At 39.1% G+C, this 72,089-nt stretch overlaps 1 long non-coding RNA gene across 1 annotated transcript; it reads left to right on the top strand.

The window, feature by feature from the left end:
* Nucleotides 1–30,416: 30,416 nt before the first annotated feature.
* LOC124157058 lies at nt 30,417–34,076 on the top strand. The gene is made up of 3 exons (XR_006864526.1): nt 30,417–30,608; nt 30,694–30,875; nt 32,483–34,076. It is a non-coding gene; the product is annotated as an uncharacterized LOC124157058 (long non-coding RNA).
* The last annotated feature ends 38,013 nt before the right edge of the window (nt 34,077–72,089 follow it).

Genomic DNA, 72,089 nt, shown 5'->3' with positions numbered 1-72,089 from the left:
TAACACGGAGAAAATACCAAGGGAACCCACCACATTTCTGGTGGTCAGCAAAACGTTGTTTTGCTTCGCGGTTTCCCGAAACATTAGCGAAACTACATGCATATCCTTTAATGCATCAATCGTGTAAATCCGCAGAAACTCTAGAGTGAATATTCCCATATTCGGCGTCATCAATTATTCATGGACCGCCGGCGAGTGCAACAGACACAGGTCCCTGGAGGGGTTGGCTGGCAGGCTTAATGCCATTGCCCACGGGCTAAACCCCTTTCCCGATTTCCCTCCAATGAAAGCTTCCCCGCTTAATTGAATGAGATCGCAGGACGAGCGCCGTATGCGTTGTTTTCGACATTTGGGGCAAACTTGCAGCTGAAGCAATCATTCCGCGTCCATTTGACAAGCGATGGCCTTCCGTTACAATATGAGGGGTTTCCTGTCGTATGCTTCTAGTGCTCCTTCTGCGCTTGGAGTCCGTGTGAAGTCGAAGGAAAGAATAGTGACCAAAGGCGGTTTCACACTGTCGAATTCCGTTCAAGACTCGTAGAATAAGCTTTCTCGAATGAATATGACGTCATGTCATTCATCATGACTGCGGAAATCTTGTCTTTAATGCTCTCGAATCCATTCGTTTCCATCAAATTCGCCTTGTCTAGAACAATTCTAATTTCTTTTGTAATCTTGAATGGTTTTTGGAAGCATTTTAAACAATCAGTGAAGAATTTATCCCTTCCCAGTGCTACCTTGGGGATGGGATGAGTATAAAAATCTTTTATATATGGTCGTTTGGGAGAAACGTCGTTGAAGTCTTCATTAAATTTTACGATGGACAAGGTGTTCACATGAAGTGAGTTTCCTAGACTACCACATGAAGCAGAAGAGTAGGTAGTTCGGAAGAGCAAAAAAATGATACCATTTTGTTGGCTGCAAGTGAAATTGTGATTGTGACTGTCTTGTTCACGCTTTAATTTATTTCTTTGTCGATCATGTTGACTATCTTTATTCAAATTGAAATCTTCTCGGGTTTAGAGAGGGTGAGTTGCTTGTAGGCCGACGTTTCGATGCCTGCTCACAAGCAACTCAACCGGTGCGAAACCAGAGATTTTACCAGTATCATTCGCCTGGAAAGAAAAAAACCATGCCTCGTTATTCAAGTCAATTCGAGCTTTCTACTTCAATGTGAAAGGCCGTTCAGCTCAACTCAAAATGTTGAACAATCTTTCTTGAAAGACCATCTTGAATGGTCTTAATTATCGTTTTAGCGTTCAAGACGACTTGTCTAACGTATCATTTTCAATTCAGCTTGAGCAGTGCGAAAGATACTCAAAAAAACGGATTAGTAGATAAACATTTCAAAGGTGTTAGACCCGCGAATTGCTCCAATTGATACCGCTTGTCTCATCTAGGGGAGGAAATTAGGATTGCCCGTACGAGTGGGTGAGGGACTAGAGTAAAGAGCGGCGGGAGGAGGAGTGTGTGTTGCCTTATCTTCCGTCCGCTCCGCTGCGAGCGCTTCGCCTTCTCATTTCCCGTGCATCGCAGTCCATTGCGGTTCGCCTTTCCTCCGCCCCGCGATAGGGCGAGGCCGGATATGAAGGGAGTGTGGCAGGGGGGTCAACGCGGATTCTCTTGTCCGAGGCGGAGGGAAGTGTCGGACGCGCATCAACTCTCCAGAGTGCGACCAGGACATCGATCATCGTTGGGCGGTATCGATCAATCGCTACGTGACGCGGTATTGACCCCTTTCTCCATCTCTCACACGGATGAACGACGGGGATTTGGACTTGGAAGACTTTCAAGATTTTCCTCCTCCTTCTTCACGTGGAGACCTCAACTCTCCTTCTGCAGCCATTGATTCCGCCGCCTATGGCCTGAAGGGAGTGTAGGAAGGGAGTTTCAACTCCACTTTGAAGCCATAATTAAATAAAGGTACTTGAGCTCTGCGGCCTTAATGAGTTAATATTCAAAGAAAGGGTCTTTAAAGGCCGTAAAATTTGGCACCACTTTTCATGGCACTGGGCAACACTTGACGAGTAGTGCCAAACTTTACGGCCATTGTGGACATTTTATTTAACTATTAATCCAATTAGGTGCGTCTAAAATATATTTCTTTCGATATTAAAACAAAACCCTGAATTAATGGCTGGCCACCTTTAAAATGAAGGGGTGACTGTCGTAAGAAAAGGAAGTTAAACGTCATTTGGGAGCATCCCAAGATTAATTCTGCCAATGAATGAAATCCTACAGCGACACAGATAAATTCAGCGAGTGTATCATCATATAACTCAGTCCGTCGAAAGTTTATAAAAGACGCTAACACATTCGAATGGGAATAAATTCTCTACGCCATTGGCACCTTTTCAGCTAAAGAGGCTCTTGGATATCCATAACATATTTGATAGACTGAATTTAGTCATCAATTCCAATCAAGAGAATTGATAAGCGTGTCGGTATGCAAAAATAAATTGATGGATCTGGATTGATGGATTGAACTGATGGATCGCTAGCGAATATTAGTAGAATAAGACATTGTAATAAGTCCACTGAATTTATTTCCGCACCGCATGATCCATTGCTACTGCAGCATTTTTAACGTCGGCATTAAATTCGAGGGAAATATTGCAATGTGTTATTTAACTAATATTAACAAATTCCACCACATCCTGCCACATATCATACAAGACGTTGACAAATAGTTTACTCGACTGACGTATTGATGACAATCAACTTTTTTCAGCTTAGCTTATAATAATAATAATGTCGTCTTTATTTCACAAGTGAATTTAGGACTAGATAGTCCTCTCTTACAATTAACTTGTTTGACAATCACATACATCCATGCCCTGGATGGTGGTCAAACCACCCAGGCGGGATTCGAACCCGCGACCTCTAGGTTAGCAGTCGGGGACTTTACCCCGGCGCCACCGAGGCCGGCTTATCATGATATAAACTCCAATTCACGGAGGAAATCAGATATTTCATGAAACCAAACGCGACACCGAGATCGGCATATTGATCAGCCCCTACCAAATTATTGAATGAGTACTTTAAAGTTTAAACAGTTCCATCTTCATCATTATATCAATTAAAGAAAGGGTAGGTAGTTTTTATTAATAACTCCTCTCTTATATTTTTAGAAAAATTAATCCTAATGAGGGGGAAAATTTTGAGTGTCGCTAAAAAAAACGCACATTTTAACCCTTTTGGAGTTACAGCAGGAATTCAGCCCATATCTTCTTAGAAATAAGGAATGTTACAAACATAAATGGAAAGGTGTATACGTGCTGGTGGTTACTCCTCTGGACATTTTAGCAGTTAATTTCTGAATAGATTATTTTACGATTCCCATTACAATTAAACCACGCTTTTTACTGGCTAAATGATTGAATACCAAATAGTTTTTAATCACTAGGAGATTTTGAAACCAGCATGAGTATAGCTTCGTCAATGTTAACTTTTTAAATATATTTACAGTCTTATCAGCATAATTAGGCTTATTCAAAATCATCAAAAAAGTAACTTCGGCTTCACCTTCAAGCAGCGTTAAGTAATCATTCCCTGTTAATGTAACCCCAATCCTAAACGCTCACATTGGTCCTTGTGCGCTTTCTTCGCACATACCTATATTAGCACTTTATTCACTGTGCAAATTTTTCGCACAACCAAAAAAGGAAAATAACCAGCAACTCTCGGGTCCTTAAATTCATCGAATATTACTCAGGTGTCGTACTCAGCGACGGTGTCGTTTCTAAGTGACTGAGCAAGTTGCATCTCTGATTTTGCCTTTCATGTCGCACGCGAATACACTCATCCGCCCGACACCATTTCACCACGTCTTCATCTTCCCCACCGCCACTGCTTTCTCCACCCTTCTCCTTTCTCGCAGAACACTCTGCTAAATTGCCTTTCCGTGTAAGTCCCTTGCCACTGACCCCCCCACCTGCCGTCCTACGAAACTATCACCACGCCAAGGGCATACCTTACCCTCTCTCTTCCACCCTCAAGGGCTCACACAACCCTCTTAACAACTCTCTGAACATCCCCGGAATAAGTCACACATTGACAAACTCGCCGTCTTCCTCGCTTTGCCTCCGTTCCTCTGTCATTTCGCTTCTCTTTCATTTTCTCTCCACGACCTTTGTCCAAATTTCTCATCTCCTCTCTTTTTATTATTTCATCCATTTCTCAGTATCTTCTTTCGCCATGAACTCTCTTCTTTTACCTTATCCACCTCTACCTGCCTTACCATCCTTTTGTCTTTGCCTTATTTCATTTCCCTGACTTGTAAATTTCTTTCCTTCTCTATGCCTTCCTCTCTCTTCGTATTCTAAAAAAATCTAAACTCTCCCAAAATATTAACTGTCCTTTTCGTAGCCTCACTCTCCTTTTTTACCACTCTAGGGTAACTTTACCACTATTCTCTATCCTTATCAATTCATTAGTTATCTACCCTTCCTCCATCAGCAGCATCATCTCTTCCTACCTCATCTCTTATCTGTTTAATATTCACTCTCCATACCCTTCGTTCCTTTCTTATATCTCTATTCTCTGCATGATCTTCCATCTCCATTTCTTCCTCTACCTACGCTACATTATTATCTGTTAACCACCTCTCTTCCCTATGTACCTAACACTCTCTATGACCCGTTTCTCTTCTTCCAATAAGTATACTATCGAGTCTTCATCTTCCATGTTTTTCTTTATTCTCCGTGAACTTAACCCGTTAACGCCTAGCGGTACCAAATGGTACCAGCTGGTAGTACAATGTTAAGCGTAACTTTTTTATTATTTATCGTAATTTAATAGGATTTTTGAGAGTTTTAAATTGCTGTGAACATTTTAATGACATTTTCAGAAGAGTTTGGTATTTTAAAGCTGTATTTAACCCATTAAGAGCCGTTTGAAATTTGAGAATTATCAACTAGCCCCAAAAAAAACGGCATTTTTTAAAGCAAGCATTTCATTTTCTTTACTTACGCCCTATGTATTGCTAATTCAAAGGTTTTATTATGTAATTACGATTTTTGTAGCCGTTACACCTCGTATAAAGTATGATTATTTGATATGAGCCTAATGTTTGATAAAATTGGCCCAAGGCAGATTTTGTCGATTAGCCAAAGAGTACTACGGGCGTAAATAAAACATTATACAGATGCTAAACGAACTAGGCTGGGATCCATTACAAACTCGGAGGCTATGCAATATGCTTAGATTGCTTGAACAATTGAGAATAGATATCTTAAAAAAAAAAACAGAAAACATCGTAATAGAACCCCACCATCTTTCCAGGTCCGACAGAAAAGATAAATTAAGAGAAATATTTTGCCGAACGGATAAATAAAGGAATTATACTTTACCCCGAACAATAGAAGACTTAAATATATGCTACGCAGAACTTTGTTAGAACTTCCATTTCAATAGTTAACTGCTGGTGACCAAACACTTGGTTGCTATTCACATAAGTAATTTCAATAAAGATGTGCATTACCTCAATTGGCCAATTATAATAGGCACCTGCTGATTGAGAGTGGCTTAGCAGGACCATCATATTAAATTAATCAAATAGTGAGCATTTTATGTTAGCACTTTAACAGTTACTGCATTATAAGAAATGTTGTCAAACTGGGAATTTTTTTCAATGTTACATACTCTGTCAAATTATTAATTTTCCGTATTACATTTTCTGCATTTCCGCATCAATAATAAATAAATAAAACCCCGACCACACGCCTGTTGAGTTTGCTTGCGGGGAAGTATTTAGATGTATTATCTCTTCTCTCTATCATACTCTCCTCCTCTCTATTCTATGAGTTCTTCTCGTCTCATCCTCTCTCTCTCTCTCTGCACCTCCATTTGAAAACGTGAGATGCGCATGGGACTGCTTCCTCCTCATCGCCGCGGGACACAAAACCACCCCCTCCGCCTCCATCCGCACCCGTCAATGCTCCCGAGGATGAGGAGCGCGTCTCTTAAGACCCTTGAGGGACGACAAGGCAAACTTCAATCTCCAAAAGGATCGGAGCGGCGCGTACGTAAGACGGCATTGGCAAGTGGTGAAGAAGGAAGGAAGGAAGGAGAAGGAGCGTTTCCCCCTGAGGGTGGTGGAGAAAGACAGGAGGGATTATTGCCGCCATCGATGGATGCATTAGGATGATGATGACGGGGGCGCGGTTGGTTGCAGCGGCGGCGGCCGCGAGTTTAAAGCCTCATCAGCGGAAAGCACGCGACTCGCTTGTGTTTCTAAAGGAGGGCGCCCGAAGGCGGGGATGGGGGTTGGGAGAGTAGAAGACTTCAAGGGAGGAGGCGGTGCAATGATCCGATCCGTGCTAAGTGCGCCGTGAAAAAAAATGACATTGGATGGTGGGATTACGGGGAAGTTGTGCGTCTTGGAAAGGGTACGAGAGAGCTTTAAAAAAGGCCGAGAAAATACGATTCCTAGTCCGCTAAACATGCTCAGGTTTTCCATTATCTTCTTTTCTTGTAAGATTATATAAGCGGGATGAGAAATAAGGAGTTTATAATCGCAGTCTCTACTATTGATATCACGGAACGAGGGTTGGAATTTTCAAGAGGGAAAAACGTTTTGAGCGCATTGTAAGAACGTTTTGTCCTGATCAAAATCCTGAAATGCCTTTATTCCGTGTGAAACTAAAACAATAAAATTATTGCTTTAATTCATCAATGAGAAGTAAAACAAAAAAATTTGTCCCAACCATCACCTTTTCGCATGTCAATCAATACCACACAGAGTACTCTTATGATACTACAATACTATCATATTACAATAATACAGAGCGTTCAATCTTTTTTATTCATAAAAACAGGACTCAAAAAATATTTTCATTTTCATGTACTTGGCTCAAATCACTATGAAGCAAGTGAGAATTCAGTTTGCAGGAAAGAGATTAAAAGGCCAACATTTAGGCGCCCAACTCCGTCTAGCAAATTCAACTTGATACAGTTTAGACAAGTACTGGCAAACCTGAAGTCATAGAGAAATCAAGTCAAATAAAAAATATATTAGCGCATGAAACTGCCGATAATTTCTTAAAACAACCGCGGTGAATGAATTTTATTTCAGTTTTACTGAAACCTTTTTTTTTATTCTGCAGTAAACATGGGTGCTTTGAAGAAGTAGCGGCAGAATGCAAAAACATTCAAATTTCCACAAACGTTTATTTTTCACATCCATCCACGTTGCTTGGCGGGTGCAAAGACGCGTGAAAATCTTCTGGAGCGCAGGGGCACAGGTATATAAGCTTCTACTCTACGCTAGTAAAAAAACATCAAAGGCGTAGGCAAATGAGGGAAACATGGGGTAAGCAATGCGGAAAGGGAGGCGGCAAACGACGGGATGAGAAAACGTCCGCGCGCGCGCAATGGGACGGAATGCATGAGTTGATGCAGGGAGGGAGGGAGGGAGGGGAACTGAAGCCAGGAAATGAAGCTTTCACATAAATAGGAGATAAAAGAAATGTGATTGGAAAGGGGTGGAGTAATGGCTCCGTTTGCGGGCCCTTTGCTCTTATTGCCTACTCGACGCCAAGGACAACCGTACTGGAATGACGTCGTTAAAGGTCGGCCTGGAAATTGAACACATTGAGCAATCTTCAGTATAACGAAAGAAGGTGAATGACGTTTTCCAGGAGTACATATATTGGGGCCCTCAACTAGTAACTAAGTGAAAATTTATTATGTCCTTGGGATTTTTAGAATCCACAAGGGATCAGATCGATTGTTGACGATTTCACTTTGTGGAAATTGGTTGTAATAAGATACAAACAGCTGTAGTAATATTCCACGCTATTTAAATAGCTAGAGTACAGTTTAGCCGACACAGTATGATTCAGTGTCATTGTACCTCTCAATTACTGGTGAAATAATTCTATTATATATTTATCTTCGACAGAAACAAAAATAATATCAAATTGAAAGAATATTGTGGAAAATTTCTACAGCAATTTGCTTCTTATTCGTAAGAGGCAATTAGTTTCACCGCTAATTGAAGGTGGGATTCATGCCATTTTCAAAAAATTATTCATAGGTGCCTCAAAAATATAAATCATTCCATAAAAGAAAAGAAAACTGTATTACTTGAGAGTGGCCTCAATTAGACCTAGTTTGAAATGAAGAATAAAGGCAAACAACTGAAGTGTTAACCTTTGACGAAAATTTAATCCGAATTAACCCAGCTTTATTATTTCTGGAATGCAGATGCAATCACTCGATACCGACCCAATATCATGTTTGAGGATTATTATTCCAAAGTGAAGTGTGCACCGATCACAAAGTACGTATTGATTTTTTTCTCCTGACATTGATCTGAAGTAAATTTTCCAAACGTGTGTCAAAATGCAGCGTCGTTTTTATAATTGCACTCCCATTTGTGTCGCAATCTAATGAAGCAGACGCTGAATAATACTGCGTCGGCTTTGTATCTTCCGATTACTGGTAAAATAACATCATTTGATGTTTATCTTTAACATCAACAAAAATAAAATGAAACTAATGATATCATCATAACTTCTTCCATCAACAGTTTTGATGAAATTTTATGCCTATTGGATATCAGATGGTTTTGGTATTTTAAAAGGCTTATAAAAATACAGACTATTTAAGTTTGATATGGCTACCGCAGTACTCATTATGATTCGTAGAATGTTAAGGCCTGCTTACACGGTACATTTACACGTACGGGTTGATGTCTAAATGTATGAACGCGATAATGAACGCTAAAATGCCCCGTGTAGGTAACCACCCAACTTTTGCGAATGCATGAACAACAAAATGGAGCCTGTTCTAATTTGGTTCATGTATTCGTACATGTTCCGTTCCGGTCCACAAAAATCATCCACGCAAACAGACATTAACTCGAACGTGATAATTTATCGTGTAAGCAGGCCTTTAGAATTATTATTATAAGTATTCTACCGATTAAGGTAGGTTTTCATGGAGTAATCAAGAAGTGAGCTGGGAGCCTCCCTTTCCTTCCAGCACTACCTTCTTTAATTCTCTGTAAGGCCTACTTTCTTTCAATCCATCTAAAAATCCTATTCTTTTCCTTCCCCTTCCTCGTTTCCCTAACATTCTAACCTCTCCTCGCCAACCATATCCAGCACTTCGTCATTCCTTTTTCTCTCCGTCCATTTCACCCTCTCCATTCTTCTCCATACCCACATCTCGAATGCGCCTTTAGAATAGCTGCAGTTAAATTTGCCATTACCTAAATTACGCATCATTCCAGTCCTCCTACAAATTAAATCTTCATAACTTGTTCCATTGAAGTAAACGAGAGCATAATTTCACCCGTATACCGTCATAAAGCATAATCTGCGTTTAAAAAAATCATGAAGTGTGAAATAAGGAAATATATTTTCATGAGTTTTTGTGTCTGCACATCGTGTTTTCCCGCCTAGATTTAATTCTAAATTAACTCCTGACTACTAGTACCAAGTTATCGAATTTGAAAGGGATTTTCTGAAAACATTTGTTTAAAAAACTCCCAGCTCTGCACAGGGCCTGGTTACATAATAAAGTTTGATTCACAATAACAACCCCGTCCATGATGCTTCATAGCGGTTCCAAAAGCCGATATAAAAATGATATAGCTCCATTGAAAATAAATCTTTTTAGCCGTGCCAAAGTAGCAGCAAGATATTTCTATTAATCTTTCATCATCCGAGGAAAAAGCGGAGGCGACCTTGTTTGGAAATAAAGAATGCGTGGAAATGCGCTGGAGCTGTTCACCGGAGCAAGATGAATAAATGAATATCTGCGAAACCACGCCTCCAGCTAACTTGGAGATAATCCACGAGCCCAAATCGAAAAAATCCACCAAAGGAGGAAGTCATCGGCATTTTGCAAAACAAGCAAACATCAAAACCCATCCCATTCAGTCAAACAGAAGAAGTCATCGCGAACCAATTCGTGAAAAAAAAACGATCGGAGGAGAAGAACCCGGGCTCTGCCGCCCTGGGTATCTTTTGATAACGTATTAATGAACCGGGAAACTATTCATGAGATAACCGCGGGAAGAAGAGGACGCGGCACAAAGCGTCGAGGGTTTGAGTGAATGGGGCAGGGGTTGGGGAGGAGATACCCTCAGGGGTTCGGAGCGCGTGGCCTTGCTGTTTGCCCCCGAGGAGCACAGGATTTGGCCACTCTTCAATATCAATACCCTTTCCCCCACCCACCCAGGCTTTCTTTCTCCAACTAAGTTTCCGTACCCCATCTCCTTATTTTCCTGACTCATCCCATGTCGCGAATCCAATCTCTCTCCCAGTCAAACCTCAAGTCTCAACTCAGGGAGGTGGTGGGGTCTCATTATAATGTCACAGTGATGTTCTTCGACTGGGTCCGTTCACCATGCTCCACTTCAGATTTCCTATCTGATTACATTACATTTTAGGAATACTGAAGCCAATCAAACAAATATTTATAATGGGAATGCTATGCGGTAGATAGTCAAAGAGTCAAAAAGTGCTTGAGCCTCAAAATGTCATCCAATAATAACATCCATCACATGGCAACTGAATCAATGCGCTACCTCAACCTAGACGTTTCATCTCAAAAATTGTGACATACCTATCAATCAATTGTGAGTACCTATCAATTTTGACGTGGTGCCAGTGAATCATTATTTTCAATGTACCCACTCATATCACGTGGTAACCCCCGCGAAAGTTTCTATGTGACGACAAAAGTTTCACTTGTACTATTGCTAGTGAAACTGTGTAAAACACAGAGGAACCGAAGATGTAGGAACTGGAAGATGGAGACATTAGAATCTCAACACCGCGGAAAACTTCGTAGTCGCACCTATATCTTGGCGGGGAAAATATTTTACATTTAAATTTTTATGCGAAATATATTTCTGTTCTGATAGAGGTAAATTTCAAAGTTTGCGAATCGCACTATATAAAATTTATTTACTCTCCATATTCTCCTTTTGATGCATCAAAGATAAGACTATATTTCGCGTAGCATTTCAATGTGGAACCAAAATAATTCTTAATTAATGCATAGTATAGACTACTTTTTTCCATGTTAAAAATACATTCTTCAGCTAAAGTCGAAATACGTTCACCGATGAACAAGCATGGTCCTACAATAGACTCAAACTCGACAACGTATTAAACGAGAAATATGTTCGCTTCAAAAACATTTGCTATATTGCCTGAATTTCGTTTTCAATACCGAAGGGCAATACTTTAAATGCATTCTAAGAGCACTTGATGCCTACTTATTGAAAATTTATTCCTATTTTAAGGAATTTAGGAACCTGCGATGAAGTATGAAAAATCTTAATACAAAATGACATATTACTTCCGATACTCTCCGATCATCTATTTCCGTGTCGTATGACGTATTATCACTTAATATTTAAGCTATCATATTAGAGAATAAAATAAAATAACTTAGTTTTATTCCACATTTTATTTTAAATAGCTCGACCCGGGTTTCAGCATCTAATGCCATCATCGGGTATGATAGGCCGTGCTATTTAAAATAAAGTTATTTTATTTTATTCTGTAATGAAGCAATTCCACAAATTAACGCCTGAGACCGTGTATTATACTATCATATTAAAATCTTCAGGGCATGTGCCTTTATGAACATTTCCCTTCCTCTCATGGATTAAAAAAAATTATCTCGGTAATTTCTCAGTGATCAATCATGTATATTTGAGGTACAGGTGAATGCTGACATGTTTCTTCTCAAATAACTCTGAAAATTTATGAATAACATATGTTTTATATTGAATAAACAGAATAACAGTAAATAAAGCAAAATACGGCTGGAGTTAACGAGAGAACGGCTATCACAGTAAGAGCAAGCTTAGAGAATGAGTACACCGGTGGTAGCGAAGAGAAGACGAATTTTCCCGGACTTGGCCACCCAATAGACCACACGATATCGCTTTCCTGTATACTTTTCCGCGAGCGTTAGATAAAAACCAAGGCAAAGGCATTCGATGAAGTTCACCCATCCATAGCCGGAAGCATCAGCCAACTGGGTAAGTTGTATCCTGCGCACATATGCACTCTGTCTACTCCGAAATCCTCCAAACTGATGCTCATTACGTATTCCACCTCGTATTCCATTTGAGCGAACTCCGTCGCGACGCTGGATGTTTGTGCAAGGGGCAACGTAGCCCCGGGGGCGCGGCAGGGGTGGCCAGCAGTGAGAAGTCCACCCTAGGCGGGCATCAGGGGTCAGGAGCGAAGGGATGAAATCCGGTCTCTTTAAGTGCCCCAGGATACGGCAGTGTGTGTACAACATCCCACTGAGAACCATTTAACTCAATTTGCTCAACTGGAGCACCGAGAAGATAATTGGTTTAACTTCAGGAGCTCCCTAATAGCCGTAGCAATTAGTTCATGATTCAGCTAATAGCATGCTGCCGACGTCCGAACCATTTAAATATATATTTTCATTCATCTTGAGTATGTGGGGTGCTTTCATTAACTTTCAAAAATAGTTTTCTTTCTTTTTTTTGCTTGTATCTATTTCCAATTACATCAATATTTTATCATAAAAAAACGCATTTATTTTAAAAATTACACACAAATGTTCACACTAAACCGTGGAAACCTTATTGTAAACCATGTATTTTGAATAATTTTCCAACAAGGTAAAAACAGAGTAGCGAGAGCAAATCGACTTGTGTTTGCAAAAATTATTAATGAAAGCTACAATAATTCCCTTCACAATTTGAAAAGACTGAATCAGAAAGGTAAAAAACCACCCTGATGATTGGGGAATCTCCAAAAAATAAATTTCAAAATTAATATCTAAATCGTTCCGTGAAGACTTTATCATTTCACTACAAAAGTTATTGTAAGAGCTATATAATTTTCAGCAGACGTGGACTTCAATATAATCTTCTCTTTTCATATTGTCTGACTAATAAAACCTAAAATCCCGATGAAGTATGTAATTTTAGCGGCACACGAACTTGTTGTTGAAGACAAGGAAATGAAATCAAGGGTGATTAGATGAAATTTCACGCCCAGATCACATTTTTGTTTTGAGAGCATTCAGTTGATAAGGGACGAGGATTCTCGTCATTAAAATCAGCACGTCATCTTCGGATAGATCAACTCCACAACAACACGCTCAGTACGAAAAACAGTTTCCCAGACTGCGGCGGCGTTATTGCTCCGGCCCGATGATTATCTTGTTCAGACGGCGGCGAAGTTTCAGCCGCGCGGACTATACGACATTAAAAGCTACCGTTATCCTCCCGCGTCTAGCTGAAATTGTCTTCCAGCACGGAGACAAACTATTATCGTTCGTGGACGTTCCTTAACTGTGATCATCCGTCTCCTTGGATACGTCAATATAATGCGAATTCGTCGCCATAGGACCAACTGCAGCATTGACTGACTTATTTTTCATCACCTAGGAGCGAAGCCAGACAGTATCGCAGTGTTCATAAGCCTTCCTTCATTATTCCAGTATCCCTAGTGACCATTCACTTTCGCTACCTCACTCGAAGAACGAACTGAAGCAGGCTTATTTGAAAGACGTTCAAGTTTCCAATGTTAATTGTGGTCTCCAATATCGATAACGGATTATTTTTATAGTTAAATAGCTATACGTTGGCCAATAGCCTGGTGGTAGCATGAACATATGAATTAAACGGTTGACAAAATTGTAGCAATCCCTTTAAATATACTTCTATAACTGATTTTTTTTAAATACATAACTTTTTCGGGAAGGGCAAGTAGGTCGCTCCAGTCATATATGGTAATGTTCAAGAAGAACTACTTGTCATTTGTGACCGGCAACTCACCTTTTACTGGATATTATAAAGAGTAATGAAAAATAGATCACCTTTTATTGTTCTCAATTCTAATGGAAATTTCTATCTTTTTAATATCACTTGAATGGAGAAAAACCACGAAACAAATTCAAATTTTAACAAGCAGTTGCACTTTCCTAATGAAATTATGAGAGTTCATTTTTCTATGTAAATGGCATTCTTTTATTTACAATTTCTCCGAAAAGATGGTATTTTTTAATAATTTCAAATATCTACATTAGGATATCAAGTTATAATTCAGTAACCCCATTAGGATGCACCTCGTAAAGAATATGATTGCATCCTTAAATCATGATACCCTTGGACAGGCTTCTTATGTTGTCACTTTCTAGAGGTAAAATGAGCACGAAAGCTCGTATCAATCTCTTATTAATCACAAGCAACTACTAGGGTATCCATTCCGTGCTTTGCATAAATTGAAACTGAATTTTAGGGCATTCAAATAAATTATCGGAGGACTTTTAAAGACGTCTGTTAAAGTTTACGGAAAGTTACTTGCTGTATTAATTGCATAAAAATAAATACTTCATTAAATTAAGACAAGATCAAATTAAAGAAAACATATTTTAATGCAATTAAATATCAAATGAATTCTGCAATGAGCCATCGCGGCCAAAGAATACGACGTCGTCATATTTGCCGATATGTGTCGTTATTTCTTCAAATAACAGCCTCTTCCAACCAGAAGAACTGGAAAAAATTAATTGATAAAAATAGTGCATTGACATTATAGGTTAGCGACCAGTAGTAGGATTCTATCATATGACATTTATATTTAAATTTATTTTTTTGCGTGGGTCCGTTGGTATTTTAATAAATACTACATTTTTTTCCCTAAGATTGATTCCAAGGTCTAGGGCAGTTGAATTACATATTGGAGAAAACTTAAAGGCATGTAATTAAAATTAATACATAATTACTTTCGCCAGGAAATGAATGAAAGTCATAATATATTTTACAAATTAAAAAAATTAGCAATATAATAATATAACGAAATTTCAGTAAACCGGGACTAGCCACGGTGATAACTTTTACGGAGTCACCCGCAATGCACACAAATTGTGCGAAAAATCCACAGAGGGTCAAGGCGAATGATTTTTCCTCTGTGGATTTTTCGCACAATATAACGAAAAATGGTAATGAGACTATGTGGTTAATTAATACAGCACAGATGAGTGTTATATAGCCGTTATATAAAAAAATCACTTATAAATACTATTTGAAAGCAATTAAATTATAAAAAAGGCTGCATTGATGCAATTCATCGAGACGCTAGCTCTGAGGTCCAAAAATATAATAACTTTAATCAAAATGGTGTTGTTGCGCGGGTTCATAAGCTCAGGGCTAGGTGGCCTTCACATGGATATGACCTTGATAATGAGGAGTGCTCGGCTTTCGAGAGAGGAACCACTGTGTGAGACCCGTTTCTAGGCAGCCCCGAATAGGCGAGTCATGGAGTATAGAATTGAATAGAAGAAAAGAGGACGTGGAGCAAGTCAGATGCATAAAGATAGATGAAAAAATGGTAGAGAAGGGCTCTTTGCGAGATTGCCAAAATGGCCGTGAGTTACAAATTCCGGCAGTTTGGGAATTCGAGTGTTTGAATAGGACACGACTATTCGCGGGAGACGGCCAGAAGTCTGTGCGACGAAATGTTTTTTAACGACTGTTTTTGTTCGAAGGTCGCATAAAATTCCTATTCCTTGGAGGGATTTTTCCGAACGGAAGAAATGCTCTGTTCGTGGCTGGGTCAAGGTTGCTGGATTTCGTGGTGAGTCACCGAAATAAAAAGATGAGATGAAGGGCATGCCTTAAGAATCTCGCATTCTCAAGAGAAAAAACTGATGTTGTCAGGGACTTTTATCTAAAGATCCACGCCCGACAAGCAAATTCAAAGTATTACTGAAGAATAATGTAGTCCTCCCCACAGGCGTCATCAACCAAGGCCAAGGTTCTTTTTTAAACATCTAGGATGGGCAGTCGCCGATAAGATACAAAATGCCACAAATGATTAGCTGGCCCTGAGTCAAGAACTATATTTTTTTTGAACGTATTATGAGGACTTTGTGGCATATATTTCTGCAGATAACGTGTAATTTACCACTAATCCGAGATAGATAATTTTTAAATCCTTTTTTTCATACTTGCTTGAGAAAGGTTAGCTTAGCATTAATACTCTTCCCTATCTCGATAGCAATTGACGATCCCAATGCCATTAAATATTCCTATTCACGAGCAGCCGTAATATTTCACCAGTACGTAATACTTAAGGACATCTTTATTGTTTACTCAGCTTACAACATGGAAATTCAAGCATTTTATCGCGTAAAGCAAAAAGGTTCAGCCATCATGGTAAGTGGGGCATGTAGACCTTAAAAGGAAAAATAACAGAATCCGATAACTTATGGCAGGAATATTTTCCTTCTTTATTATGAGTATGAAAATCCATATATAATAATGCTTGCCGCGGTAATATTACACGAGAGGATAGCCCAATGAGACAGGGAAACCCGGCTAACTAAGTACCCTGAAAATGTGATTATGGCACAAAAATTATATTTGACATATGTTCGACTCGGCCAACGAATATAATAATGAATATGAGCTCGAAAGAAGTAAACATGACAGAGAAGCACAAAAATGTTGAGAAAACGCTCAAGTGTTTCATCGAATTAATTACCTGATGCTTTGGATGAGCAACCTTACACCAATAATTTTCCTCTTCTCGTTACTTTTACTATGACAGTTAACAATTCAACTATTTTTGGGACTGCTTACCATCCATATTCTCTAAAATAGATGTTCTACTCTTAGGTGAGATTTTTTGTTGTTTTCATTCATCATATTTTTGAAAAATCGCGCTCAAAATTTGAGGTAAAAAATACAAATTGTTTTCCACTGAAACTTCTGGCAAACAAACCGACTGAATAATTCTTTAGCTGATAAATATGACGAAGAATTATATTTTTTTCAATCAAGATTCAACTGTGCCAGAAAATTTTATCCGAAAAAACTTGATTTTTACTTACAATTCTACGACTATCTCAAAACGCGTCTCGTAAAATTAGTCTGCCAAAATGATGCCATGGTCAGTTAATTGGATCCCAAGAGGGAAATTTCGCATACAACCCCTTTAAAATCAATGGCGGGATATTTAGGAAGCGAAGGATTTGATATCTTAATTGGATCGGAAAACTGTTGCTCGCGCCGGGGAGGAACGTAAAAAAAGGGACGCACAATGGGGTCTGATGAGAATGGCGAAGCGAAGGCATGAGCGGAGGAGGAAGACTTTTAAGTAAGGGAGAGGGAGGGGGAAGTTGGGGCATAAAACGTAAAGAAACAGATGAAGTGGCCTTCCATTTGGGCTGCGATTTTTTTTACGATCCCTCTCCCACCAGAACCTGAGGCATGAGGACCCTGTACGATGGATGGCAGAACCGATCAAATGGATAAGATTAGGGAAACAGACAGTAGAGCCGATAGGTTTAAGATGTCGTTTTTTTCCGCGTACAATCAGGGACCATTATATTTGCGATGGTATAACTGTTGGATAGCTTGACTTGGGCTAGGCAAAATAGGCTCATCATTTGTAGTTAACAACTTATTATATTTATAAATAATATCTCTATGAATTTTTTGGTATGTAATAACAAATTCATAAATTGCTTACTATGCTTACTTTTCGTTTCACTTTTTAGATTTATTTTAATGTTATCCTGTTTGTGTCCTCATTAGCCTCTTAGCTTCTGGTCTGACCGCGTGTCGTTGTCCTGAGTGCTATGCCTGCGTGCAAGGCGAACGAGAGCGTTTCTGATTGAAGAATGATCGCAGGTTTTCCCGGCGTATCGAGTCGTGGAAGGTTATTCGGGAATTCCACCGGGTCCGGCTCTCCCATACCATTCGGCCGACGTTTCGATGAACGAGTTGTCCATCGTCATCATCTAACGATTTGATCGTTGGATTATTCTTCCTCATAGGTTAATGCTCCAAAATCGTTAGAATAGCAATGTCCGTTGCCTGGTTTCGCTAATGGTAGGACCCGCCCGCCTCTGTGACGGTGCGGGATTCCTCGTCCCATCCCTTCCTTCCCTTTCCCGTCCCAGGAGGCGTCGTTGGGCTCCTATCGCGGCGGCGCTTCCTTCCTTTTTTCCTTCCAGTCCTCCACCCTTCTGAGGTGTAGAGGAAATAAGCTAACGCTTCCAGACCCTGCCCCCAGAAGAGTAACCCGCCCTAGGGTTTCGTATCCACTGTCCATCGTCATCATACCCTGATGACGATAGACAACTCGTTCATCGAAACGTCGACCGAGATGGTGTTGGAGAACCTGATCCGGTGGAACTCCCGAATAACCTTTCACGACGCGATTCTGATTAATGGCATGAAGAATGCTGTATGGCTGGTGTGGAATCACCCCCTGCCACACACACTTTCACGACTCATCGTGGATGTAGATGGGCAGGAGCGGAGGTAAAGCACATAGAAGATAGAGGGAGGCACCCCAAAAGACTTTGATATGAGGGTATTAATTAATTTAAGAGGACCAAGGTCTTGCGTGATTTAAAAAATAGCACATCTTCAGTCTCACGCAAAGGCAGATATCATTGTGAATAAATTGTTTATATTTACGTCATTATAATATATCGCAACTTTTTCTTCAGATGAAAGGCAGAAATGTTGCAGAGATATATTTAGGATTAAAGAATACATTTTGCAATCCATGCATTATCAAGGAATAATTTGGGTGGGAAAAGAAATGTAAGAATAAATAAATATAATGAAAACCTCCCCATTATAAATGTTACCTTAATTCTAAAAATATCAAAAAAAAACTCGAAATATACATACACATTAATTGAAAACACTAGACCATACAACCAAAAAAGGAGACTAGTAATACCTATAATCAATTCATCGCAAGTCCGACCAATACAACTCTGAGAGAACGGGAATAGAATGTGAGGGAAATTTTTTGTGGAAGAGACGATACCACGGCCTGATATGTCTTACAACTAGTTCATAAGGTATCACGGTTTAAAGCAAAGTTAAGGTAATATGTGAATATACATGCAAAATAGAAAAAAATAACCTCTTCCAGATATGGCTATCCGAGAACCAGTGCTGACAATGTGTCGTAAATTTCTATATAATACGATAAGCCATTTCAATTTCAAACTAATGACAAGTAAATACGATGAAAGCCAAGAGATCAGCCCCGGCGGTTAATATCACACTCCCATCTACAAAAAGCAGCAAGAAACAGCCACTCGCCTTCAAAACTTGATCAAATGTTTGCAGAGAATATTTAATGCCGCAAAATTAATTAAATGGAGTTTTTGGAATATCAAGTTAGTTAAAGGTATCATATTTGTTTTATTTGGTGCTAAAAGTATCAACACCTCTGATTCAACTCCTGATGATGACGTCTTATGATATTATAGATGGTAGATGTACCAAATATAACTCAGTGGATTAAAACATAATCGCTTTCATTATTATCTCATGTTTATCCTAACCTTTATTAAATAAAAAATTCGAGTGGTTTCATTTACAATGCGGAGGAAGTCACAACTTATTTTTGCATTATAATTACCTACCACTCTAATACTCTGCCGATATCATGACTCATGCACGACAAATTGAATTGGAAAGCTCAATTAAATATCCCATCTAATTCCCATTAAAAGGAACAAGATAGGTTGAAAAAGGTTAACGGAGGCAGAAGATTAGATATTTATTACGGAAAGATAAATAATGTGGAGGGAATCTAGTGGGTGCTTAAAAAAAGAGGGAGCCATCTCATCGTCTCACGCGATCACGCAAGCCCTGACATGCCGCCCCAACCAAACGAAACAACCCATGTCGCTTCACTGTAAGATCCCAGTTAAAAAAAAAAAAAAAAAAAAAAAACACGCCTGACCCCCACTCCCGATGGATTGTATTTTTTCCGGCAATTGCCCAGAGGGCTGAGATGGCGCTGAAGAGACGACATAAGGGGCGAATTGCAAACTTTATCCCCACCGTCAACCCTAAACCTATGTTCTATTCTTGCGACAAAATCGGTGGCCCCATACCGATACCCTGAGGCATTCGATGCATTCCCTCTGGCAAGACATGAGATTATTTTGCTTTTTAACGGCAGAATAAATAAGAGGGGATTGGGATTTGGAACCCTTATTTCTCCTCCGGTTCTTCTCTTCTCGAGAGATAAACAGACTTACTTAGCTATAAATTGAAGGGGAGGATAGTTTACCTACGTAAGGACTATTTATGTAGGCAGGGAAAGAAAATTTCAAGGTTACAACTGTGCTTGCGAGAGAAGGATTGCATTCGCAATAGACTCCATATGGATATATAAAAATAATCATGATATATTAATGTTCACCTATACTTGTATAATACATATACTAAACTACCTGAACATATCTCAACTTGTTTGATTAAATTTTATCAACATGTATATAAATAATATATTTAAAATTGTATAATCACGAAATTATTAAATTTAAGAATATCCTTTGAACAGAAGCCTCAATTTCTTTATGCTTTTTGCAGCCTTTGCGATAGAATTATAATTGGAAAAACGGGATTGGAAACATAAGATAAATTGTATTTTACTAAAACTCATGCCATTCAGCAGTGATAGGTAACATAAGATGAATGTTTGCACGTGATTTACTGCTCATAACTGCTCTGTTTTTAAAAACTACTGCAATGGAAAATAATTTTTAATAAAAGAAAATAATTTATAGGAATAATAACTTGATACTTTCTATGCAAGAACTAAGAGTACTTCTATTTTATAAAATGTAAAAAGTCATTCAAAGATACTCCTGTCCATAACATAAATAAATATAGATATATTTTGTACTGATGAAGCGAAGATGAATTGTTTCGGAGCCAAATCAATTACTTTTGCAAGTGGGTAATTGTACATAATTTACAATCGAAAGAAACTCTTACAAACAAGTATTTTAACTCTGTTAGGAAGGGATCTTGCGTCTGATTTTCGCTGTAATGTACTCATGCAGAGAAGGAATAAAGTGGATAGTCCGCCCTTGAATTATTATTGATTTGAGGGACGTTTGCCGACTTACTGCCAGTATTAGCCCATGAATTTGTCAAAGTTAATCACTAATGTCGATAAAACGTCGTCTCACTATTTTTGTTGCACACAAATTCCTTCGCTGGCATTTCAGTTCGTCTTCAGGGTCAAGATCAAAAAAGTGCATGGTGCTACGCGACGTGACTATAGATGCAGCTCGCAGAAGAGCAAAGCCGGCAGTTTTTGCCCGAACATGATTACGCGTCTGTAATAAGCGATTTAAATTCGTCAGATGAATTTCAAGCGCGACACATACAAGCGAATTATATCTTCCAAGTTGTTGAGCAAAACATTTCCGTAAGTAGGTCGCCTGCAAAGCCTATAAAAATAGACACAGTTATGAAAAACTTCAAGGAGGCATTTGAGATTTATTCTGCAGCGACTAAAGGGATAAAACTGACTTGTCTATGGCAACATTAAGAGAGAACTCTCAGGGAATCCAATGCATTTTGCACTTAAGACATTTTATGGAATGCCGGCATCGGTAGCCCAGTCACATTCATCGTTCAAATGACCCATCGAACTCCGTTGAATGGCAAAACGTAGCAATGCCTGCGCCATAGAGACAGAGAGATTCCCTAAAAAAGAGTCAAGAAGATATATTATAAAAGCTATTGCGATTGTGAAACCAACGATAAAAGATTAATTTACTGTCTCAATAAAATTTTATACTAAAAAGATCTAAAATATTTTTACAGTCCCTACTTATCACATTAATTTCTCGGAATTGCATTACGGTACGTTGTTTTATGCCATTAATATTTACGAAAAACATTAAAATGACTGTTAATAAAATGTAGGTATTAGAATGATTATCATAACTACGCAATATAAAATTAGATTTCGAAGTAATCTCAATGGTATTCACTTAGTAGTTTAAAAGTACATTCATCAAAAAACAATCGCCATAAATAAATATTATTCACCATACTTCACAAGGGTGTTTTCAGGTTCCTTGAATTAATTTTCAGTCACCTCCATTCAGAATGTTTCAGCATGTAACTGTTTCCGGGAAACTTTCACCTGAAAATATTGGTTTAACCACTGTTAAAATATAAGTAATTATACAAATGTATCTCGAAAACTTCGAGAATTCATACGAAATTTATTAAATGGCGAACGAAATCAAAACAGAGAATCTACATTGAGTCAATGCTTCACGTGGAATTAAGGAAATGATGTCCGTTTCCGAATGATTATTTCCGTTAGAACAAAAACCTATGAGCTGCACATCGACAGTACTACTAGAAAAGTATCCTCATTCATGCTTACCCTTTAGAAACGAAAAGAGTTTGTGATCACAAATTAGAATATAAGAGCCACTCTCTATTCTCCAGCTTCGAATAAAAATTAAAGAATATCACTAAATGTTGTATAAGATAATCTGATGCCTGTATGGACAATAACAGCCAGCATCAAGATACATTACAACGTTCACAATGACATAATAATACGTATAAGAAGCTGATATTACTGCCGATATTAGCAAAATGTGGTTCAGCCTCACCACATTTGAGGAACAGCTTTACGTTTAATTTGACTATTTTTAATTTATTTATTTTATTATATTTCTTTTGTTCTTGACCTCTTGCTTACACAAAGTATTATCTCTTCAGGTTTAGATCGTCCATTAAAAAAAAACGTATTTGGGGGCAATTCAGAAATTTATTTTAAATTTTAAAGGCTTAATATGTGGACATATGAGAGAGTCAATAAATAAAAAGAGCATTCAACTGTCAAAAATTAATTTTGCGATTCAAACATTATTCAACGATACATTTTAACGATTTGATTGAAAGTTTTAAAAACAAAAAAAGAAAACTGACTTGGCATACGTTTTAAGTAGTTGTTTGGTTTGTTTGTTAAATGCTATGTTACAATATTTATGTTACTTATACTTACATAATTTTGGTTAATTACATCAATATATATACATCGTTGAGTGCCTTATTCCCTGTTACATTTTCTCTGTTTTTGCGTTTATAAACTGTTCATTTAAATAACCGTCTCGAAAAATTATAATCCGCTTATCTAAAGTTTCGGTGTTATCAAAATCGAAAGTGTGGTTTTTATTAATTGCATGTTTTGCAAGTAAACAACGATATACCTTTCTTTATACTCTTTATAGCAAGTAAACTCACTAGTATTCTCTTTTTATCGGTTGTTCCTTCTTTATAACGTCTGCCGTTGATGCTAAGTCGCATGAGTAGAGCTACATTATATTTGAGGTGTAATCGGGTGTGTTCATTGTTTTCTTTTTTTGCGAATCCCTATAGCCGCAGTCTTTGGCAGTACAAATAAAATACGAGAGACCGTATTCAAAGAACATGAGAAATATGAGCGCAAGTTTTGGAAAATCTCCCCGCAAACGACAATCGACTGAAGGGAGGATAATGGCATTACAACAAGAGTGACTCTCGTCAAGTTAAGCGAGCAGAACGATAGCAGCAACCATTGCAAGGACGGTGAGACGCACACCATTCAAGCAAATGTGAATCACTTTGGGATATTTCATAACGACGGCACGGAAGAGCGTTCTGCAGTCTTAAAACGAGTTCTAAAGCTATTCGCTCACAGCCCTTGGGAGACATTTCAGCAAACTGTAATCGCCAACAAGTCGTTTCTCGCTGAATCTGTGAAATCTAAAAAGAACTCTCTCGAGGATGAGGCTTTTTCTGCGCCATCAAAGGAACTTTGCATTTGGATTTTCAGTTCAAGCAAAAAAATGCGTGAAGTACGGGGAATTTAAAACCCTACTCTTACCCTTCCAGCGCAGGAATCGTAAATGTTTAACAGTAAATATGAGGCTTATGCATGTAATTCGGTAACGCGTTATTTCCGTACTATGTGGGTCTATAGACAATAAAAAATTTCAAACATTCGTAATAATTACAAAATTTACTGCACATGATTAAATATTTTTGGTATGCATAGTGACAAGAAAACGTAACACTCACCCAGTGAATTATTTCAGTGAACAAAGGAGAAAAATGCCTTGGCTTACCTGCAAAAGAGAAAAAAAAATTGAATATAAACTATGTCAAAATACATTTCTCATCCGAATAGCAATGAGCAAGTTGAATTATTAGGGTAAATAAAAGATTAATAATGAATTCAATTGATAAATAAGATAAGGCATAAAGATCACCACTACTAGAGAATAATAATTGCACCTATTTATGCAGTTATATGTTGGTAGATACACCAATCCTGGAAAGGATTCATGTTTTTTTATCTCAGGACAGAAAAATGAAATGTTCAATAGCGAAGGAGCCATTGTTGTACGAGGGTCGCGAGGGTAGCGAGGGTCATCCAGAAAATAAGTTCCGTTTTTCTTTTTTAAATCGAGTTTTTATTGAAAAAAATTCAAACTTGCAGGAAACATTTTTGACAATAAGTGTTATTTTTCCACATAATCTCCAGAGACCTCAATACACTTCGTATACCGAGAAATCAGCTTTGAAATCCCCTCCTCATAGAAGCTTCCCGCCACCACCTTGGTCCAGTTGGTGATTGCTTCTTTCACTTCCTCGTCACTTGTGAAACGTTCTCCGGCTAATCCCTCCTTTATTTTGGTGAACAGATGAAAGTCTGAAGGGGCCAAGTCGGGACTGTAAGGTGGATGGGTCAGAATATCCCAACCGAACTGATCCAAAAGTTCCGTAGTGGATCGAGCGACGTGAGGCCTTGCGTTGTCGTGGAGAAGGCACACACCAGAGATCAGCATTCCTCTTCTCTTGTTTTGGATTGCCCGACGAAGCTTCTTCAGAGTCTCACAATACCGGGAGGCGTTAATGGTTTCTCCTTGAGGCAAGAAATCAATCAGGAGGATCCCTTTTTGGTCCCAGAAAACAGAGGCCATGATCTTCCTGGTGGACTTGACAACTTTGAATTTTTTCGCACTTGGGGAGGTGGTGTGTTTCCACTGCATGGATTGTCTTTTGTTCTCTTCTTCTCGTACTTACAGTCGGAAATTCTCGCTAAAGACAACTAGCCGACTATTGCTATTACCAGTTACAAATACTAGCTGCTAATACTCGTAACGCCAGCATGGGGTGATTTTCAGCAAGTCAATAAAAATACGTGGAAAAATAAGATTAAAAACTCAAGTTTTCTTTATAATTTGACAATTATCGCTTTTTGGAATGAGGATATGAAACAAAAAAAAGATCTTCTTTATATTTGTGAAAAAATACCTATCATATGGTTAATCTGTTGGAAACGGGAATCAAAGAGTAAGAAGTATATTTGCCAATCACCTGGTTGGTTTACAGGCAGGCGCTAGAATTTAAAAAAATCATACGTTAGAAGTTCCAATCATAACGCCTAAATTCTAGGATTAAATTAAATTATATTCTTCAATATGCTCAAGCAATAAATGCATCGCTATATCTCAACCATTCTACTGTAAAAGGTTTTGATAATGTGGTGACGGTATGCAGTTGACGAAATGATGTTCTGACGAATTTGTATCTTGGTACGAGTCAGAAATATCTTTCGATGGCGACTATTTTGTTGTCGATTACCTCGCAACGGAATGCCTCATAGTTAATTGAAATATCTATTAATTTTGTTTCCTTGATACTGAAAAGCAATTGACAACTTTGGTTTTTACCAAAATGACTCTACTTATTACTACAGGTTCGAGTTACTTGAGAACGAGGAAAACGTTGTCTTTACGAGGAAAACGATGCCCTAAATTTACTTAGTGGATTCGGGCAAGATTTCTTCTCAGACGACGTGAAACATATCCTTCCTTTACCGTCGTTCTATGGTATTTGTGATAACGAGAAGAAAATAAAGGAAATAGACCTCAAAATGGAAAGATTAAAAATATCATTCTCTCCTGGTACTACAAAGGACAGCAACGGTATCGTAATAGATATGGCGTCACTCTCAAGGACGACTCTTGGCATGTTTTTTTTCTATTGCTCTAATCTTGCATGGATGTACTATAAGAATTACTAATCGTAGGTAGGCTTTGCCTTTTCGTGGATGTACACGCATATTTTGCTACAATGCGTAATACTTTTATGACCGTATGATGTGCATGTGGGGATCCTATAGCATGTAAGTGATTGAAGCATACCCTGCCAAACATCTAAAATGTGGCTCTCAAGGTGTTATGCAGACTTGTACCCTCCCCCCCAGTCCGGGGGGTCCGGACCCTCCCCCCCCCCCCCGAAATATAAAAATGCAATTATTTTTCCTTCATAAAATAAAATATTGAAAAATTTTAAATTTACATAATATTTCTTTAGAAAATGAAGTTTTTTTCGATTATGAAAGATGTTAAAATTAGTTTAAAACCCTCTACGTAGTACTCTGTTTTTCAAAAATTTCCCCCACTGGTTTTGGACCCCCTCCGAACGAAATTCCTGGCTACGCCACTGAACCATTCCATCAGTAAGCTTGCGATATTAGATTGTCGGATGCAAGTAATCTTTCTCTTACTACCTTGATTCATCTCACACGGAAACCTTCGACCCTATTACAGCCCATACGCCGGATAATGTAAGACCATTGAGGATCTCAAACTTCTCAAGCCAATGCCGCTCCTTGTGTATCGAGCCGTTTTCTCCACGTCAACTGCAGATCAAAGGAATCCCTTCCCTCCCGGTTCTCACCCCTTCGCGGATTCGAAATTGCGTCCCTGCCTACCATATAGCTCAAGCCACGGCCCGAGATTCCCACCAGAATCATTAGTGCAATTAGCAAAGCCAGGGAGGCAAGTCGGAGTGGCACGAATGGGGTTCCAATATCCAAGCTCACCCGAGGATAACCTCGTGTTGAACACGCTAAATATTAAAGTGATGGAAAAATTAATATCTATCACTACTAGGTGATAAACATATGCCAACCTATTGATTGTCTTTTACTGTGTAGATAACATCTCGACAGGCATTATATTCGTTGTAATTAGAGTTTGAAGCGCCTAAAGTAGGGCGAAATGCTGTCATTTTTGTTCGACACTTATGGCGTTTTGGATAAAACCGACTAGGACTCACAGAGCTTTCATTTTTCATTTAAAAATCAATTTCATATACATAACTTAAAATTTCTTATAAACATGAGGGCGATTTATTTATTTTTCTAATAATTGCTAAACAGTTTGAATTTTGTGGAAGCCATCTCTCCTTCGTGGAAATACTACTCAGTAATAATGTTTATCCTATAAAATTCATCTTTGCCGGTGGGAAATGAGATAATTGTGCCAATAGCAATGTGTGTATCATCTCGTAAGTTCCCCTAGGTGCTAATCGTTGAGGTACTCGGAATGCTATATAGAATACACCGTGGGAGAAAGACGCATAGTATATCCATATGCTAGTGAAATATAGGTTCAGATGAGAGAGTCAAAGGGAGAAGGGCTTAAGAGTGAAGAGAGAGGGGTGAATATTAGGGGGACGAATAAAGAAAATAATATTTCCACCCGCAGAGTTTTGCCTGCTGAGGCCACGCGACAATCCGAACACGAGTGGCGAAAACCAATCATCCCTTGTTAAAAAAGAAAAACTAATAATATTTCCCCACCACACCCTTCCCTTCAATCGTTTCGGCAGTGTCGGACCGACTACAAAAATAATAATAAAAAAAATCCCACATTCGCCTCACCAACGTCATTTTTTTTCTCCTACCGATGCACGTCATTCAAAAGTGATCGAATGAAAAGGGTGGGGAGACGAGACGTGAATAAAGAAGCTGTTCCCATGGCGACCAGCAGTGATTGCCCCCCCCCACCCCATGACCCCCCCATGCCCCACGCAATCCACTTGGTCCCGATGTTCGAATATTGGCCCGCGCGGGCCGTCGGACGACCTAACCCTATGTACACTACTTCCCGAGGCGATCAGCTGTCAATCTGCCGAATAATGGGGATCCCCCACTCCCCCTGGTGGTCCTCCGGTAGAACTGAATGGGCAGTCGGGAGGAGGGATTGACGTCAAGTGGCTGGTAATGGGGTCAGTGAGGAGACGACGGCTAAAGAAATGGCTGTCACCAAGTTCTTTTTTTTATCCATCTCTCATTCTCAATGGATGGGATCGATTAAATTGCTATGTCGAGCAATGATCAGGGCCCCGCGCTCCTCAATAAACCTAATCATTCTGCATGGTCTGCGCCAAGAATTTTTGTACCAATTTCATAGCATTGCAGTGGTGATGGGATGATGTTTTGTAAAGCATTTAGCCCGTACATAACTTTAAAAAAATATTTTCAGCCACTTTTTGCTGGTGAGTACTGTTTTATGCTCCCAGTGCTCCATAGATAGGCAATGAAATAGGCAAGCAAACCTTTATTTTAGTAGTGGGAATATGATGGCCATATATTGACAATAAATTCCAACTAGTGCGCGTACCATGCTGAGTTATGAAACTGATTGTGTAAATCATTCTCTGCGGAATCTCCTCATTGTATTACGTATGCATTAGATATTATTCCGACTTCACTATTCTAAACTAGGTAATGTCGGAGGCTTCAGGTCACACAAATAATAATATTATTTTAATTTATGGTGTCCTATTAATGAGTTGTTATAACATTCAGAAAAAATGCGAGCTAATTACTGGTTGGTACCTCACTATTACACCGAAAAGGCATAGGGTTCTCCCACTATGTCGTCGATAAACAATTCCTGCTTGTTTTTTAATTTCTCATTCCTTTTTTTAGATGTAGATACACATGCCTAATTCACATTGTGGCATGTGTACATCTCTTGCCTGCTTAAGATAGTAGCTGAGCGACGTTTTTGTAACTTCATGTACATGATAAGCGAAAGTCAGAGAACCCTTTAATTCTCATTAGAAACTCTTCAAAAAGAATTGCGCTAAAGAAAAGTAATCATAAAGTGACTCTCCGTTTTTGAACAACCGTGATTTAAGTTCAATGACAAGGCGCGGTACCTTAATGACACGAATGGTACCTTTAAATAACTTTTACGTTGGTGTGCATACGACAAACAGATATTTGCAGGAGTGGATCTAAGATGTAGAAATGCTCACTTTTAAGAATCAATTTATTAGGGCGTGATTTCATGCCCGAGAAAAGAGTAATTGAGGAATCTTCGCGTCTCTGATTAGTTTCCAGAGCGAGGTAAGCAAGTGTTCACATACTTTTCTGTCCGTTTACACACACAGTACGCGTTTTCCATGAGAGAAATCCGAGTGCAGTGAAATACAACGGAGGGCAATGAAGGTTATTTATCCACGGGTCATGGACTAATTTGCGCCCCAGATATCAAAGATGTTTGCAGCAGCAAAGCTTCCAGTTGGACGAGACTAGGAGCCTCGAAGCACGACTCGCATGCAACTCGGCTGCTCGATGCAGTGGAAGAAAAACGCCCCTAGCGGCAAAGAGAGAGAGTCAATCAGCTCTCGCCACTCTTAGAAACACAAGCCCCTCTTTCTCTGGAGGGGTCTGCATTGAGAATACTTTGCATCTGTAACGTCCCGCGTGGGAAAATCGGAATTCGGATTCGAATAGTAGAAGGGAAGAGAGGGTGAATGGGGAGCGAAATGGATTCCCTTTGAAGTTCGATTGTAAGGGAACGATTGAATAGTAAGGGTGCTGCAGATGGAGACGCACCGAGAGTAGATACCAATGCAGTTGAACTAGAATAAGCCGACGTGCTTGTGGAAGCTATAAGAAAGAAGAAGAAAGAAAAAAAAATACGCTTTGACATCCTGGAATATCAAGTAAGGTAAAGCAGAATGTGAAATCCAGAAAGAGAGAACGTTAAATAGGTTTTAGGAAGATGAATACTTCTAAAGAAATTAATACATACAAATAAAACATATTTGATATACAATATGGCATGTAACTGATAATTCTAACTAGGGTGGATTAATATACTCCTCCAAAAATGGAATAACCAGAAGATTTACTTGGGCCAAAATTTCAGCCATAAACCAAATGACATGACGAAATTGAATGGGTTTGCAACCCACCACTTCTGGTGAAAAAAAAAAGTTAGTAAGTGGTTTACTTTATGAAAATGGTAAATCCTTACTTTAAGGTAGTTTGAGCGAGATAGATCCGTAGTCATAACAGCGACTGTATCTTCTCAAAATTTACAAATATCATGAGTTGTTAAGGCTTTTGATACAATTTTATAATTTTTTGTTGGGAAAATATTTGCTTCAGTTGCTTATTTTTCTCGGTAATCAACAAAATATACGTATTTTAAACTCTCTCTTGACTTATTACCAAAGGTACCAACGGTACTTTTAGTAATATAATACTAAGTTTCCTTAATATAGTATGGACTTAATCCCGACTTGGAGTACGATATCCTGGTATCTGAAATGCTCAAACATAAAACTATAAAGGTTACTTATATTAGAAAGCAATTTTAAAGCATTGTATCCCAAGAAATGACATATGTCAAAGAGACGTTCGACTTGGCAACAACGTCAAATTTCTTAGGTTGGTGCGGCTCTCAACTAGTCAGAGAAACAAGTGAATGGCTTGAAGCGTTACAGGAGTGCGAGGAGTGCATAGATTTCGGTGTTGAAATATACTTTAGAAAGTCGAGTATTTTTCTAACTTTTTAGTGAAATATGCCAGTTTTTCAGCCTTCTCTGCTTTAACGATGAAGCCATCCACTAGTAAAGCGGGGCGGTTTGTGCGGAAGAAGGAATTTACGAAGAGACAGAAGAGTTCTTCTCGAACGTTCAGTGAATATAGGTAAGTGCTCTAGTAAATACCTCATTGCGAATTTAAGAATGGAAGTATGTTATTAGCTGAAAATAAATTTTTGTTTCATTTATAGTGTGCGTCCTGTCATGTGTTGAGAATGAGCAAATGAATCGGGTTTTGGCAACCCTAATTATTCCGTCTGTCGCCAATTCCACTTGGAAAAGGTAGGAGCGATCTGTGGGGTCAAAGGTTGAAGATGCAATCGAGTACGGAAGCTGTGGAGGTGGAGAAGCTTCTCGCTTTGGCCTTAACACCGTAAGTTTCACCGCATCAGTTAAAAAATGAGACTATAATAAGTAGTAGCGTTATTGGTCCCCCGAAACCCAATGTGAATGTTAATTCATTTTTTTTAAATGTTCCTTGTGGTTGCATAACGTTCTTTCATATTTCTTGGAAATATTCAGTCGGTGTGCTTTTTATTTCCATGTACATTGCATTCCAAGAACATTACCAGTAGTAGGTCCAATATATAAACTAAAATTTAGGAAATGCAGAGGCTTTAATTTTTTTGATGATTACTTTGTTCAAGTGTAATTTTAAATTACTTTCATTTAATTTTTTATTGTCCTTCAATGTAATTTGTTATTGGTTCCTTTGGATGAAACCATAATTGATTAAGTGACTGTTGACTGGAATTTGGTGATGTGAGCTATATAAAGTGTTTGATATTTAGAACCAGAGAATTACCGCAGATTTGCTGTTTTTAACATAGAAAATCAATAATTGCTGGATTGTGTTAATGTGGATTATAAGTTGATTAATTATGGTGATCTGTTATCAGGTCATAGGATTAGAAGTCTATCTAACATATATTTTCAACTATAGTATCCATATCTTAAGTATTTATTCAGCACAGCCCTTTTACTGGTGTGCTCAGAGTTGCAACTATTATTCTATGTCATAATTTTACATGCTACTTATTTATCTAAGACTTTCAATATTTTTCGTGGATCAAAAACTTTTTCTTGATTTCTTAAAGGGATTACCTGTCTCCTCTAACAGCTATTTGCATGTGCTTGCCAGAAGAGGAGTATTAGTTATAATTCAATCAGTTTTGTTTCCGTGGCCATACCCTTTCCACTTATGATGTTCATCCTTCTCTCACAACCTGTTTTTTATGCAATGTGAAGAAATGTTTTCTCTGTCGTTAATTTTTTAATAGTCACGGCTGGACATACTATTTGCAAACCATTATTCATTTCAAATTTTTAATGTTGTATTGAGTGAATGCTAATGATCACATTAAACTTATCTTTCTAAAATAATTGCATATAATCATATTTTACTAGTGGAAATAATATTGCAGGGAAATGTTCCAATCCATCGACATCCATCTCCCTGTTGTTCTTCATGGTTCTGTCCTGATTGTGGTTGCTTTCCCACATTTATCATAATTACAACCTACTTCACTATATCTGGTATTATGTTGGGCACAATATGGTGGAAGTCTTTAATATTACCTAGTACAATTAAAAAGACATTGCAATATTTCCACTGAGTTTTATTATGACAACAACACTTGATAATGTTGTTTGTAGCAATGAAACGCGTTTTGTCATAATAAAACTCAGTGGAAATATTGCAATTTATAATGTTAGTAATACTTCATTATACATACTGATTAATGTTCTTGTTAGGCTAATGAGTTCCAAAGTGGCAAAATGTATTTGTGTCACATTAACCAATGATAGGACATAAGTGTCTGACACATATACAATGTCCTCCCTAATGTTGAATCAAGAACATCATAAGTTAGGCGGTAGATAACCTCCAATGTTATCATACTATTTCTATTCCTTAGTTATAAATTGTTCCTCTTTATTATGTTAACAGTTAAAATGTCTTTCTTTTTACATTTACAGGGCATGGGTCTGTCATTGATTACCACTCCAAAAAATTACTTGCGTATGGTGTACGCAGTACTATCTGTGCAATGTGTAGAAGACACAGAAGGTGGCAATGTTACAAACCCTGTGGAGTGTTATTTCATGCTTAATGATTTCCCAAATGGCTACAGCTGGCTTAATATGGAGAAGTTGGTGGAAATACTCAGAATATGTGGAACTGAGGGAATAAGATTAAGTACACATGGGAGAGAGTATCAATGGTAAGCCCCATGTTACCATCCAAAGGAGAATAGAGTTTCACAAGTCTATTGAGACTATTAGTAAATATTTTGAGGAGTTGAGAAAACTTAAAGAGTATGACTGATAAATAAAAAGAGAAAATTAAAAAGAGTAAGACTGATAAATTATCTTATGCCTTATGTATAGCATGTTTTAAATGTACATAGTAGAAATGGTCATACTGTAAAGTCTATTAGAGATTTTTTAGCTTCTTTAAGATTCTCCCCACGTCCTCTAGCTTGTGGTAACAGGTGTCTCCTGAGTATTTTAACTAGTATCTTTAGGTTTGCTGCAAGGGTCTAAAGGTTAGCGTGACATAATATTGGGCAATTTTTCCATGTTTTCTTTTGGGTGATTATCTTGTATACTGGTTAATGCGTCAATGCCTTTGAGTGAGAATGACTCTTTAGAAACTCCCTCCTGAATTGTTAGTGGGATTTTGTAGATAGGGCTGATCAATTTCTTTGCGCACCTTGATTGGCAAGAAAATTATGCTGTCCCTCCCAAGGGATTGTTGTTACAAGGGTAGCAAGGATTTTATTATTATTTGCATCGGTGAAAGTTTTTTTAAAGTACTGTTTAACTAATTGCCATCTAATTACTGAAAGACATTGTGTTCCACTCTATATATATAAATATCTTTATATATAAAATTAACCTGAAAATGTCCACCAGCTTCTCCATATTATGTAGAAATAAGGTTAAGGCAAATCTGGTGGTCTCCATGTTCAATGCTATTGGCTCCTGAAGTTAATCACTATCAAGATCAGCTTACATAGCTAACATTGGTAACATATTCCCTTTCGTATTATATCTTTTGCTCTTACAATGACTTCGGGAACAACCTAACTTGCTTCACAGGGACTGTAACTTGCCTCCTTACTGTAGCCTTCATTTTTTCTTCTATTCTGCTGGAGTGGGGCACATGGCATATGCAGTGTTGAATGCTAACAAAGAAATGTTTCTTTTTAAGACTAGCCTCTGCCCATTTCTTCAAAATTTACTGTGAATGCCTGAAGTGTATTTTTTTAACACTGATTTGAAGGAAAAAATCCCACTACTACGTTGGAAATATGAGGGAACATTATCACAAGCAAGTTAGAGTGATAAGACAGCAGAGAAATACCTCATATACAAACAAAGTATATAGTAGCCAATTTAATGTCTCTTGGGAGCCCTGGCTCTCCTTTTTATGTTCTTAGCCAACACTCACTGAAACTGAAATGTGTATTGCTGCATTTATGTAACATTGTAGAGTGCTTTTCTGTAAATATTTTGTAATTTTTGTTATGTATTAATAATAAATATGTATACCAGAAGTGTAGTAATATATCATTTTTTGTCTGATCCCTTCCTACAAACCCTAAGTTGGTAACTATGTGCATATATTTCCAGAATAGGGCCTTGAGATGAAAAGCAGAATATTGAAATTGTATCCAGTTTAACTAAAGGTAAGGGGGTATTGCAGTAGGCATCAAGGTGAATGGCAAGCTTCGTTTAGAATAGTGTTATGGAGATTTTAGTGGTTGAAGCACAATATTGTGATTTTTTAGCTTTTAATATCTCTGTACTGATGTAAGCAGAAGTCCATTTGGTGTGAATTTCTTGTTCCTAAGGGATTGTTGTAAGGAAATGGCAAGATGCACTTCCTTTGAGACTCAATATGACTATTATTGGAAGATTAATTTATACTTCGGTTACGTTCTCTCTAAAGATTAGATTCATTTGATTGCTTCGTGGTTAGTAGACAGCTCTGCATTCATGACGTGGAAATCTACAGTTACTGGAGCAAGAACTTTCCAACAGTGCAATCTTGTAATTTTGCATTACGTGGAAGAAAAGATAGGTAATTTAAAATCGATGTCGACCAATGTTAATATATTCGGAGGGCTGGTTATACATTCATTTTTTCGAAAGGTTTCCTCAAATTCGGTTAAGGCAACAAGATTTAGTAGGTTTTATGCATTGTGGGATGAATTCTGATTTCCAAAAGGGAGATGATTCAACAGAATTTTACCATAAACGAAATGTGTTGTTTGACTTAAGTGTAAACGCATGTCTACACTCATAATATCTCGCTATGAATCCTGTCCTTTCGTTTATGTAAGGTTCGGACTGCGTTGACTTAAATATGAAAAGTACCTGTCAATAACTACCTGTTAACGTTGTTCAATAGGTTTCACGCGCGGCTCATACCTAAAAGATGGTTTGAGCCACTCGATTTCATCACAAATAGCAAGTTCATTAATGCGGATGGAGAATTGTACTTGTGAAAGTAAATACGCAGACACCTTTAGTATGCGTAAAATCGGTAATATCTTTCCTCCCAAAGCATGCCAAATAATATTTACGTACACATAAGAAATCTCTTCATTCGAAGTTTACAGAAACCCAAATAGTATCAGGAATCGCGAATCTCATATTTCACTTCCCAATGTCCACCACGAAGTAATTTTTGTACTTGGAATTTACTGCGACAATATGGAAAGTCAGTACACTAAACTCTTGCGCAATCAATTATATCCAGTAATGCTTATTCCTTGTATGCGATCATGTTTGTTTACGTTTAATTCTAAAGCAGCGTTGCCAAGCCGAATCTTCCGGCATCCGGTCGTCTGCAGGAAATGCCTGTTCGACGAAAAGTTTTTCTTTTATATTTTAATTATACTACCGGTGACCTATAATTTTAATGCAACCAAAAATTCATAAATGAAGTTTACTACACTCAGTTAGTTTTTCGTCGATTTCTATGAACGGGAAATAATTCTTTTTAAATAAATTCTGTCGCCAAGGCGCATGGCTCCTATCTACGCCATGTAAATCAGCTTCTCTTTGCTCACAAATATCTCTGAATTTAGCCCGGTAAGGGGTGTATATTATGATATCACTGGAAAGATCAAGACTTTTTCTTTACAATGAGATAAAAATCATAGAATTCTATGATGATTGATTTTTCGCTCAAACTACCTTAAAATGTGTTTTATCCCTAAACAACTGCTAAAAAAGAAGTAAAAATTAAAATTTCTATAAAGTTTTATTGCTCCTTTTTTCCTAGAAGTAATATCTGTTACTTACCTCAAACTCAACAATCAGCAAGTTTTATTGAAGTAAACCCTAATGGTATTTCATAAAACGCATAAATTGTGTTTTCCTCACTCCTTTAGAGCTCACCTCCAAAAAGACTAACGTAAAGGCTTTGAAACCTCCTGGGGAGGTTTAAATTGGGACAATTAAAATTATCTCAACATAGATCCTCACTATCTAAGTGCATAGACATGGCAAATTGAGTAAAAATATTATATACATGTGAAATATTATAAACATGCGCAATACGAGAGATTTACTTTAGAACGAGAATAGTATTCGTAATATGAGGAAGACGTACAGCACGCCTGGGGCTTCCAACTCTTCGCGAGGCGTGGATCGTCCATTATAATCGCAGCATGCTCAGCCACAATGCGCCCGCAGAGGGTCAAAGCGGAGCAGAGTAACGTCTTCATCGCGAGGTCACCGACCCCACGGCCACGAATGGCGACGAGGAAAACTGGGAAGGATTGAGGAGCTCATGCCACGGGGGAAGAGGAGGAGAAAGAGTGTATAATATTCTCGAGAGAGCGTATGAAAGGGAGCTGGTGAGGTCAGGTTAGGAGGGAAGAGAGAGAGAGAGAAAGAAAGAAACAGATGGAGAGGGGGGCAGGGATTGTAGAGATGGTAGCGATAAAGGAGTGCGCTCAAGAGGAGTACGATCACAATTTGACCGTTCGATGGGGCGAAGAGTTGAGGGCCAAGATGCGGGCTGGCCTCTTAAAAGGGGGGGGGGGGGCAGGAGGAAGGGGAGGAACCAGCACGCACCCACTCCACTCCAAGGAAGCACAAGAGAGTGCATAATAGAGCTCTGCAAACTCGAGACGACAAACCCGAATCCAAAGGCATGGTTACACGCTACATAAATACGAATGAGTTGATGTCTAAATTCATGAACGCGAGAATGAACGGTAAAATGCATCATATAACCACCAAACTTGGACATGAAATGGAACCTGTTCTAATTTGGTTCATGCATTAGTAAATTTTTCGTTCCGGTCCATCAAAATTATCCGTACAATCAGACATTAACGCGTACGTGTTAATGTATCGTGTAACCAGGCCATTAGACCTGAATCACGCGACCACTTACTCAGTTCCGCAGAGTGATAGCTTAAGCGATATGCTTATGCTATAGCTTAGGTTTTAAGGGACCAAAAGAGCTATAGATTGACCCATCATTTTCTAAATCATACGGTCATTCTCACCGTCCCTTTTTCCATCGCTTATTCCGTAACTTACTTCCGTATTTACAAATATCATTTAATTTAAAGCTAAGTAAGCGCGGTGTGGCGTTGTTGTAACAATTGTTGTTATCGTAGATCTACAGAAAATATTTTTTCGACGCTTTCCCTTCGGAGAAACTTCCAAATCAGCGGACGATTAGTTGTAACATGGGGAATACAACGCCTCGCAGTGAGATGAACGAAATATTTCGTTGAAAGAATTAAACTTAGGGGTTGCCGTTTTTAAATTTGATGCTCATAAGTACATCTTTTTTGGTGCGGAGAAAAGGGAGAATCCAGCACACCCTTTCCCGACTCCAAGGAAGCGGAAGTTCGAGGTGGGTGAGAAAAGTTATGAGACCGACTACACTGCGGGCGATCAGGTAACGTTGTGTTTATTGGCCTGTTATAGACCGATTTGTTCATCCCTTCCATCAGTACGATTTTTAACTCCATACAGCGAATACATTATATTTGACAGTGCCATCAGAAAAAAATGGGGTTTTCGTTGTGTGTTACAAAAATGGAGCATTGGAATTTAGAGCAACGTTGTGCCATGAAGTTTTGTGTTAAAATTGGTGAATCCGAGAGTGTAACTTTTGAATAGTTGAAACTGGCCTATGGGGAACATAACGAATCAAGAGCACAACCTTTCCTCTGGCACAAATAATTTTTGGAAGGCCGAGAACACGTTGAAGATGAACCTCGCTCAGGAAGACCTTTAACTTCAATAACTAACGAAATTGTTGAATGTGTGAGGGCTCTTGTGAGCTCAGATTGTCGTTTAACATTAATAATGATGAGTGAACAGTTAAATTTAGACACTTTTACCGTGCATCAGATTTTGACGGAGGATTTGAACATGCGAAAGATTTGTGCCAAGAGTGATTCGTGTTAGACCAGACATTGCGGACTAGTGGATGCTTCCACACGACAACGCCCATGTCTCATGGCCATTTCCATTGGTGAATATTTGATCTCTAAACACATTGCCGTTGTTCCTCAACACGTTTTCACTTGATATGAGTCCTTGCGACTTTTTCCTTTTCCCCAAATTGGAACATGTCCTTAAAGGATATCATATTGGAACTCTGGAGAACATTCCAAAAGCTGTGATCTATGCCAATCGAAGACTTCCAGCGCTGCTACCATGAGTGGGGATGACGACTCCGCTGGTGTATAGCTGCTCAAGGGAACTATACTTTGAAGGTGTTGACATTTTTGTTTTTTAGTAATTAAAAACTGTAGTTCGTAAAAAATCAATCTCATTACTTTTCTAACACACCTAGTATATCCACGCATGTAAGCAGAAGCCTTAGATTCTCATTATCGCGAATAAATTGTGAGTGAAACCTCCAGACACCTCAAAATAAAAGTTGTGCCATGGCGAACGCTGCACCTCGCAGTGGGGCGAATGGAATGTTTAAGTTATAAAAAAATTTATTTTAGTATCTAACAATTTTAAATTTGGTCTTTAAAAACTTATCTCGGTTTAAGCTGTGATCGATGGAATACCTACTTCATGATAATATTGGTCTTGATTATATCAAGTCAAGTTACGTCAAGTACATTTGTTGTGAACGGGGCGTGGAATGAATCTATAAAAAAACTATAGGAATATATGGAAGTCCTACATCGTGCCACATAAGTTATTGATCACACAATACTTAATGTTGATTAATGACTCAGAGTATAGATCTAAGAATGATATGCAAAATTGTTTGCCAACATTTCAAAATATTTTTCATATCTTCTTGAGGACTCTCTTCTTCTTCCTAGCGTTTGTCCCGCGCTATTGCAGGGTCCGCTTTTCTGCAAAGCCTTCTCCACTTGGCTCGATCCAGGGCGTCTACTGACGTGGCGTTGATGGTCTTCATGTCCGCCTTAATTTTGTCGAGCCAGCGCATCTTTGGTCGTCCTCGTGGTCGGCGTCCTTCAGTACTCAGCCGCATTGCTGTTTTGGCCACGGAGTTCTCATCACTACGCACCACATGCCCATACCACCGCAGTCGAGCCTCCCGCATCTTGTCTGTGATCGATGCAACTCCCATTCTTTTCCGAATGTCTTCATTCCTGATGTGATCCAGGCGGGAGATGCCTAGGATCCATCGCAGCATCCTCATTTCCATGACATGCATGGCCTGTTCTTGATTTGCTGTGGCTGGCCAACATTCTGCTCCATATAGGGCCACTGGGCGGACTACGGTCTTGTATACTTTGGCCCTGAATCGTTCAGGCATTTGACGGTCGCACAATACGCCAGTCACTTGGCGCCATTTCAGCCATGTTGCATTGATTCGAGCTCGTGTGTTGGCGGTTGTGCTTCCATCGTTGCTGATGACAGAGCCCAAATATTTAAACTTCTCGACCTTTTCAAGGTCGTCGCCGTCGATGCTGATCGTGCCATCGGTTTGAGGCCCACACTCCATGTACTCAGTCTTCTTGATGTTTAATCGCAACCCATAGTTGTCGAGTCGTACCTTCCATAGTAGAGTTCGCTGCTGTAATTCGGGTCTGGTGGTGCTGGCAAGGAAGACATCATCGGCGAACAGTAGTGACCAAGGATGCGATTCTTGGAGACAGGCCGTGATTGTGTCCATGCACAGGATGAAAAGGAGCGGAGAGAGGGCCGATCCTTGGTGGACGCCAACAGTGATTGGGAAAGGCGGTGATATTCCTGATGGGCAACGGACGGAGCTGGTGACGTTGGTGTAGAGAAGCTTCACCCATGACACGTAGACTTCAGGGACGTCGTGAGATCTGAGGGCATGCCAGATAAGGTCGTGTGGCACGCGATCGAAGGCCTTCTCCAGATCAAGGAAAGACATATGCACTGGCTTGTTCTTCTCTCGGTGCCTCTCCAAGAGCAGTCTAGCTGCGTGTATTGCATCTGTTGTGCCAGTCCCCTTTACAAATCCACACTGGTTGGACAATCTTCTTGAGGACTACGAATGAATATTATTACATTAAATTGATACTTGATTACACGAAAGACATAATAATGTTTTATACAATAATAAAATAAAAATAATAAAAAAATCCAACTGTACATAAAAATAAATCCTCAATTACAAATGAAACTACGATGGGTTTTAGCATAGAAACAGCAGATATAAGACATCCTACGGAGAGGCGAGGCTTAGAAGAATATATATAACGCCAAATGGAAAATATGTAGATATAGTATCACTCGCAAAGGGCATATAGGGATGATATACAGCGTCACACATATGCATGGCCAGTGGTGCGTTTAGCAACTCTCGGTCTTAAGTAAAGTGCCTTCGGCCATTCCAACAGTTCCTATGGGGTACACGTCCCATATTTCTCCCTCACACAGCCTTTCTAAATCATCCACGAAACTCCCTCACATAGATATATGTATATACGAGTGCGTGGCACAGAATTTCATTCAGAGTCAAGAGGGAGAGATGGGAAAACTCAGGAAGGCATTCGCACCAATTCTGAACGAGGGCAACGGTGGAATCCCATTCATTTCAATGCGCCTGCGACAATACAGCGCGCAAGTGTGTGTTCCTCCATTTCGCTGGTAAATCGGCATTTAATTTTCCATTTCCTCCCCAACATCCGATCCTCTTGGGGATATATCCTTTCCTTATGCTTTCCTTTTCATCACGCATATAGAAACATCAAGGGTCCCTAAGAATACATATATCTCTATCCCCTGACATTAACCATGGAGACGTTAATGGAACGTCTAAAGAAACATTGAAGGGATTGAAAACTACCCTAGAGCCTTGTACGGAATTCTTATTGTTAAAGTGATGAGTGACTTTTTTATTCAAGACCTTATAAGCACTTATAGCTGTCAAATGCCAACTGCCACGGCATTAAATATAAATTTAATTGAATTTTCGTGACCAATAGCTCAAAAAAATCGCTGTAAGACAAATTCAATACGTGCAACCCCCAATTGGTTAAACCTTTGCAAATGCAACCAAGGAAAAATACAAATATCAGCTAGTTCAATCAGTTGGCGAAAAATTTGCATTATAAGTTGAGGCTAGAAATGTGTGATATCCTTTTATACAATCATGCTCATCGATTCACTGAAATAAAACATTTTTTGACTACCAACACTCGGACGAATTTTATGAATGATATCATGAAACTATGTACTATAAAAAAACTGAGCTTAAAGAATTTTTATTTTCAATCATATCCAGGTCGCCCACGCAATTACTTTAGAAACTGAAAACACCGCCATCATGTTTTGCTTACGCAAGCTTTTATTTACGAAAAAATTATAATTTTCAGATGTAATATGACGGATTTAGAGGAAAGTGATGCATCAATAATTAAGTCAAACGGAAATAAGAACCCAATCCATTTATAAATATGGGAATATACATACCGGTGATTTAGGCTTAGGCTGAAAGGCAAAGATATCAATGCTGGTAACGCAAAGGATTAAGATTCAATGGAGGTATGGGCAGGAGTATTCCTCTGTTAATTGAACTTAGGGAACAAGTTTACTTGAAGAAAATTTGAAACCGATACATAATATGCACTGCAATACAGGTTCCGAGTACAGACTATTTTCGACCTATAACAAAGGTAATAAGTACACGGTGATTTTCACTAGGAACAAGTACGAACTAGCCAACGGTGGGCCTTATCGAAGTGACCTGCAAGTTTATACAGTATATGAGAATTCCGCTTTCTTATTGTAGTGCCTCAAAAAGATACAGGGAATTTAGAGCATTGGAAGTTTGGTATAGGTCAAAGTACTCGGTATGAATACGTCGGATCCAGTGGTAGACCAAGGCTGACATTTTTTCTGTGTACCATTTTTTTAGCTCAAGCGATAATATAAAAGATGTGCTGAAAACGTTTCTACAAATGTACAAGGTGATAACTGTTTATTTTTTTAGCTATCCACTACCGATGAACATTAAAAGATGAAGATTTAACACAGAAAAACTAGACTTAAACAGGAACATAACATTTCCTACGTGGCATATTAGAAAAATGGCACGTAATGATTCAAAGAATGCTGCAACTTATGATCGCGTTGGTGGCGATAGCTCTCAATCTATCTCTATCTTACTTCTCCATTGGTCAGTCTCTCTGTCTAACTTATATCATTTGGACTACATCCTAATCATCCTTATATCCTCAGTATTTACATAGCCATCATATTTCAGTGCATAATTTTACTACTTCTAGAGATAATAAATGGTTTCGTTTTACATATTTTCTGTTGCTGGTTGTTTTATAAAGTCGTGAGTGATAGCTCATAAATGCCTAAATTTTATAATAACCTGTTGTAATTTGATGTGATTGCTGCTTTTCAAGAGTAGAACTTTTCAAACAAAACTGTATGAATTAGTACTGTGATTATTATGCCCATCATTTCAAGTAAATATATAGGACATTTGATACATTTGATATGATTTGAAAGGTAAAAACCATTATTTTTTATTTTTGCGTGGTCCATGGCAGCTTTCCGCACGAGTGGAAAAAAATGAAACAGGAATGCAGGATACAGCACATAAACTCCACGCTTATACGAGACAAAAAATTCAAATTTTCGGATGACGTGGCACAAACAATGTTATAAAGTCTGGATCCTAAAAACGGTCCCGGCACCATATCGGATCGTAGTTTTAGAACTTCCCGGATAACCATTTATAGCGTTCTTTTTTGGTGGGAGGAAAGTGATTTACCGTCCTCTTCTTATGAATGAAATGGCCCGAAATTTTTTGAGAGCAACAATGATTTACCGCCAACATTAATGGGACGAGCCTTGCGCAGACTCTACGAAACTATGCTCGCGAGGAGAACGCATGGAGAGAGAAAGAGAGAAGCGCGCGCACTATAAACACTTTACGTTCCACGCGGAAATATTTCTCTCGAGCCATCGGGGGCAGATAAAAAAAATCTTCGCGTTTCGGGGGACGCAGCACTGGGAAATCTCAAGAGATGCATAGCAAATCTCTATATATCCCACAACTAACTCCCCTTAACCCATAACCCATTTCCACGGGATCCCTTTACGAAAAGTCATTCGATATTGGTTCCCCCTCCATTTTTGGTACCTTATTTTCTCTTTTACCTTCAGCCTATACCACTGTATGCGATGTTTTGGGTAAAGATGGGAGAATAAAGGTCTGTAATGCATATGTATATATAAAAGGTTCTCTCTTAATGGGAAATGGCCATAAAAACATAGCGATATGGAGATGTAATATTATATATCTATACAAGTAACCATGTACATGATGAAATTGCTCCAAACATTCGAACACTACGTTTTTTTTCAATTGATCAGTTAAACAGATTATGGTCAAAAGAATAAATATTGCTACAGATATAAAATTAACTTTAGCATTCAAATTGGATGAATAAAATTTAATAATGTATGCACGGGTAAATATTTCATAGACAAGGATGTAAATTTCAAAAGGGAATGAAAATCGATTGATAAGCTATGACTGATGAGAAAACGAATGCGGGTAGAATAAAGAATTTGAACTAGTACACTACTGAAGGCGCTGTTTTGGATTAGGATTGAAGGATAAAGGATGGAGAAGGTTTTTAATACACATGTACGCATAAAAGGTCCTCTCTTAATGGGAAATGCCCATAAAAATGTAACGATATATATTCCCTTACATTCTCTCCCCCACCCTTCGCGGAGATGGTCGCTCTCTAACCTCCAGACCCTTCCAAAGCACACACGATGTCTTTCTTGCCCACCCCACGGCTCCCGAGAGAGACGCCCTCCCTCGCCACGCATTTCGGGTGCAGAGGGGGGGGGGCAGATCCACCCCCTCCCTCCCTCCCTTTACGCCTCCCCCGCATAAAGCACCAACACTTAAAAACGCTCCAGTTATTTATGCCACCTCAGGAGGGGCACAAGGAGAAGGAGGGGTTGTTCGAGGGCGATGATTTGACCGAAAGTGGAGCGGAAAAGAGAATAAAATTCGGACGGAGTAAAAGAGATGGAATAGGAAGGATAGGAGAGAATGAAGTCCTACCTATTTATTATCCCTTCGCATCAGCTCAACACCCAAAGAAATCGTAAAATAAGCATGGTTGACGGCTAAAATACCTATTCATTACATTCATTGAAAAAAAGTATCAAAAGACAAAATGAAACTTCAAAGTTAAAAAAAATACCACTACAGATATATTTTAAAATCCATTTATGAAGCTTATATTAATTTTATATGTTAACAAATAATATTTTTGAACTGAGGATATGAATTTCAAAAGGAGTGGATATGCTATGACTGACGAGAAAATCACCACTGAAAGAGATAATGGAAAAAATTAATTTATCGGGAATAATATCATGTATACAAGGTCAAATTTTAAAATAGTCTAGCTTTGAGCCTAGCCCTCAATGACGCATTTTTTAAAGAAAAACTGACTCCAATTTTGGAAATGTCCGGGTATTTGTCTCAAAAGTAGACATGTATTATAAATGACGATTTTTAAAATACAAAGAAGAAATTTTATGGATAAATCTCTGGACAAGTAACAATCCACATAATTATATGGCTCCACCCACTCCTCATACCGCAATGTATTTTTCAATTCACGGGTAACCAGAGAATCGTCAAATGTTTGGTTCACTTTCAAGTTTTTCGAGTTTATTCAATTCTTAAATTTACGGAATAATGTGAGATAAATTCAAACCGTGGCCGCTTGGATGCCGGTGAAATTTTCATTAATTAACAAAGAAAAATTACCCTGGACCTTCAACAAAACCTTAGGCATTTGACTTTGTGGACCTTTGGCAACTCTATCCAGTTTTGAATTTAGGAAGTTATATTACGAAGTTTAACGGCGCTAACATAGGAAGGAGGACGAGATAAAAACGAGAGGCGTTCTAGATATGGTAATAGATAGTAATGGTAAAGATTAAGAGAACGGAGAAGTAGAGGAAGGACGAAGTGCAGGAATGGTGGATGAGGAGAGGCAACTTCTACATGAGGTGTGGAGGAGACAGAAGGAATGGATAAAGTGGGTGCTGGACGAAGAGGGGTTATTGAAAAAAATTTAGAGGGTAGAATGATGGGTAAACTAGGAAGAGGATAGCATTTTTAGATCGAATGAATGGGAGTAGGCCCTAGTTTGAATTTCAGAGGGTAGTCATAGTTCAGAGGGGAGGCAGGCCGGGTTAATCTGCTAAATACTCCCATAGGCCTATTTTGTGGAAGTGAAAGAGAAGAAATACGTAGGTGTGAAAGGATTAGCTGATAGGATAAATAGGTGGAAGGCTGCGTCAATGATGATGAGGCCTATTTTAACTGGTAGAAAAGTTTACTAGTAATAACACAGGCCAACAAAAAAATTTTGTTTGAAAAATTATTTTATTGTAATAGCTGATCTTTATAGAGTTTTATGTGCCGAATCCAAAACTGGCCTTAGTTTTTTTGTATCACCCATTGTTTCCAAGCAATATGTATTTTAATATTTAGTCTAATACCCCTATAAGGTATACAGGGAAATCAATGAAGTACTGTGTTATGTCATAACATTGTTTGTATTTACTGTTTACTACATCGTGATTAAATTGTTTGCATTTACTACAGCGTGATAATGCAGTGTTCAATTGTCAACTGGAATTGGTCTACATTTTCTTTCCCTTTTTTCCTTGAAGCTTCTTGTTTAGCTTTTTCTGCGATGAATCGCTTGCTGAATTTCTCGGTGAAGTAACAACAGTAATCCCCCATTATCTTCGTTCATTAGTCCTACTTTTTCTATATTATTATAACTATAAAAAAACTGTTAAATTCTAAAAATATTGCTTGATTTCATAAATTTAACAGTAAAATGTGAATAAATGGTGGGTGATACAACTTTAAAACCATCATATTTGGATTTAGCAACTTAAAAAACATAAGAATAAGGTATTTTCAGTAAAAAAGTTTTTTCATTGTTTGGCCTGTGAAATGGATATAAGTTTTGCACTATTACGGTGCATTCAAGACAGCAGCGCATAGGATAAGAATGTAGGGAGAGGATGGAAATAGGTATGTAGTTGTTGGGGAGATGGAGAAAAGAGTTCGAAAGAGGAGAAGGAAACACTCTCAACTTGGAGTGTGGAGAGGAGGGCGAGAAAAGATGTTTTTTCGCGCCGACGTCGATTGAGAGAGGCGTGTGCGAGTCCTTTTGTCCGGGGACACGAGCCGGAAATATTCGTTCCGTCGGCGCACAATGCGAAAGCTTTCGACGACAGCAATGGCTCCCCCTTTTTATTCATATTCAATGTCCTCATAAGAGGCGACCACTTAAAGGAAGGGAGCTAGAGAGAGCAGGTAGTAGCGAATGGAGCGCATGCATCACCGCGGGGTGTGACGGAGACGTGGACTGAGGAGGGGAAGTGGCTCCTCCGACGACAACTCCTGCTATTGCCCACCACCGCGGGAGGCACACAAGAAATAACCTATCTAAGCATACTACGGCAAGAGTATGCATGCGCCCAGTCCTTTGAAATTAAAAAAAAAAATGCTTCGCGTGAAAATACAACTAATTTACCGTCCAAATACACATTTCAGTCAACATCTTGTATGATGTTGATGATTTGAGGCGTTACTTTGTGGAGTTTATTCATATTGAATGAAAATTAAACTATGCTTTTCCTTATAAAATATTTATTAGATCACTACCATGGTTTCAACGCTCTTCGTCATCCTCAGGCCTGAGGATGACGAAGAGCGTTGAAACCATGGTAGTCGACTTTATTTTACAAGCGAATTTAGAACTAGATAGTCCTCTCTTACGATTAACTTGCTAGACATTCACAAACATCCATGCCCTGGATGGTGGTCAATCCACCCAGGCGGGATTCGAACCCGCGACCCCTAGGTTAGCAGTCGGGGACTTTACCCCGGCGCCACAGAGGCCGGTAGTTATCTAATAAATAATTTATGCGGAAAAGCATAGTTTAATTTTCATTCCATCTTGTACGATGTTATGCACGATGTGGTGGAAGTTCTTAATATAAGTAAAATTGGGGATTGCAATATTTCCAATGAGTTTTTTTCTGACGCTACGCGTTTCGTTGCTACAAACATTATTATCAAGTGTAATGTTGTTTATAGCAACGAAACGCGTAGTCTCAAAATAAAACTCATTGGAAATATTGCAATGTCCAATTTTACTTATATTTCAGTCAACCACTTTTGCCAGACTATTTTTATGGGCATCCATAGATTCATCAGTGCAAAATGCCAAGACTAGTTAAACGCGGCTATTCAGTCATAGTCAGTTCTGTTATGCGAGTATATCGTTAGGCACATGCATATTTCATAGCTTTCAAATCCCGTGAGAACGGAAATTCCCGCGGTGTGCGTTGAAGTTCTCCATTTCCGTTTACTGCCGCTTAGGTTCCTCTGGCGATGGCAAAAGTATCACTGGCACTACTGCCAGCGTCTTTAGGTCGGCAATGAAGATTCGCAATTTTCGACCTAATTTTATAGGGCCCCGTGGCCGCCAGTTCTTGCAGCTGCTCTCCCATTTGGTCCGCCTAAGTAATTTCCTGCAATGGGCGTGTAGATGGTATCCATCGTCGCGATTAAAATTGTCTGTCCGGGCAATGTCAATGGATTCTCGTGTTAATCTGTGGTAATATATACTCTCTTTCACAATTACCTTTCAAGTACTTGATCAGCTGTTACACTTAATTGATCCAAGGTCTCTTTTTTTCCTTTCACGCATCCATCCACTTGTCTCCCGACGATAGACTTCTTCGGACCAGTGATAATACGGCCAGTTTTGTTGATCAGATCTCTTTACAAGGAATTGATATTCTTTGGATAACTATCCTCAAACAGTTTCATACAAAAAATCTATCAAAGGATTTATACATGCCCAGAGCCGATAGTCATACATTCTATTCTCGTGGAATAAACATTGTTGAACTGAACTGAACGATTCTTACATAGCCATCCCAAAACTATCTTATGAGTAGACCCCATTTCAGAAGCCCTGTATAGAAAACCACGCAAATGCGCACCTTTTCTGGAACCTTTTTCTGCTCATATGAGAGGGTGAGGCGGCAGGTTGGGGATAAAACGAATAATAAAATAGCAGATAATGGTAAAAACCATGATAGAGGGAACAATGATGGAAGAACATGTCGCAAAATGTCCCATGCAAATCAACAGACACAGCAAAAATTTCTATATAAAGAAAGACATGCTCCATAACTTCCATTGAAACTCATCAGTTCATGATTTTGGTATCATAACTTCCCTGCTAATGAAATTTCACAAATTTCAGCGACCAAATTGGAAGTGTGATTTGTTGCCTACTCCTTGAAACGGTCTTGATAACTTGACGAATGGTACAGTGTACAAAATTTCTTGCGATGTATCCACGCAACGATCAGTATATTACACGGGAAAATAATTCTAGTTAGGGTAATTATGATTCTGGTTGTATTATACCACACAGTGTATTAAAATATGAACCAACCATATTCATGGCCACAATTAGTACACTTTGCTGCAGAAAGTAATGTGTTTAGATTTACTATGCTACCTGATGCATGATTTTTTAATGAATCAATTTACGAAAAAATGGCCGTGTGACTATGTCTTTAAGTAATACTTGAATGGCCGCTAAGCCGTTGTCTGGCTAAAATTAACCAGGTAGCCTCTATCCAACTTCTGACTCATAAAATTCGACTGGGTCTGGAAACACGAGCAAGGACTCTGGTGACGTTAACCATAATCAACCAACGCTGTTCCACAAATCTTCTCGACAAGTTTTCTACGGAATGGATCTCAAGTTATGAAGGAACCCAGACCATAACTTTCACTCATTACAAGAGGGTCGCAGGCCAGGACTGGTCCTGGAATGGAGGTTTTAGGCGAGAAAGTTTTCCTGGGATCTAAGCGGGAGTGTTTTACTACTCCTGATCGAGGAGGTTAATTTGAAACAAAAAGTTTCTCGTCACGAATTTTTTCTCTCACCACCTAGAAAAATACCCGGAGAAATATCCTGTCCTTCCTTCCACCTCCACATCTATGAAGTCCTGAAGGTTTTTTTAATTGTAATAGTTAATTTAATCGTCATATACTTTACATTTTAAAGATATTAAAATAATTACATTTTATCCGATCCTTAGTGGTTCGAATCAGAGGCCTAGGAATTTATTGCTATTAAGAATGAGCTGGTGACTTCCAAGTATGGTAGTCCTAACGGAAAGGAGGGTTTAGCTGAAATGACTGATTTCATAGTGGGAGAAATTAGGTAATGGCAATATGATTCGAAATAAAGAAAAATGCTGATGTTTTCACATTATATAAAATCTTGTTTCACTTAAATTCACACACTGTTCATTCCACAAAGAAAGTAATTCTTGCGTTAACACATTCCGCACGTCAACACGTTCCCTACTAACAATCCCATTATCTGATCCACATAAGCGATCAAGTGATACGGAATACGTACACACACCTGATGTATTACTTACAACACATCCACTATATTATTGCTCTATTTATTGTACTTAATCCATGGGCGTCTAGATCTTCCCATTCCAAGTGCCCTTAGAATCCATCAGGATACATCGTCACGGTTATTGAATGTATATTGAAATATCATGAATGAATCTATATAAAATTGTTCATTTATTCTACGGATTAATCTCACCATTATCTGAGTTAGGCCTGGTATATACTGGTTCAAAGGCGGCAAAGAACCTCCTCTATCGAGTTTTCAGAAGAGCGCTGGTCTAATTTGGAGATTTTTATGAGACTGGTTGATAAGATTTCCACGAAAGAAATTATTAAATTTAATTAAAAAGTGAATAATGCAATGTAGACTACCGGGAGACAATATCTAAATGTATACTGGAAACTGCATGACACACATTATAAGGCAATGCAATAATGTCCCAACTCCCCCTCTCCAATCAAACATTTTATTCGGTAGAATATGAGTTTTTCCGACATATATTTCGAAGGAATAACTCAGGTTTCCCACCGGGTGTGTTTTTGGGTAATTGGTACCAACGCTTCGAAGGATGAGTCCACCATCATCTTCAGGGATAGAAATTGGAGCAAATTCTTGTCGGTATTTTATTTATTATACATTAAATACTAACAAGAATTTGGCTCCACAACTGAAACCCGAGAGTTATTCCTTCAAACCGTTCTAAGTGATCGCCACACGGTGCCTTCATTTGCGGCTTCTGGTATTTCCGAAGGAGTAAAAATCTTCCTGCCTCCGTGACGGCCAATGGGACAGAGTAAAGATGAGATGGACCGCGTGAGAGCGGAAAAGTTGCTCGAGTGTTTCCCGTCGAGTTCGGCGATACGGAAGAGGGAAGGTTGCTCGCCCGAACAAGAGAAGAACGCGGGGCGCACGGTGGAGAGTCGCGGGAGTGCCCTCGAGAATGTGACTCTAATGACAGAACGGAATTGGGGGGATACCTACCTCCTCTTTTCTTTCGACCCATGTTTCGAGTGTGTCGCCAACGGAGGATTTCGGGGGGGGGGGGGGGGGGGGGCAACTAAAGGGGGTCGGAGGACACACTCAACCCCCCTCTCCACTCAAATTCTTGTGTCTTTCTCTCTCTCCGGAAAGAGGGACTTGGAGATGTGTGGGAAAAACATGACATCGCAAACGAGGCGTACGGATATAATGCCAGGACTTGTCGATCACTTCTCTTTTAACTCCAGAAGTTCTAATGATAGTGGCGGCCTTTTTAAGCGAAGTAAAAATGAATGAAACCCGATATCCATTAAAATCCCCCCTCCCCTTCAGATGAAGAACACTTCCAATGACCTCTTCGATGCAGGAACAAATCCTCGTCGGTATAGTGACACTTGTATGTGGGTTACTGTACGAAGCATATTCGCGATTTTTTTCACGAGCGAAAACAAACGGGGGGAATCAAAATACGAGGTGAAGAATTTGTTTTGTGTTTATTCGTTCGAATGTATACTTTTTCCCTCAAAAAAATACGACCACGTAGTTTGGATAAGGGATGAAAGAAGACCGCGAGAAACATTATCGCCGCTGCTTGCGTCTCTCTTTGTTTTTTTTTGTAAGGGAAGCGTTCGATCCACTTTTGGTTTCGGCAAGCTTCGCGTTCGTTTATTTTTTCCGGGCGAAAGGACGCATGAGATAAAAATTTTGGAAACGGAGATGATTCCGGAGGCTTAAGAGAGAGATCCCTTTAGGAGGGGGAGGGAGAATTCGTCTTCAAATGCAAATTGATGCGCACCGCCGTTGTAGGTACTCGCGTTCAGCGAGGATTGTAATGGTGATACCAGTTGCCGCTTGCTAGAGTTGAGGCGTTGGAATTAATTTCGTGTCAATGCGGATGAAATGGAACGGAAGAAAGAATTCGGTTGGCCCACACGCACCATCCCCAGAGCGTGCCGATTCATTCACGTGAAATTAATCGGAAGCGAGATTCTTTTTAGTTGCGTGACTCTAGGGGTTGAAACGTGCCACACATAAATTTAGGGAACGGAAAACACGGTATGTATGTATGGAAGAGGGGCCACTGTACCAACAATGTTCAAGGTTGGAACAGTCGACATATAGATTAGTTCAATGGTTCAATGAAAATTTTAAAATGATTAAAATACTACAGTAAATACTTTTCAAATTCTTCAGCTATGTAAGATTTATTTTGAATATTTCGATTCATTCAAAACTAGGTGATTTAATAGCTTATCAAAACAATAATTAAGATACGTGCGTAGGAGAAACTGTCGTTCTTGAAATAAAGAGAAAAATAAATTGTATCATGCTATCAATGTCACCATACTTTTCATCAATGGGGACAGGTTAGAGCTCACTGTGGTATCATAGTTAACTTGTTGGCATCTAAAAGTCATCATTAGAACGGAATGTGCAGTACAGGCCACGGATATGGGAATTTAACAGGGTTGGGCACGATTAGTCACGGATTATTTTAGGAATGAGAAAAGAGAAATCGAATGTTATAAGAATCTCAGCACTTGATGGGTGCAAGGCAATACTACACGGTGCACATACTGAATTTACTTTTACGAAAACGCAGGCAAGAATATAAAAAAGATGTAAAATTATCAAAAATAGTACTTGATTTATGAAGCATTAAAGATAGAGTACTCTATCACTATCCCTTCGTATAGCCGTTTGATGAACACCTACTATTGTTCATAAAGAAGAGTAAAATTAGAATATTTTTTAAATATATTAAAAGAAGAGTAAAATTAAAATTGCCCTAACAAATTCAAAGTGCTTCAATATCTCAACTCAAAACTATGTGATTAAACACTTTAAACGTTTTAGTAGCCAAAGTACCGTATACTGGGATTTTATACGCAACTGGTCCGTATTTGATATTGGAAATAACACCAAGGGAAAATGTCCTTTTGAGGTTTAAATTCTCAGTGAAGTGGTAGTCGGCACTTTTTCCCTCGTGAACCTCACTCGGTCGCGCTCTACATCTCAAATTAAAATCCAGGCCATTAAGCATAAAACTTTTTCCGAGGGTTTTTTTTTTCTAGAGAGAGAAGGGGACACAAGAACCACCGTCTCCTCCCCCTCCATTACGACTGTCCCCTGTCTGACCCCTGCGGGACACCATTCGTGCACTCATTGTTTGACACTCTCTTGCGACTATTGCCATGGTCACGTGACAAACCGGCAACATCAAGTGCCCTCCTCCGGTCACCTTTCCCCCTAATACGAGCGCGGTAGCCGAAAGCTCTTTCTCTGCGGACCTAAAAAGCCCCTCTTCCTATATCGAGATGGATGGATGAACCCCCGTGAAGGAACGATCCCCGAGATTTTTTTTCTGCATCTGTATCCACCTACCTACTGCCATACCCCTCAGACCTCCCACCGGTACGCATCCCGTACACATATTCTCCTCCGACACACGCTCGCTTGCACTCATCTCTTGACTCTTTGTCCTGTGAAGCGCGTGCTGCGCTTGTTGCGATTCTCCTGCAATAACGAGCAGCATTTGTTTTTCCCCTCCAGAATGCCGCCGGTTTTCTAAACTCGAGCGTCGATTATTTATTATTGTCGTTGGTCCCATCCGACCCACATCACTCAGTCCGTCGGTCGCTCGTCACCGCTTCGATTCGCGGGCGGTCCAATCGGCCTATGCGCCGGCGTGCTGACGTCATCACCGCTAGATGTCACCGTGTTCTCCGTCCCCTTTCCCGCGGTCGCGTGACCAAGTCAACGGCGGGAACAAATTGCGCGGCAAAAACCTTCAGTTTGCCGAGTGCTTCACTGCTGCGCCGCCGCCGTTCCATTGTCTGTCATTGTTGCATTCCCCCTTTTCCATTCTCTTTGCTCAATTTTCCGTCAACTTTCGCGTTTAATTGAACGAGAAGAAACAGTTGACTGTCCCTTCAAGTAGATGAGCGTTTCTAGCCTAGCAGACCAATTTCGTCAACCGTGGGAGAATTATCAGAGACCTCTCCGAAACTCAGAAAAGTGCACAAATTACTGAGAAAGTCATTCGGTTTTCTAATGTATAATCATTAACAAAACAAATAATCAGTAAAGGATAAACATGCATCTATCAACCTAAGAAAAATTATAACACATATATAATATCAAAGACCATGGTAGTTGGGCAATGATGAAGAAGAGGTATACAATAGGGTGGTTTCCTATTATTTTTTTATTGCCTAAATCGAAATATCATTACTCCTGAAGTACATATTTAACATTTTAGATTTTTAAATGACGATATCTATTTTAAAAGATTAAATGAAAAGTGAAAATTTTACAAGCGCGCGAGAACGCGACGGCTAAGTATGAATGCCGGGAAAACGCCGTGAGACGTCATTCTGGTTCCCGCTGTTGGCGTGTGAGGTGACCTTGGGGCGAGGCTTTGAGCGCTGATACGATGCAGGCTGTTAGCAGGTAGCGCTTGGCTTAAATAAGGATTATTAATACACTATCAAACGAAGGAAACTTTCCGGCCATAGGCAGTTTTAATAGGTGATTATTTATACATTTTATACACTACACATATTTTTACACTAATGGTGGGTTACGAATCGCAATCAAGGCCTTTCGTTTTCTTTGATGATGGAAACTACCCTTATACACATGCCATAAAATGTTGAAATTATACCTTCCTGCAGTTATCAAAGTAGATTTCATCCATGCATTGTCACTCTACTCAATAATTTATTCAATTTTTTTTCAAAATTTACATTCATATACACAGATGAACCTTTACCATACCATACATAACGAAAAGAAAATTTTAATTGGTTCTTTTACCCATATTCCAAGCAACTTAAGCGTTTGCAAGGATAAAGTTTCCAGCTCCATATTCAGAAAATTACTAAAAATATGATAATTTGCAGCGAAAGGATATTTGATAAAAATCAAGTTTTGAAACCGTAAAAGAGTTTCGAAATCGAACAGCAAGTAAAAAACAAACACAATTACAGTATGCTACTTTCAGGCATACCAAGGGAAATCTAGGATCGGTTACACCATGACTACAATTTTATATCGATAAATGTTATTGAATATATGCTTTAATGCTGCAAGATACTATAACAAATCACAAATGTCTATTTAATTGCATTAAAGCCCTTGGCCAATAATGGAGCTATGAATATCTCTCGAGGCATGAGGTCAGAATGAATTTGGGGGAATGGATGGTGGAAGCTATGATAGGAGGGACATTTAAAGGAATTATGGAGCCATTAAAAACTGGCCTCTAAAATCAAGACGCATGAGTCTTCTAAAGGATAATTCTGGCTCCAAAGTGGCCCCACTTGTGACTCGAAGGTTTTCGAAAAACCAGGAAGTAGAATGACCATCCCTGTTAAAAAAAAACATAAAATTTTATATAATGTGCTGTAAAACATGGAAGTTGAAGAGTTACAGCTGATTTCTCAACACGAGAAGCATTTTATGTACATAGAGACAACTTAAAAATGAAACTTTTAATTTGGATCAGTGCAGGAAAAATCAATCCGCGGAATGGAAAAGAAATGGATTCAAGCTGCTGAAGATATCATGTGAAAACAATAATGTATTAAAAAGTAATCGTAGCAGCAGATAAATGATTGTAGTACAAAATCTCGGGTTGTTGCAAGTTACCAATTGCAAACTTAAGAATACGACAAGTCGAATAAACAATAAATGTACTGCAACAAACCCGTAAGAAAATATTAATATTGCTAACAAATTCAACCAGTTAAAATCAGTTTTTATTTCTTTTTCAGAGTGTGCAATATGTTTATTATACTCCCTATCAAAATATTTTATTGCATTCAAGTAGCACCTAAATTTCCATAGTGTACCTGTATTTCGCATGTCTGAGCAGAGAGGAGTAGCCCTCGCTCTAAAGTACGTTTGAAATTAATTGATTTCATACAGTAAAAAACATAATGATAAATAATTAGTGGTGTTCTCTTCACATGGATAAGCATTACCAACTCAAATTCTCATGGATAAGCATTCTCAAGAAAATTCAGCAAATATCTATTTTGTGAAACTCGGTAAAAACGTACCATCGTGTGGTAAAAATTCAACAATTCAAGCCTCTTATAACCATGACCCCCTAAGAAGGATCCCAACGTTAGACAAATATTCCGCATAGTTATGCTTAACGAGATGCTTATTCATAAAAATAAAGAATCCCTCTTTTTCCGGCAGTTTTGACGCAAAAAAGTTACGAGCTCAGTTAATATGTTTCTCTTTTTTACGAGTCCAGCCTATATCTCCACGTTTTGACGTGTAATCGCCTATATTTCTTTGAGATTCTATGAAGAAGCTTAGTGTTTAGAAGACATCGCCGTTTCCCTTTTTTCACGTCTTCATGGCTTTTCCTAAAGCTAACAAACAAATTAATGACCAACCACAGTTCTCTTTGCACTCTGAGGTCACTTCCGGAAAGCTTTAACCATGATTCATCTCAAAAGCTTGGCAGTCTTAAAAAAAGAGAAACCCTGAAGTGACGCCCTTACGGCACGCTCAGCAGAAATGGAAATAGCGTCAAAACTGGTACATTGTTGGCATGGCCTCATAAAAAACAAAACACCGAAAAGACCACCATTTTGACCAGTCCATTTTCAACCCAGTGCCTCTGATTTTTGCATTCGTGGAATAAATGTCCCAATTTTGGGAATATACATGAGACTGTTGATTATCAGGCAAGTTAGAAGGCTAACTTGTTTTTCGCTGAATATTAACCAACACATGAGAGCAGTGGCTTCAAAAGAGAAACGATATCCGCGGAGAGAGGTGGTTACTACACTTAGTTACGGTTCATCTTACTTTGAAGAAAAAAATAGCGATGAATGACAGGGTAATGCGACAAATATTTGAATGAATCACTACGCTTTTTTTTCTACATATCCTCGGTACTATCCAAAACTTGGTTTGGTAAAAAGCATTTAACATCATAAAAGAAACTGTTGTCTTTAACATCCGGAAAAAGAAAAGTTCAGTCATTCCGGAAGGCTACTCTTCAGGACTGATGATGGGAGCTGAAGCTGGATGGTGGTTCTCAAAACGTCGGGAGCAATGACCAATAATCACGCGGTGGTTTTGTGGCTTAAGCGAATTAAAATTTTTGATATTCCACTAAAAGGAATGATAATTGATAAAATGCTGCGTGAACTTACTTTCTAAGTTATAGGGATTTATATATGAATAGGGATTTGACGGAAAACTAAAACAAATTCTGACTTAGGCATCAGACCCCCATCCCCCAAAATTTCTACCTAGAGGCGGCAACCCGCAATACATCTGCTGTTGTGAGTAGACCCCTAATCCATGGGTATCTATCCTCTGACACACCTTTTTTCAATATTGCATCCATTCCATTTTTTTTAGAATCAGGTGTGGAGTAGGGTAAATAAAGTGAAGTGGACGGAGAGGAGGAGGATATACAAAGTGATAGACATGTTGGGCGAAGAGAGGCAGCTTTTATTTATTTTATTTTACGTTAATAAATAAGTACACATACAGCAAGACTGCTAATTTAAAGTGAACTTATAACAACAAATATTAAATAATCAAATAAATAATTATTTATTACCATTTTAAATAAAATAGAAAAAAGAAAACAACAAACATTTATCCAGCTATCCAGTCATTTATGCAATAAATATGCTGATGCCATGTTAGTAAAATGAGATACGGATGAGACAGAAGCAAGACATGGAGCTGAAAGGGGTTGTTGAAAACAATAGTTGGAAGGTAGAATTTTGGGGAGAGGATGGAAGAGAAGAGGATTTTTTCAGGTAGAATTAATGGGAGAGGCCCTGTTAGTGAATTGAAGAGGGAGGGAAGACTGCCACAATACTTTTCAAATACTCCATGGAAACCTATCTTAATCAGTAGAATTTTTTATCTATAAATATATTCGATCGATGAATGTAACTTTCAGCATTATACTAACGAAATACAGTAAATCCTCTCTGAGTCACCCACAGCTGGTACCATGAAAAAATGACCGTTTGGAGGGATGCCCGCATAATAGGGTATTTTGGGGTAAATTACAAACGAGCATTTTTAAATTAAGGTTTAATCTTATTTTTAATAACCATTGAATGCATTTTCGGTCAAAAATCATATTTGTTTGCTTAAAAATTGGATAATGAACTTAGGTTTAATTGGTTAACTTTCCATTTATTTAAAACATTTACTATTTAACTTTGAAGATTTTTCAGGATTTCATCGCATTTTCAATGTGTCCGTTTTCAAGTTTTTTGAAGAAATACGTTTCAGCTTTTGTATAAATCATTGCGTTCAGGGAAACTGGCCATTTACAGGGGTTTGAATATCTAGCTATCATATGATCTGGCGCAGAAAGACTAAATTCACGAATTTATTAAAATACAAACGAAAACTGTGCGACTCGTCAAAAACTGCTACGGGCGTACAGAGAGCGTCACCCATACATAAAAAGAATAAGCCTGGAAGCCGCAAGAGGAAGACTCAGAGGCTGCGCGCTAGGCTTAGATTGCTCGGTCAATCGAGAATAGATATCTTTCTGAGGAACATGGAGAACATCAAATTAGAACATCACTGTATTTCCAGGTCCAACAGAAACGGTAGATGAAGAGGGATATTCACTAAGTTAAGATTACAGCCGCAGTTATAGGAATGATGAGATGGGTATAGAAATTTTCCCCAGAACAATGAAGGGCTTAAATAAATGTCTGGCGAAACTTCGTTAAAGCACTTCCTTTTTAATAAGTTCAACAATTCAAGGCTTCAATTGGTGGAAGTTAGACATATTTAAGTAAATGAAAGATCGTAGCACTTTTCCACAAGAATTTTTAATGCGTACAACGCGTTTCGGCTCACTGAGCCATCATCTGGTACGCCGAAACGCGTTGTACGCATTAAAAATTCTTGTGGAAAAGTGCTACGATCTTTCATTTACTTAAAAACACTTCCTTTTTATTCGTTAACAGCTGGAGTCCTAACATCCCCCCCCTTACACGCCTATTGAGGCGGCTTGCAGGGAAGTATGTAGATGAACAGAGGTGACCGTTTGGAGAAGTTTTACTGCACACAGGATGTTTCGGGAGTCTGCAATACTTCAGGAGGTGGTAGGGCAGAAAATTTTAAACATTTCTTGTCCTGAAAACATAGCATAAGGTCGCAACTCCTTAGTTACTGAGCTATGGGACCGCAACAATTTTATAGGATTTACTTTCCAGTTACCATGAAAACGGTTTTTCTTAGGTTTCAACAAAACGATTGCCATATCTCACCCATTTGGGGATAAATTATTTCAGACAATTATAATCGCACGTTTTCGTCCAAACTTAATTATTTAATGCCCTAAATAATGCAAAGTATGAAATAAAATGTCGAAAAGGTTGGAAACCCGAGATAAACCATTTTCAGTATTTCATTTCAACGATATATATAAGCAACCCACATAGCTCCCCAGTACCCCTGCGAAAATTCTGGCTGCTTGCCCCCCTCTCCATTCTACTGAGACACACAAACACAGCACCGTCCTCGTTCGATCTTCCCAATTCTTCCTTCCAAGCCAGCCCCATCTTTCCCACACCCACCCCCCAATCACACCCCCAAGGCCCTTCTTTCGCCATCCCTCCCTCTATTAACCAGCTGATCTGACTTTTACGACTGAATCAGGAACGCATGCGCTTTAAAAATGCAAATGGAAACCGTGACCACTTTACTCCCTTTTTCCGCAGGGACCTCCCCCACACCCTTGTTCCACGAAACGCATCCCACGTTAAAACCCTCTCCATCTCCCTCCACCCCCGTTCACCACCATCTACTCATTCTGATAATTTTCTTCGATTCCTTTTGAGGATTCGTTTAATGCCTCTCATTTCTATAGCTTTAAGTCATTTACCCGCATTTTCGACATGGATTTTTCTTTTAACCCAAAAAAAATTTACTCTTATATCTTTTTGAGATATCTATAAATACGTCTATTTCATGTCACGTATCTAGGGAAACCAAATCAGATTTATGACCCGAAACAGGACGAGGAAGATAACATTTGTATCTGTTTCTCTCAGGTACAAGCATTTCCACAACCGATTTCTTTATCCAAAAAATCAGGAAGTATTTTTTACTCTCAAATAGAATGCCGATTTCAATTTATATAAAAGAGCAAAATAATCATCTACAATGCGCATTAAAACGTGAATTTGAAGATCAACCGCAGATTTTTTAGCATAAGAGACGTTTTATGCATGTAGAGATCAGTTAAAGATCAAATTGCAATTTGGATCACAGCATGAAAAATCAATATGGATGGAATGAGGTGGTTATAGATATCGTGTGTAACAACAATAATACGCGCACGTGTATTACAACGTAATAATAGTAGTAGAGTCAATAAAACATACGATTCACGGGGAATTTTTGCTGTGCAAGTCCGCCGATGTCAAGCAGACCTCTGCGTAACGTCTAAATATCGTCTTTCAATTTTAACTCTTCTGTCATATCCGCAGTGACCACGAAACCTGGAGAGGGTACGCAGACACGCCTCTAAGCTGGTGGTCTATACAGCGCCATGTCTTTGAATTAGCGGTGCACGGGGTTGCCCGCGCCCATATTCGCTGCACTCCACTAATTTGGAGAGGTGACATCCGCAAGACGTAATTTGCCGTGCCCTTTCTTCTTCCCAGCGTACACGGGAGTGCACTATAGTCCTCCCAATGCTCCCCTGTCTCTACCAATTTCAGTCAACCAAACCCTACGCCAACCCTTGCTTCTCCTTCCGCAATGTAATTCCGTTACCCCGACCAAGACCGCCTTTACCACTTCTCCCCGACCACTTTACCCATACTAATCCGTGCATTGCCATTGAGCCACTAGCCCAAGCCGTGCTTCTCCGCACCCACATCCGACTTCAATCTGCATCACAACCCATGGCCCTCGCGTCCTTCAAAGCCCGTGATATTAATTGACAATCTTCCGGCTGAGTCAAGATCCATTTCGACAGATGCAACTCCAGCACAGGGTGGAAACCAGTGCGACGCGCAAACGCTTACCTACTGAAGTGATTTATTTATCCTTAAACTTTTTTTTGCTTTCATGAGTTCTGTATTGTTTTTATTGTATTTTTTCATAATGAACGCTTTTCTGTGGATAAACTTAGCCTTGCTGTTTAGATATTTTGCTTCTTATTGCTGTTATATATATCGGACGCAAAACCCACCAAAATACTGCTCTACTGCTCAAAAGAGAAGATAGAACATATCCTTTTCCTGCATGGTGGAACGAAGTATCTGGTGGCAAAATAGTAATTGCTAAAAAATTAATAATATGTTGGAGAACACTTTATGACATGGGTTGGATGTTATTTGTAACGGTAGGCATGTATTACGCGTTGGGTATTCATCAATGGTAACGTATAACGTGGGGCTCGAATGTGCAAACCGTCCCAAATCGACATGTAGGACTCTTTAACTATGTGGAATGTGCACGTCATTTGCATCGTGGAAAGATATCATTCTGACGCCTTGAGGACGGTTCAAGAGTCGTGTAAGGAAACCAAAGAGGACTTAACCCGGTTAAAACCACAACAAGAAAACTTAACGGAGAATATTTATTTATATTTCAAGAAATTAGGGTCTGCAAATATAATGAGTCTCAAAAGGAAGCAACGACTTGGAAAATATTTTTTAGAAGTTCCACCATGACAAACCAACCAATTCGTGCACGTTGAAACACAACGTTTATACATTGATTAATCTGGACAAGTGCTGAAATATTTGCCTACTTTCTCGTTTTGTGTGCTTTTTGTAAAACCTATATGCTTTTGGCTGCACCAACTGAAAGCTGCTGCGCTGAAGATGGAAAAAAACTTGCGAATTTAACCCTATAAATTTAAAAAATAACACATCATAACTTTCCCTATTTACTCTCATTGACAGGTCAAGTGGAGAAAATACGAAGTACTGAAACCCGGTTCGTGCCATAGTTAAAATTTATAACGTGAAACATGCAAGTTTTGTTAATTTACATGAAAATGTTTCTCAAAATTACTCATGAAATTCGTTCGATTCGTGTTATTTTTTCAATTAAAAATGGTTTTAAACTTGCCGACGTTGTTAAGGATTCTTTAGAGTTTATTTATGGGGGTACTGATTATTGGAAGAATATATATATATATATACTGGAAAAGTAACTCGTGTCTTGAAATGTCATCTCCTTCGATTGATGTACAAATTAATTTTGGAAACAGAGTTAAATTATATATAACTATTAGCGATACTGCACGCAAAGGAACTGTGACGTGATCTGAGAAAAATAATTCCAGGGTCATTCTTTGGAAGTCCGGAAAAAGAACTCTCTGCTGTTCGAGTAGTCCTCCGCCCGCTTCTAACCATCCACCCCTACAATCCCATGTGCCCTTTCCCAGCCACCAGACGACGAATGGCCGCGATTTTATGGGGACACTTATTGTGGATGAGGGAATACATAAACGAGGCTTGAAGGGGCAGCAGCGGGAGGAGATTTGAGAAGGGCACGCCCCGCCGAATGCATTAGTATCACTTTGTGCGGCAGAGCAACTTGGAGAGCCGACACTACAGCTCGCCCTCCTTAGCCGATGAAATAAGCATAAGCTCCGAGGAAACAAAAAAAGCGAAATAATTATTTCCCGGTGAATTATTTGCGTGAGGTCTTCACGGGATTTCCACCGGCATAATTCATTATCACCAACGCAACGTTTCAACGGACGACTCATCCGTCGTCAGCTGAAAGAATTAATAAGATTTGCGGGATGAAAAACGTTGAGGTATAACTGTAAGCAATCACAGAAACCAGGTTCAACAACTTCTATGACTAAGTTTTTATAAGGACATTTTTGAGATGAGGCTTGGTAGGAATACTATTAATATGGACTTAGCAATGCGTGAAAACCCATTTAAATAAAATAAAAATGATACAGCTCCTCCTTTTTACCTAAAATTACCTAGATTTTTTCCGGGCGATCAGAAGTATCCCGATTTTTTTTAACTGAATATTATTACATGTCAACGTTTCTTGTGCAGTCAAAATTATTCACTCACTATGATGGATGAGATGTCCGTTGAAACGTTGGCATTATGCAACGAATTTAACCTGTGGAAATCCCGAAAAGACTTCACGAAAATAATTCGCCGGGAAAGAATTACTTCATATTTTTACACATAAGTAGTTACTGGAACATATGCTTCGGTTAGAGAGGACGGCGAGACTTGAAAATTATATTATCCACGTCTTACGAACAGAATACGTTTTGAATATTTTTGGTCATAATTCGGAGAGGTAGTAAGTCGAAAATAACATGAACAGGTATTTAATCATCTACAAGCCAAAATATAGGCTAAAACGTTGCAGTGCAGGCTGACGTGGTTTCGCTGTGCGAAGCATACATGCGTTTTACGTATGGCCCTTTATTCTAAATGTTGCAAGAACGGTATTAATAATTTATCAAAATAATAGCGATTAATGCTTTTTTTCAGTCAAAGGCATTCACTCACCATAATGGACGAGTTGTCCATTGAAACGTTGGTAATATAAAAAGAATTAAACCGGTCAAAATCCCAACACTCCATGCAAATGATTCACCGTAGTCACGAAATAGGCGAAGGAGTGACAGGCTTCAAAGGGGTGCCAAACGTCTCCAAAACCCAAACACAGGTGGCTTACAGGGTGATATTTAGATGCAAAAAATGCAGTTCTCCGAAAATATAATGCAAGCACACTGTTAGTAAATCAAAATTATTCTTTTCTGCCATGGTTATCAAGTAATATCGTTCATTCACATCATCAACGAGTTTTAAACGCCGTAGGATTGAATTACTAAAATTGACTTAATGGGATAAGGAAAAAACGTGAATTAAAATTATTTTGAGCCAATACACCTAAGAAAATTGATTATCCACACTTACTTCTGATCTTCTTTCTTTTGGCGCTATTCCCGTTAGGGGTCCCTGTCTAGTCACTCGATCTCGGGCGCCCCTTCCAGTCAAAGCCTCAAAAATAGTCTGACACCTATGACTGACGAACGCGGCTGGAGTACTCGGAAATCTGAACTCATCATGACCATCGCCGAGGAGGCATTTACAAGAAATGTTGATGATTATGCTGCAAAAACCAATTTCCATCTCCTTCAAAATCATTCTCGACAATGACGCTTCATCTTCTCTTTGGTTTTCCCCTCGTCCTCTTTCCTTCTACCTGTAAATGTATGATTCTGTTCCCCACGCACTCATCCCATCTTAAAACTTGACCGAACAAATGCACCCTTCCCTCTTTGTGTCTTCTTTGAGATCTCAACAACTCCTGCCATCTCCCTTATTGTCGTATTCCGTATCCTATCTCTTCTTGTTTTTCCCATCATTCATCTCAGCATGATCATCTCTGCCACATTCATTATCTTTTCGTGGGCTTTCTTAGTAGGCCAGGTTTCACTTCAAATGTCAGCGCTGGCCACACGACTATTTTTTCCAGTCTCTCCAGTCTCCTTGGAATCTTTGGTTCACCTCTCATTGTAGCCCACCATTCACAAGTAGAAAGGAGCCATGATCTTTAAATTCACTTTCTCTGTTCAACCTTTCTTGTTATATCACCACGTCACACATGTTGATATTTACCAAAAAAATTTCTGTGCCTTACATATCTGAAGCAAGTGCTTTTCTTTGGATAAGTCTTTCCAAATTCCGTGTCCCATGAGGCGCTTGAAGTCGATGACGATACCTTTCCTCACTCCCCTTCATTCCCAACAATTGACGTAAATAACACTTAGCACCGCCCTCCCCCAGAAAAACCTTAAAAACGCAAAACCCATCGTAATTCTTTTAGGTTATATCCCGCACCCAATTCAGCGAATTATGCCTGTCCGCTGGTGAGTCCTACAGAGAGGAGACCCCCATCGGATGTGCATGTGACGTATTCGCATAAACCTTCCCGCAGCATTTAATCAGCCAAAACCACCCGCTGCACTACGACCCTTTAAAAAAAATCCCCCATCCCTTCCTCGAAAATCACCCGGAAAAGGGAAAACGCGTAAAAATAAAAAAAAGGGAAGCACACTTATTACAGACGAGCGCTGACGGAGAGGATTTTGTTTAACTTTAATGTCCGTGGCCATCAAAATTGCCAATTTTTCGGTGCCAATGTGCTACAGACCCCCCTCTCTCCTTGGGGGATCCGCAAGCCACCCTTTCCAACCCTCTGCTGCACCCCTGGCTTATTTGTTGCCTCCTCCACGCCACACGAGGCTCTTTTGCATCTACTCCACATACACTCCTTCTCAGCCAACCCTACGCGACCGCTCGCATTAGAATTTGACGAGGCATTAAGCTAGCCCATGATTTCCCCCCCAAATACTATCCCTCACGAGATACGGCTCGGCTAAGGGATGGCCTGCTATGGGAGAAAGCCGAGCGAACGGTGGTCCCGGCCGTAAAAATTCGCAGTGAAAATAGGTTCCTATTAAGAGGGATAGGAAAACGGAAAAGGGGAGAACGACTGAGGTTATCGATCTTTATATTCGCTCGCATTTTCGTCCAAGCTTTCTCTCTCCTTACATATAAAATTTCCCCTTGCTTTGGGGGAGCCTCACGTAGGTATATGTCCCATGACCGAAACGCAAGAGGCCCGTCCGAGATGGGTTTGGAACCAATGGCGCCCAGTTTAGTGACTACCATCGGGATCTTCGGGCCCAGAAGGGATTAAGGATGCGGTCTGCCCCCCACTCTCCTCTCCCGCGAGCCGTTAAAAAAAAGAACGACGCCCTTACGACCCTTTCGCGATCCCATGGCCCTGGCGATTGGCTTTCGCGGAATCATTCAGATGCAGTTCCTTTTACTGCCCATAGGGGAGAACTTCCTCTTTAGTTATGAGCGGCATCGTCAAAAAAAATAATAAAAGGTAGAAAAAAACGAATAACGGAGGGCGGATAGGGAAATTGTAAACAGAGGGAGATTTATTTTTCCGTCCATTTTATTATAATGGTGAATATTTAATGAGTTATGCTGTGAACGAAGCTTCAGCTTCGTGGAGGTGAGCGTCCACATCTGCCGCTACCGTTGGACAGTGGCGATCCTTGAAACAGGACCATGAAGACGCCGATGATGAAATCAGTGGGAATAAGGCAATAATTTGCAACGAGCATTCAACGAACATGCTCTTCAAGATTATATATTTGTTCACGATTTGGAGCGATATTCTATCAACCACAGTCACACGCACGGATGCAAAGGCTACTACAAGTAGCACGTAAGGCCTGAAGCATGTAATGTGGTTTTAAATTTCGACAAACTCAAATGATCAGTTCACGGCGTATTTTCTTGATTGAGGCTCGCTACTCTTGAGCAGTGTCACAAGAGATGTTTTTTTCATGGTAGGGGAGATTCAATTTATCATAATTTTCCAGTTACACGCATCAATTTATCCCATTACATTGAGGGTAAGTAATAAATGCTATTATATATGTTGTCCTCTAAGAAGATGTTTACCATGCTTGAAGAAAGTTTAACAATGATGAAATCTGTGATACATGCCATTCGACCAACTATGTAGATACTCGATGGAGAGGAGAGTGGTAAAGATTTAACCTCGTCAGTCCTAGACCTAGAAGTATTCATCAAAGTATTTAGCTTCAGAAAAGGTGAATAATGAGTATTTTTGGTGATTGTAGCACATTTGGCCAAAATATATTGAAATTCCACGTCAAAAACATCATTAGGACGCCAAGAGGCGTCTTGCGCAGAAATAGGTGTTGCATCATGAGGGATTGAATACATTTCCTAGCCAACTATTTGCATTTTTACTCAAAGGCGTAAAGAAAGAAGTTAATAGCAGCAATAAATAGATGTTTACGTCGCTTGGGGGAGATCTGAGAGGCTAATATCTTGACGTATGTGAGGCGAAGAGGACTTACAAATGAAAATATGAGAGCAAGGAGAAGCTGAGCTAAGACGCTCGGGGAAGAAGGAATCTCCCTGCTGAGGATGAAGAAAAACCAGCGACACCATTATGATAACGGCAATAATTCGTGTGACTGTAACGACCAGCATCTAGAAGAAAAGGACAAACAATTAAACCTAAGCCCACGAAACGACCTTTTTTAATTGGACCCGATATTTTATTCCAGAGGCCGGAAGAGGTCGTTGGTTGAAGGAATATAAAAGTGAAGAGGAGCTGGGTAGAGAAGGGAGTGGTGAATAGCGGGTGGGAAGAAAAAATAACATGGCAGGCTGCATAATGCTTCCATAAATTAAGTTTTGGGGACAAAAAGAAGCTACAGGAAGATCTTCTTGTGATCCATAATGGCCTTAATCCTATGTTCGATGTATCACAACGAATCGACTAAGTATAATGGATACAAGTAATACATAGTTACATTCTGAAGTTAAGACCTGAAGATGACAACGTTATGCAAACCTATGATGTACTGAGTACAGGCGCTTATGACCATTCGACTTGCGACAATCCATAGCTACGACAAAATTATTTCTAAAAACAATTTTTTTAAACTTCCAAAATAACTTCTTGAAAATTCCATGACAACTGCATGAACATTACGGCAAAGTTTTCTTATCACGACATTAGACTTAGCAGCGACTTTAACCTAAAGGGGAATACAAAACCATTTTCGTGGCTTTCATGTCAAATGATTTTGTTTTAATAATTTATTTATATTGCTTTGTAGTGTTTATGGGATCTTGCGTAAAAAGGTGTACTTCACAGAGCGAATATATTTCAGTCGGCAAAACGTTTTAAGCCTGTAGATTATTTAAAAGCAGTATTATGCCCTTTCCAACTTACGACCAATGCAAGGTAAAATCAAGTCTTTGGAACGTAACCCCCTTCGTAAGTCTGAAAGTACCTGCACTACATAATATTTTTATGCTTTAAAGTTGACTTGTACGACGGATTGTTTATTTATCACCACCAGGGACACAAATGGTCGTTTCTAAAGTCGAAAGACTTGTTTGTAAATGAATTATAGTCTGAAGACTTTGATTTTTACGCAAAACACAGAAAAGCATAAAGAGATGTGACATTTCATCTTAACTTGTTTAAAGTATAATAGGAAGCATTCTTAACCTTATTTTCAAGGTGATATTTTAATAAGTCATATTTGGTACAAAATGATTCTTCGTGATTTGAAAAGCATACACAGAATAGAATTTTTCACATATATTTAGGCTTGCAAGCATAGACAGATTATCTCCACCTTTACACCGCCGTTCATATTTTCACATATGTAAGTATTTTACGCGGCCTCTAACTCTGGCTAACCATTTCAATTGGTGCTGATTCGAAATAAGCGTGGACAATAAGGGAGAGAAACCTAACCTATCTGAAACGTGGCGACGGGAGCATTTCAATTTTTACCCTGAGTACGATCCCATAATATTTCACCAACTTTTACTGCTCTCAAACTCTATAAATATTTTCTTACGAGAGAAAGAAAACTAGAAGCCAATTAATGAGGCAAATTATAAAGATGACGAATAGTACATTTATGAAATAAACAGAACTTTCGAAAGCGGTACGTGATAGTAACCTACTATAATCAAAGCGCATGCATGAATTGTGAAATTCTAGAGGGAAAATTACTCACAATAAACGAAATGCCAGAACTCAGGCATGAATAATATAATCATCTGGGGAGGGTTGACTTAGGTGAGGCATTAGTGTGATGTGCATAAGCAACACGAACTTAACATTCGTCCTATTGTACCGTAACGATTCATTACTATGAAACTATAATGAGAGGTTTCTATCACTTTTTCAATGCATGACAGTAAACAGTAAATTTCAATTACCGCGAAAAGAGGAAAAAAGCAATCTACCTGGGGTAGCTGGAGACGTAGGTAAGGCTATAAAAATATGCAGTTGCCAACAAATGTAAGTGGCAGACCGCCAACATAGTGAAAACCGTACTACAAAGTTTACAGGTTATATCTCACTACCTTTACAATCACAGTGATTTGATATAATTATAGTAGCAAATGTAACCTAAGAAATGTCAGCAAAATATTGCTGCTATTTTGAACTTTTACTCACGTGGGACTTCATAAAAAAATTCACATCGGTTACAACATACTGCAATATTTAAATACCCGTCAATAATGCTAGCTCAATCCTTGGAGATATCATTCAATTTGGATCTTAGACTCTAGTACATCTGGGACCAATATTTAAGCTTTTAAATTCATCCAGTGCTAGCTGCTTTCCGTGAATATAGTGACTAGTTAATTGATATTATTACTTCATTAAGGCAACTTTTAAGACTAGAAGGAATTATTTTCCAACTTGGTAGGGTGAAAAATGCATAAATCTGCTCCTAGAGGGCGTGTTTGCTCTGCAGCTCTGGGCAGTAGGGATCCTGAGACGCATCCCCGCCACTTCACCCACCCCCTCCCACCCCCTTGGAGAAATCCACCCTTCTCGTATTTCCACGACTTTCGACGACGGCTAAACACAACAAGCGAGCTCCTGGACCCCCCGTTTCCCCTTCCAAGCCCCCTTCCGGCCTCTCGCCTCATTGGGATTAACGAGGTACAACAATTACGTCTCCCAGGCGACAATCCCAGGACGACTAGCCGCGGCTCATCCATCTGCAATCCCTCCCCCATTGCCAACCAACCCCTTCCTCATTCCCTTACCCCTTCCTCTCCCTATACACCAACAGGGATCCTTAAAATTCACGACTTTCCTCCCCACCCCCCACGCTCTCCTACTCCCTTGCCTCTTGACTCATTAACCTTTCCTCGAGATTGTCGCACAAGACACTGTCATTCGAAACCATCTCCTACCACCCTCTCCAAACCTCCAACCCCCTTCATAACATCCTTCTTGTTCCCAAAAGTTTGCACCCTCATGCTAACCCTTGCGTAAGGAGAAAATACGTACCCACAGACAATTTTGGCGGTGGATCTTACAGCGAAAGGAATGTCTAGTTAAAAAATAAATTGCTAAGAAATATGTCGCACAGAAGTGAGCTTCTTTTCCACGCCGGAGATTGACCCAAACAATCTGAAATAATTTAAATCTACCAAATCATTATTAAGTCTTACGTTCACCTGCGCGTATACTCATTAACAATTATTTAATTCCTGCGAATATTGAACTGCACCTGTCGCATTTCCAATCCATTCATTCCCTCCTCCTAGCCCTCTTTTGTCTGAAGCTCTAATTCATATTCCTACACTCAATATCAATAATACACGTTCCTTCTTTCATTGAAATTTCCACGATTTATGAAGTAGCGACATTATACTAAGTTCGGTAAATATAGATATCTCAGTTGTACTGCAAATTTACTTTCTGTTGATTTTTTTGTACTGCGTATTAAATTTCTGTTATCAGTTGCATTGCAAATTTACTTAGTGGAAATAAGTCAAATGAGGAAATCAGAAAGTATAAAAAGTATAGCAGATGAATTCTTTTTGCCTATTAGAAATGAAATACGTTAAGTCTCATGCATTTAAAATGAATATCCAATTATAACCATTCACTCAACAAGCATAAAGGTGCATTGGTGGTGATTTGTGGTATGCTATTCTCCATTATTTCAACGATTCAGAACAAATTATATACTTCCTTCTTAATGTAATAAATCACAAAATGAGTGAATAAACAAAAAGTGATGAATTATTTACCAAATAATCATGATTTTCCCTCCGAACAAAGGCAAGAAATGCACTTTTTTCCTATGCAAAAAAAATACGCCCAATCGCTACCTTGGTTTGACAAGGTTCTAACTGACCATCAGCTGGTTTTGAGAAAAACCTTGTCAAAGTTTTAAACTGCTCTATTTCTATTATTAATAGGAATTTATTTTTGATTTTTGGCACATACACTAGTTGTCCACTAGATACACTAGTAATTATTACTTTAAGAAAATATGTTATTTATTTTATTTTTTTACATGTTTATATGAGTAATAAAATAAGTAAAATGCAGTTAGAACCTTGTCACACCAAATATTAGTTTTTTCTCCTTGCAATTGGAACTTTGTCACTGTTCTAAATCTGTTCTTATTTTACATAGAGGAATAAAAACCGGTGCAACACATAGGGAAACAAAAACTTAGTTATCTTGAGTGAAACCACCAAATTTTGCAAAAATGTCAGTTAGAACCTTGTCAAACCAAGGTAGCGCAATGTTAAGGATTGCATCATGATTTCGAAATTTCTGTAAGCTAAATAACAATGGTTATTTTCCTCCTGTTTGCATCATTCGTCCGAAAAATTGCACTGCTGAGGCCAATATTTTTGTCTTCCAAGAGATGATGAAGCTTTTTCGTTCATTTGAGGGCAATATTCATCTAGAAGCAGACCACATGGCAGTCAAAGTTTTCTCTCGGTTACACTACTTTGTGTGCATTATCATTTGCCACCGTCTCGGCGTTATAGAGAAGCTCAAATGGCCAAAAGGGCACTTTACTACCTTAAAATGTAAGCAAAACTTTCATACTCGACGAATCAGGAAGCTCGCCATAAAACAAGTCCCGTCTGGAGTCGTAAAAAAGGAGAGAGAGAGAGAGCCAGGGGATTCTTAAAATTCAAAACAACTCATCCCACCATTCTTTCTTTTAATCATCCAGTTTCCTCGCACACCGACACGGATCCGAGAGAGGCACGAGATGGTCTCGTAAATAAAAATGATAAAAAAGTAAATAAAAGAAGAGGAAAAGTAACGGAGACTATTCTGTAAACATGGACGTGTGCCCTTCTGATATTTTTCCCCTCTCAATTTCAATAAAGAACCGACGCTAATTGCAGCTCTGCTTTAAAAAAAGCTACTTATCCATTACCCGAACCAAAAACTCTCCCAATGTCGAACCCCTCTTTCTAACCCTCAGGAAAAATAGAAAAAAACACTCACAGACGCGACGGATCTTACCTTGTTTCCACGCTCTTCGCATGTCCCTATTCATTTAATCGGCTTAAAAAAATGGACTTTTTACCCTCCCAACCTCCCCCATCATGAGATCAGGAATACAGTTTCTCCCCTCCCACCAAGAAACTTAATCCCTATTTATCTCTCGGCTTATTATTCGCAGTTGCAACCATCCGAAAGCATCGGCCAAACGATTAACTCTTATCTCGTACCCACCCCTCCCTCCTCCTCACAAAGATCCGTCCGACCCATTAGCCTAAAGAAACGATAACAATTAAGAAGGATACACTCCCCCGCCAACCCGCCCCAGCCGCCCCTTGCGCCACCCCAGCTACAGCGAACGTCACTCCGCCCCCCCCTCCAATGCCACCTCCTCACAAAACCCCGATCTCTTTAGCCAAGTCCTTTGTCTCGTCTTTCCTTTTCCTTGCACCCACGTCCGCTCCCTGCTTCCGCACCCAGCACCCACTCCCGCGCACCCATCAAAGCTCTTCCCTCCTCAGCGGCATAATGAGCCATCGACGAACGACGTCCGCCTTCCGAGATATCTGCACCCACTCCGAACCCTGAGCTGGAAAAGTCACATGGACTGGCGTATCGTTCCCCATTGCATCGCTCCCCTCCTGTCCTTCGTATCCCCTTCCCTGAATCTCGGTATACCTTTTTAAGCATCGGTAAAATTAGAAGTCTTTCTCTCTCAGGGA

The sequence above is a fragment of the Ischnura elegans genome, chromosome 4 (genome assembly GCF_921293095.1).
Source record: "Ischnura elegans chromosome 4, ioIscEleg1.1, whole genome shotgun sequence".
Classification (NCBI taxonomy): Eukaryota; Metazoa; Arthropoda; class Insecta; order Odonata; family Coenagrionidae; genus Ischnura; species Ischnura elegans.
Note: the sequence above shows the minus strand (reverse complement) of the source record. Positions and strands in the feature narration are given on the sequence as shown.